The sequence below is a fragment of the Arachis stenosperma genome, chromosome 1 (assembly GCF_014773155.1).
Source record: "Arachis stenosperma cultivar V10309 chromosome 1, arast.V10309.gnm1.PFL2, whole genome shotgun sequence".
Classification (NCBI taxonomy): domain Eukaryota; kingdom Viridiplantae; phylum Streptophyta; class Magnoliopsida; order Fabales; family Fabaceae; genus Arachis; species Arachis stenosperma.
The window spans coordinates 132,088,622-132,160,710 of record NC_080377.1 but is presented as its reverse complement, the minus strand read 5'-3'; the positions used below and the strand labels follow the sequence as shown (position 1 = coordinate 132,160,710).

At 33.0% G+C, this 72,089-nt stretch overlaps 5 protein-coding genes across 5 annotated transcripts; 2 read left to right on the top strand and 3 right to left on the bottom strand.

Moving 5' to 3' along the window:
• Positions 1–1,223: 1,223 nt before the first annotated feature.
• On the bottom strand, positions 1,224–3,524 carry LOC130936052 (uncharacterized). The gene is made up of 2 exons (XM_057866027.1): positions 3,104–3,524; positions 1,224–2,566 (listed from the first exon to the last, which is right to left on the bottom strand). The coding sequence occupies exons 1-2, from the start codon at positions 3,434–3,436 to the stop codon at positions 1,589–1,591; spliced, it is 1,311 nt and encodes a 436-aa protein (XP_057722010.1). The 5' UTR covers positions 3,437–3,524; the 3' UTR covers positions 1,224–1,588.
• A 111-nt stretch (positions 3,525–3,635) lies between these two features.
• Positions 3,636–7,279, top strand: LOC130936059 (probable UDP-3-O-acylglucosamine N-acyltransferase 2, mitochondrial). The gene is made up of 11 exons (XM_057866039.1): positions 3,636–3,784; positions 4,224–4,403; positions 4,490–4,682; positions 4,955–5,031; positions 5,256–5,305; positions 5,441–5,505; positions 5,642–5,693; positions 5,769–5,839; positions 5,991–6,057; positions 6,492–6,563; positions 6,681–7,279. The coding sequence occupies exons 2-11, from the start codon at positions 4,328–4,330 to the stop codon at positions 6,732–6,734; spliced, it is 777 nt and encodes a 258-aa protein (XP_057722022.1). The 5' UTR covers positions 3,636–3,784; positions 4,224–4,327; the 3' UTR covers positions 6,735–7,279.
• A 26,716-nt stretch (positions 7,280–33,995) lies between these two features.
• Positions 33,996–35,704, top strand: LOC130976647 (E3 ubiquitin-protein ligase CIP8). The gene has a single exon (XM_057901592.1). It carries the CDS (start codon positions 34,139–34,141, stop codon positions 35,435–35,437), a length of 1,299 nt encoding a protein of 432 aa, XP_057757575.1. The 5' UTR covers positions 33,996–34,138; the 3' UTR covers positions 35,438–35,704.
• A 2,865-nt stretch (positions 35,705–38,569) lies between these two features.
• On the bottom strand, positions 38,570–44,514 carry LOC130936788 (serine protease SPPA, chloroplastic-like). The gene is made up of 13 exons (XM_057866940.1): positions 44,173–44,514; positions 43,905–44,088; positions 43,616–43,753; positions 43,361–43,528; positions 43,172–43,275; positions 42,792–42,859; positions 41,803–41,969; positions 40,724–40,793; positions 40,218–40,372; positions 39,446–39,551; positions 39,257–39,344; positions 39,027–39,170; positions 38,570–38,932 (listed from the first exon to the last, which is right to left on the bottom strand). Exons 1-13 carry the CDS (start codon positions 44,500–44,502, stop codon positions 38,747–38,749), a joined length of 1,908 nt encoding a protein of 635 aa, XP_057722923.1. The 5' UTR covers positions 44,503–44,514; the 3' UTR covers positions 38,570–38,746.
• A 10,129-nt stretch (positions 44,515–54,643) lies between these two features.
• On the bottom strand, positions 54,644–55,295 carry LOC130935099 (protein SOB FIVE-LIKE 4-like). The gene is made up of 2 exons (XM_057864672.1): positions 54,989–55,295; positions 54,644–54,675 (listed from the first exon to the last, which is right to left on the bottom strand). The coding sequence occupies exons 1-2, from the start codon at positions 55,293–55,295 to the stop codon at positions 54,644–54,646; spliced, it is 339 nt and encodes a 112-aa protein (XP_057720655.1).
• Between the last annotated feature and the right edge of the window lie 16,794 nt (positions 55,296–72,089).

Below are 72,089 nucleotides of genomic sequence, written 5' to 3'. Positions count from 1 at the left end.
ATATAACGTTGACTCCAGAAACAGCAACTATTATATGACTAGGCATATTTCAAGTGCACCATCTTATCTATAAACAAAAAGAAGTTACAACTTGCTTTCACTGTAGGCTTTCATTTTTTAAGTATTATTTTTAAATCATAATAAAAAAATGGTAGCTTATTACTTCTCATTCTTTATAGTACATAATTAGACGACATCATAGGAAATTTAGCACTAAGAACTAGCAAAAAGCCCGGTAGAAATGCATGACAGTATCACATACAAGCAACGAGAATTGAGAAGTTCCAGTAAAAAAAAAAACACGAGAATTGAGAAGTTAAAGTTATATTTATTTTTTGCTTGGAGAATATCCATCAATCCATATTCAATGCAACTGCTTCGGCATATGTTTTCCTCCCAAATGTGGCAAAAGATATGGGAATTAGCTATGAAGTAGGATAGAAGAGCCCAAAAGGCCTAAACAATCAATATTCCGGAACTGAACAAAGCTAGAGCCCAACAAATCGGTTCTTTTGTTTTCCCTTTGCGTTGATGGGTCTTATTCCGCTTATCTTTCCATTGGGCCCGTTTCTTGCACGTTGAACAGACCACACAGTGAAGCGAGCAAATTTGCAAGCTACTTCTGATGGAGACAGGAGTTCATGTCAAACAACAGTTATGTAGAATTTCAAATGTTATTAGAATATCGATGTTCTAGTATTTTTAATATCTTAATTATAAAAAATATATAATATATATTAATTAAAATAAACGGTTAACATTATTAGAATACCAATATTTAGAAACATCTGAAAATTTTCCCATGACTTTTAAATAGAGTACACTTTACTCGTAATACCAATATTTAGAAACATTTGAAAATTTTCCCATCACTTTTAAATAGAGTACACTTTACTCACTTTCTTTAAAATCCTTAAACGGATACATTCTATGTTATAGATTTAGTTCACATGAACACAATTAAAATCTTTGCATTAATAATTTTGATTTTAATTTTTGATTTCTTATAATATCTCCTATTTCATCGAGCTAAAAACTAATTTAGCAATTAGCACAGATCTAAACTTCATTTAATGATTTTTGGCTAGCTAATGAATTATTGTAATACAAGATAAAATTTAAACTCGTAACACTTGTTTAAAATTTAACCAGACAAGTAAACTAACTATCCTACCAACCCAAGATGGTTAATTTGGATTTTAATTTACCAACTTCAGAATCTCTAGTCTCTACAGACTCGTTGGATCAAAAAACAAGCAAAAAGTCGTAAGATTTATCCTTATTTTTTTTATTTGACTATTCTAAACCCATTCTAATACACGATCAGTACAAATGGTCGAGGTCTTGCAGCAATGTCTATCTAATTATTTTCCAATAATTTCATCATTTACCACTATTTGCATTTTACACTTCCTTTAGCAGTTTGCTTCTACATAACTTGCCTCGGGATGCTGCCAAAAAATAAGGCCTGTTCCCAGCAGAAACTTCTAAACTATCAATTCTTCAATTATTGTGATTACAATGTGCAGTTGATAAGTTTTCTGATGCTGCCAGAGGGATGATCCAATCTCACTCCCTGTAGAATGCTCTATTTTCTGTTGGTTCTTTGACGAGTCCCTTGCATCTTCTTTGCCTTCTCCATCATTTTCCAAGCCTTCTCAACATCTTTCATCCCCCTCTCATTCATTATGCCTCTAGATGAACCATCTTGGACACTCGAGTGCTGAATTCTTGGCGAAGCCATACAATCAAAATGCTGTTCGTGTGGTCCACCACGCAAAATGGAACCAGATCCTCGGTTTGCCAAAGCCATAGAATTAGAATGCTGTTCGTCTGATCTGCCATGCAAAACGGAACCAGAACACCTGTTTGCCAAAACCATAGAATTAGAATGCTGTTCGTCTGATCTGCCATGCAAAACGGAACCAGAACACCTGTTTGCCAAAACCATAGAATTAGAATGTTGTTCATCTGATCTGCTGCGTGAAACAGAACCAGAACTGGAACCTAAGCTTCCCAAACCCATAGAATTAGAATGCTGTTTGTCGGGTCTGCCACATGAAGCAGAACCAGAATCTCGATTATGACAACCACCTATGCCACTGGTTTGAATGGAACCAGAACCGAACTTCATGGAACCACTTCTCAATGCATTCCAATTATCACGGAGCGCTTGTATGTTACGCTGCACCTGCTGGGCATTTGACAGAGGCCTCTTTCCCCTGTATCTACTTAACCTATCAGCTGATGGAATACTAGGAGGAGGAGGGGACCGGCTTTGTTGTAAAGGACATGGTATTGCACTTATCGCCCCACTTTGCTCGACATTTTGTAGCTCTAAGTCTTCCCGCTCATTGGTCTCCCTGGCAATAGCACAGTCATAACAAAACCAATCGCCTTCAGGGACAGTGTAGCCAAGGCCAACACAGTAGGTATGAGAAGAAGCATCGCAAAGATCACAAATTAGCAGAAGATGTTCATCTGCCACACCATGACAGACAACGCAGTTGGCGTCAGTATGAGAGTGAGTAGGACCGGTGCTCATATTCCCATAAGGATGATAAACCTACAACATGCAACACATCATCATTATTAAATTAACATAAGACAGTTATAGACTCATTGTAATCGCCTTTCAGATTTAGGTTAAATTCCGTTGCCGCGTTTGGTTGAGTTTAACATGGTTCATAAGTTTATTACTTGGAGGATAATTTGGGACAAGAGGAGAAAAATAATTGATGTATCATTTGCTATTAGATCCATGAACCATGATACACTCTTCTACGTATCATCTATCTTTAACATAGATCTCATTTTCATGATGTGAAGATAAAATTTGTCATCTTCAACATAGCAAGCACCTTATTATATGCTACCAAGTTACCATTAAAATCAATATGGTAACGTATTAGTCTTATCAACTCACCACAAATACCTGGGTTTTCTGCTGCATTGTGCTCAAAACTAGGAGCATGTAAAATCATTGAAGAAACTAATCTTTATTTTTGTAATTTATCTACAACAAAGCCTTAATTTTAAATTTCCATAAGAGTAAACAATCAATTTAGACACTAAAAACAGATTGAGAGAAAGGAATAAGGACCTGATCACGGAGAGGGACCTTAATGTCCCGAGAAGAAGAGAAGATGCCATGCTTGGGGAGCCTGCGAACGTTGGAGAATCTCCGGCGGCAGATCGGGCATCGGGACTCGTGCTTGGACCACTCCATGATGCATGCGAAGCAAAAGTAATGGCTGCAGCAGTCGATTTCTCCGGCGACCGGTGCGCCGCGCTCCGCGTAGCAGATCCCGCACCATACACCCTGGTTATCATCGACTCCGCCACCGTCGACCTTCTCCGATGCTTCTTCGGTTTTGAGGCGTTTGTTTGGGGAGGACTTTGATTCTCCGTCGCCGTCGCTGCTTCCGCCTGACATTATTTTCCGTTGGAACTCTCCGATTCCGATGATGAGAGAAGGAGTTTCTCGAGGGTTTTGTGAATTTGAGATGTGGATGAGAATTCATCGCAACTGGGAAACGGATGATGTTTTTTTTGGGCGGAGGTGTTGTATTGGGCTTTTTTGTCTGAGTTATACCGGGCTTAATGGGGATATTGAGGCCCAATTCAATACGGAAAACAAATTTAGGCCCAATACAGTCACTCTCTCACAGGGGAGGTCTCCTCTCAGCTGGTGAAAATCACTTTCACTTAAAGGGAAGCCTCACCAGTCTTCCTAAGCCTGGAGGTGGCGAGTTCGGAAACTGCTTCTTCGGCGTAGTCCACGGTAAGTTCCTCGCCTCTGACCGTCTCTGACTCCCTGAATCGTCGCCGTGGGTCGTTCTCTGTTCTTTATCTCTATTTTGCTTTTTTCTTTTTCTTATTTTTTATGATTTGATTTATTTTATTTTTAAAATTATAGGTTAAACTAAACTCAAATAAATTAGTAATCTGATTTTGTGTTTTTGCATTGTTGATTGTTGATAAAATAACATTAATAATCCGATTTTGACATTTTTGTGATGTTTTTATGTTTTCCATTGTTGGTTGTTGTACTCTGTCACTTACTTGTTAGTCAATTAGTTGTGATTTTGATGTTTGAACTTGAATTTGTGAACGGTTAATGATGAAATTTTTTAATTTTACTGTTATATAAATGATTGAATTTAAATATTAAAAATTTTTATTATATTTTTAATAATTTTATTTTTTATTTAATTAAACAGGTTTGATTGGTCGACCACAGTTGGACTATGAACCAGTAATTTGACTGGTTCATGGACCGGTTTGGTTATCGCAACCTTGCTTTTGAATCACTGAAGACTTGGCCATGGCTACAAGGAGGGTACTTGTCTTTGCTTCTCGTTCTGCCTTTGCTCGTCGTTTCTCGTTAGTTCCCGCTTCAGGTGAATTTTCTACCCTTACATTTTTAGGCTTAGTTGTTTTTTTAATTGATACTCTTTTGAGTTTGTTGTATCTTTTTCAAGATCAGATAGTGGTTGTGGATTCCAGAAATGGCAAAACGGGGGTGGCATATTCCACGAGTCAGCTTCTATAGACTCCACAGCAGTTGTTGAGGTTGGCGCTGTAGTCCATTCTGAATCTGTCATCGGTGCAAATGTGCATATAGGCTCTGGAACTGTTGTTGGTCCTTCTGTTTCTATTGCTCATTCAACTATAATTGGGTACAATTGCATTCTTTTCTTTCCACTCTATCAATTTTAAAATTCCGATATTCTACAATGGGAATTTGGATTAAGCAGATGTAGATTTCAGTGTAAACAACACAAATTTGATCAATGCACTGGTCTTGCTTATTGTATGCAGAGGCTCAAGTGCATGCTTATGTATAAACAATCACAAATATGGTTTTTTCTTTTTATCAAATTTATGTCTACTAATGCTAAATGATCTGAGTTTGCACTAATATGGTCTTGATTCTTCCATGTTTTTTCAGGTTTAATGTGGCCCTTAGTAATTGCTGTATAGGTGATTTATGTGTAATTCACGGTGGAGTCTGCATTGGTCAAGATGGTATGGGCTGGATTTCTAAGCTTACTTGTTTATTATGTTGTTTAGTATGCTTGAGCCTTGGAACATTTATAATGTGTACTTCAGATGCATCTAACTATTTGTACCAGAGGATGCTTTTTTGCATAGTATTGAATAGCTGATACATGATAAACCAATTTGGCACTTAAACATGCCTTTTGATGAATCATTTCTTGTTTGATAATCTTGATCTGTTTAACATGCAGGGTTTGGATTTTATGTGGATGGTGATGGTAATATGATAAAGAAGCCTCAGGTTGGTAAAAAGTATTGTTTTAATTTCATTTTAAACTATATATGTTGCCAGTTGCTATTTGTCAAATATGATCTACTTTTCATCTTGCTTATATTTTTCTAAACACATGTATATTTCTTTCTTAAAATCTGTCAGAAGTTGAACGTGGTAATAGGGAACCAAGTGGAAATTGGTGCTAATACATGCATTGACCGGGGCAGGTCAGTACTTTGCTCATTTACTAGGCTTTATCATTTTCTTTTTAGCTTAATCATGTGCCAAAATGTGTTATAGTTTGATTATCACTTTGCATGGATTCCAGGTTTATTACTAATTTACCTTATTTTGCGTACACAGCTGGAGAGATACAGTTATTGGGGACAATTCAAAGATAGATAATTTAGTTCAGGTTAGCATTTAGCCTTTGCTTAATTGCGAAAAAAGAAGGGGGCTATTTTTTCCTTTCATTCTGATTGTTCTACAGATTGGCCATAATGTGGTTATTGGGAGGAATTGTATGCTTTGTGGGCAAGTTGGGATTGCAGGTTCAGCAACGTAAGTTATCCCCCTGTTTGTTGTGCTGTTACATATGAATTTTCGATTGATCATTGATGTACTGTGCTGAATTCATGTAAGCACTAAATTCCTGTTCAATCTTTTGGGCATCTCGAGTTTACAACATTGTGTATTTGATCGGGGTGTTCAGCATAGGAGATTATGTAACCATGGGAGGAAGGGTAGCAGTGCGAGATCATGTATCTATTGTATCTAAGGTATGCTTCTATTTTTTTCGTGTGATTAGTGAATGAATAAGTGGCCCTATGGTTTAGGAAAGTGATACAACAACAGACAACAACAAAGCTTTATCCCAATGGGAGGAGTTGGCTGCATGGATCAAACACACAATTGCGCCCTATCATGTATTGTTGTCTGCAATAAGCTTATTTATGCTTAGATCTTTGCTGAGAAAGTAGTTATCTAAGGTTTTAAATCACTTCAAATATACCCGTGCGCTTAACTTAGCAGTTCGCATGGGGAACCACTTGCAGCCTAATGGTGTCAAATACAACCTTGAATTGCTTGTCTGCTGGCTAAATATTGAGCAAGGAACACAATTCTAAATTTGGTTACTTTTGGACTGTTTTTATTTTCTAGGAATTAAGTTGTTCGAGTTTGAAAAATATATCTGAGCATACAGCTTTTGTAGGTTCGGCTTGCTGCAACAAGCTGTGTAACCAAGGACATCAAAGAGCCTGGGGACTATGGTGGCTTTCCAGCTGTAAGGATCTTGCCTTATGGCTTTAGTCCATTTAATGCATCAATGGCAAAGTTGAGAATTTGTGATGCCTATTTACTTTGAGTGGATACATGAACTACCTCCTTTGATGCTTTGCAGGTTCCAGTTCACGAATGGCGGAGACAAGTCGCCAGAAGTTCCCGACACCGGTGAAAAGGAATACTTATATTCAGCAAACTGATTTTTTATATGGAGTTAGCCAAGTGTAAGTACATGGCTTAGGAAGCAACGTTAGTGCAGTATTATTCAATAGATTGTTCTCCGTTAGAGAATTATTTTAGGGATTATATCCAAATATTGAATCCAATATGTATTGGCTAAAGTTTAGTTCAATGGATACCAACACGAGTACTTACTTCAAGGGCAAAAAAGAATACATAAATACTGAATTCATTGTTGCTACCTAGTACCTACTGACTATGCCCTCAAGAAATTTATACTAAAACCAAAACACACACACTGAAGGAGATGAGATCAGCACCTTGCAATTTTTGGGACCTACACTGACTTTGTCCTTGTTTTCTTAGTCTGAAGTTTAAGCTTCCCATCACTACCAATTGGTAGATCACCCATTCACCTGCCGGGTTTAACCAATGAAACTTGACAGAAGGGAAATAATGTTTTTTGTTTATTTCGGGCGATTTCATTAATAAATAATGTTTTTTATTTATTACAGAAAAAATATCATTCAAGAATAAGTCCATCTAAAATAGGCCCCATTAATTTAATTACTAAGTATTGGTTTTTGGTCAACATAGTGAATATTTTCTTATAATTCAATACTATTTTATATAATATTAACTAAAATTATGCATACAATATTAGTATGATTTACCTTTTTCTATAGGAAGAGCAATCATTAATAATTAACTTTATGAAATCAATAGTTATTTCTAGGATTTTGCCTTAGCTACCAACCATTTAGAAAATAATACAAGAAAATAAAATTTTAAAAGTTTAATCTTTTATATGAAAATATTTTTTAATACTCAATGAAGACTTTATGAGATTCTAATTTTTCGAAAAAAAAATGTAAAAGATGACTTTCCTAAATTTGGTTAAACCACTTGGCATAAGGCTAAAACATTTGAAAGCAAGTTGCACATGTTACATGATATCGATATTGCAGGTGATGAGCCTTCCCTTTTATAGCTCTATTGAACCACCTCTTGGACCATAACCTTTCTTACTAGCTACTATATCACCTTATTCACTTTGAAGGATATATCATCAACTTATTACCTAAAAAGAAAATAAAGAATTTAATTGAATATTAATGTATCACAAGAAGCGCACAACTTTCATGTTGAACAGTAGTGTGATGATAAATCAAAATTAGTGATATACATCCCTCACTAATATTGAAATCTTTCTTTTACATATATTCTGTATGCATCCCAATCAACAACTAGGAAACTGACAAAAATGACTAAACCACCTAACCAAGCTTAGATAGATATACATGAGAGAATGTGTAAGCAAAAAATGCACATCCTTTATAATATATGTTCGTCAATACAGTTAGCATTGCTTCCTAGTACATACTAAGTGTGATGATGGCTTCAAAACTGGTTCATTCCTCAGCGAATCAATTATTCTTAGGAGGGTGAGGCCTTGGAACAAAATAGTCAGCGTTCAAAGGTATGAACCCATCATTTTCCTTTGTATTCAATGAATTATTTGCTTCTCCTACTACTTCTTGCTGCTGGTTATTACACTTTGCAACTATGCAACGCTTTTTGGGCTTGATGCTTGAAGTTGATGAATTTCTAGACATCATCATCTTCCTTCCGAGGATAATAAACCTCCTACTTTTATCACTCTCACCAACTGCTGCCACACCAATCTGCTGTAGAAAATTACTCGAATTATATTTTTATTACGCACAAAATTCTTAATAGTTTGATTTATGTGGTTCTAGATTAATCAGGGATTATTAATTATATTGCAACTTACCTCTACGTTCGGTGTGCTTCTTGCATTTTCAAGCATGCTTCCAGCGGCAACCACCAATGTCTTCTTTACTGATGAAGAAACTACAACAATTGCAACAACATATACAGTGATGAACAAGAATAAATAATAAACATAAAGCAAGAGAATAATAAAATTAGGCAGTGATGAACCTTGGTGTGCAGTTGAAAATGTGAGAGGTAGCAAAATGAATGTAATCAGGAGAATGGTAGTGAACCTTAGCGACAACATTATTGTGACCATACAGAATGAATAACAACAATTAAGGGGGTATCAGGTATGTATGTCGTTATGAAATCTTGTTTATTTATTTATGGTACGGTGTCCAATATTCTTAGTTGGGTCAAAGCTTGTTAGATATCTAGCCCTTGATGATTTAACATTATATTATGCCTTTGGTGCTCGTAACTTGGGATTACTAATTTGTTAATAGCGACAACAAAGTTGAAAGGTGCATGAAATGAAGAGAGAGGGAGGTCGTTGACGTTCATGTTCTTTTGTTGACTTCTTGATGATGATGTTGGTTTGAAGAGATGATGAGAAATACCAAGATTTCTTTTATAGCATAAAAATAAAATATTTTATCTTCTGTTATTTTTTATAATTATTTTTAATATAAAAATAAGAAATACACAAAAATATATATATTTTTTATATTTAAATTAATATTAATTAATTTTTTTTACTCTAAAAATATTAACTACTAGTATTTTCTTAAGGTAAACACTCACATTCACATGCAGTTAAAAAGTTTGACATGTTTGATAAAATATCATCTAAAGATTTTTCAACGGTCAAACTATATGTGAATTTTCAATTTTTTTTTTTAATAAAAATGGAACATATAAGAAAAAAAAGGTGTGATCGCGTGAAACGGAAGATACGACATGTTCAGCGGTTGTCGGGCGTCATCCATGCAATATTTCGTCGATCTTGGGTGTCCGGTAACTCCCACACTCCATTTCCTATGCCTTTTTTTCTTAAAAAAGTATAGAGATAATAAATTTAGGTAGTGTTTAGTAGAGAGACAGAGACGAAAAGATTGAGATTGAGAGACAGAAACTAAGAGACAGAAATTAAAATAAATTTTAATATTTTATTTGGTACAAAGTGGGAGACAGAAATTAAAACAAGAATGAAATTTCAATTTAATTTATACAAAGGGTAAAATTAGAATTAATTAATTAAAATGAAGGTATTTTAGGTATAAAATGTTATTAAAATTTGAGGTACTGAAATTTTAGAGACAGAGACAGAAATTTTAGTACCAGTCTCTAAATTAACAAACATGATACTAAATCTCAGTCTTCCAGTTTTTGTCTCAGTACCTCAAAACAAACGCTACTTATTAGGAAACAATGCAGTTACACATACGATAATTCAATAATTTTCTTTCTCTACTTGTGATTTCTGTAAAAATGTAGTGTGTTTTTATTTTATTAGATTAATTTTAAAATTTATTATTCACATTATTTACGAAAGTCATTGTTTATCTAACAAAACTGTTTTTTCTTTTATTAATGTTTACATGTATATATAATTAATAACTAACTGAATTGAATTGTTTGCGTTAAGTATTCATTTTAAGGATTAACATAATGTATAATTTTAGGTGAGGCGTGCCTCCCTCTTTTAGGTGTCTCTGTCCAGAGAAAGGTGCTCAATTGGAGGTTAAATTAATCGTAGATAATTCTAGGGATGGGAAAAAGTGAAAACACTCTCTGGACTCTCTCGTTTCCCTTTCAATATAATGCTTTCTATTTCATAGATTTTTGAACTTGGACATGTTATGCGACCAACACGGTAATCATCACATGGATCAAATTTGCTTTATTGTATTATGTTGATATATATAGTATACTAATGAAGTTACAAGATCATCGTCTATATAGGTTTGTCTCATGCATTTACATATATTTTCACATTAACACTATATGTTATTTTAATCTATGTTGGCCAGGTTTCCCATACACGTAGAGTCAAAAGGGTTGAAAGAACAGCGGGATCTTCCATGTTTTTGTTTGAAGACCGGAATTAAAGAACCTTGCCATATGATTCAAATGGCCACCGAACAGTTTGTCAACAATATATATGTGTGTTAACAAGTATCTTTAAACAGAGAAAATAATTTTTAACATGTTTAATATTATTGAAAATTTTAATAATGTCTTATTTTAGACAAAATACTTTTTCTATTATAATATATTTCTATGTAGTATTCTTAGAATACCTATCAACAAAGCATATAGTGTTTTGTACTATTTTTTCCGTTGAACAAAAGAGTAACAACAAAGTAGAACATAAAAGATAATAAAGAGAAATAAAGAAAAAATAGAATAGTTATATTTATTTCTTTGTTATTTTTTATATTGTTAGTAACAATTAAAAAAAAATAATACTATATTTTTTATAACTTCTAAAAGATCTATTAATAATTTTTTTCACATATAATATTTTGTTAGTGTTGGTCGAAGAATTTCGACTGACTAAATCAACGGGACGTCGCTTCAAAGGATAGGAACCGACATAAAAGATTTTGATTTTGCCTAGGCTTGTCGAGAATAGAGGTCAACAAGTTGAATATTAATAGTAAGTTGTGCAAAGGACAGTTTTTTGGATTTGCATTTGGTGGGAATAGTTATTTTTTAACTTCTCAAGGGGTGACACTTGGTAATATAGAATTGGTCAGCTTGTTCTATAAATTAAGAAGATTCGGTAACATCAAAGGGTTGAAATTCGTTTTTAGAAAATACTCCCGTACACTCACATCTCAGCGAATTTCTAAGTCTGCTATGAAGTCATTTTTTGTAAGATTTCTTCTCTATCTTTACTTTTCATTAAATTTCTTCGTAATTTTCTTTTCTTCAATTTACCTTTCCTTTGCAAATTCTTTTTCTCTTTTCTTTAAATTCTTGTATTGTCTTTTGAATTTAAAGCCTTTCGATTGTGTTGGAGGCATTATTGCTTTCTTTAAATTTAAAGTCATTTACTTGTTTCTTCTGTAATTTCAAATTCAAGTAATTCAATTACAATTTACTTTCCAATTTTTTTTTCTTTTACTTGTTCAAATGATGGAGTTTTTTTGTGCAATTTTGGAACCTAGTATCCAGAGAAGAGAAGTAGGTTTTGCTCCCAGATCATAGGTATCGAATAAATCCAAATTTGCAAAAAATTTGCATAATAATTTAACTACCCGGTGAGAATTTTTTTATAAAATTGTGTCAAAATTTGTTATAGTGGTCTCATTTTAGTGCATGCAACTTCGAAGTAGAAGAATTCTTAATATGACAGTAATTTAGAATCTTCGAATAATAATGTTCCTATTGTTATAGCTTAAACTTTTGCAAATTTGATATCAAATGCAGGAGGTGTTATTCAAAATTCCATTTCTGAGAAAAATGATGCAGTTAATAATGCAACCGCTGAAGAAAGTGGGCATAGTCCATGTCTTAGAATTTCTCCAGTTCCGGAGCAACCACCAGTAACTGCAGGTTGGTCTGCTTTTGGTCTTCCTCTCAGTTACACTCCACCTATGAAAAATTTTGTACCTACAGTCAAATTTGAGAATGTGATAGATGTAATTAATGATCAGCTAGTTTTTCTCATTCCTTTAATGAATCGAGAGTATCATGCTGGTTTAACTTTAAATAATTCGGAGCCTATGGCTGCTTTTTGACAACATATTGATGAAAGCTATCACGATTTGGTCAATTTGTTAACTCAACAAATGACTACCATTCTAAATTCAATAATGGCCAATGATAAAACTAAGTATGAACGTTTGGCTAGACAAGTCGAACGAATTACTCAAATTGTTGATTATAATAAGGTTCAACCTCATAATCAAAATTTCGGGATGAATTCCAAAAATTTAGGTCTTGATCAAGGGAAATACATGTTAATCCCAATGAAGATGAGGTTGTGCCTCATATAGTTCGACGCAATCAGAATGCTGATGAAGTGTTGAACAGGGGACGCACAAATCAGTGTGGAGATCATTATCAAAGGACTATAATTGTCAAAAATGTGGTCAAACGTGTAGGCATTAATGTGAAATTTATTAATCGACCTTATTTTGTGTCGGATTTTCTTACTGAAGTCCTAACGACTGAAATACCAAGAGGTATAAAGAATCCTAAGATTGTTACTAAGTTTGCTGGAAAAGTGAGAGAATCAACTATTGAGCATATTTCTCGATACATGGTCAAGTTAGAGAATTTGGCGAATGATAAAAATTTGAAAATAAATTTCTTTCCTTCTTCTTTAACAAAAAATGTTGTTCCCTGATTTTCAAACTTAAGGCTTAATTCGATTTTAACATGGTTACAATTAAAAGATACTTTCCATGTCCAGTTTTATAGGGGAGAATTGAGTGTCATCATAACTGACTTGGTTGGTATCAAGCGTGACATAAACGATTCGATTGATGATTCACACGTAATATTTTCTATGTGTCATTGTCCAAGAGCGAGGTAGTCAAGATTGCAACCATGGATTTGATTTTTTATGTGTCAAAAATTGTTGAATGTTCATATTTTCAACTTGCCTCATTTGGTTGAGAGGGTTCGACAAGTTGAGTTGCTTAAAAAGGAAAAAAAAGAATTTAAAAAATGAAAAGAAGTATAAGAATTATAAATTTCTTGCTTAAAAAGAAAAAGTTTCTTATGGCGATATGGAGATTTCAAATAAAGATTCCGAACATGAATATTTCGAAGTCAATTTGGCTGAATTGAAAAAAGGGCCACCTTATGTGTGTTCTTCTTTGAAGAAAGTTTCAAATATTGATAAAGTTAATGAAATAAAGGATAAGGGTGGTAAAAAGTATAGTTTTAATATCTTAAAGTCAAAACAAATTTTTGATGTGTTGTTTAAAGACAAACAACTGGTTTTACCTGAGGAAAAAATTTTACCCTTAATTAAAGATTTGAAAGGAAAATTTTTTGTAAGTTTTATCAAGCAACTAGCCATTCGACTAATAATTGTGTTCGTTTTATGGATTTGATTCAAGAAGCGATCATGGAAGGAAGGCTAAAATTCAATGAAGGAAGAAAAGATATGAAGGTTGATGTTGATCCCTTCGATACGGCTGCGAATTTTGCTAAGCCTCAATTTTTGGAGTGAATATGGTTGGTTTCACTTCTTTTGAATTTGATACCATCTTGGGTGACTTTTATAAGAACCACAAATTAATTAACCACTTAATTATAAAATAAAATAATAATTTAATTTCTTAGAAGAGGTTCAAAAATATAAAAATATTATTTAAAAGATATAAAGCTGAAATTTGGATTCAGTAATTTTTTTTTAGCAGGAAAAATTATTTTTTTGTTGAAATATGCGTAAAAACACATTCGATAAATTAGCCGACAGTACTGACTTAAGTCTATCTATTATTGCATGAGAGCAATAAAAATTGTAGCAAAAACTTAGAAAAATATTTAAAGTTGAAAACTGGATGCTAATTCTAAAGGTTTGGTCCAAAGTTAGGTCAAACAGGCCAAAAGCGGCTAAACGCTAACGGGTTGGATCAGAACCAAGTTGGGCCCAAGGCCCAACATATATAAACACATTAATAAGCTAAATCAGCTCATTTCACCAACAAAGAAAGGAAGACACGCTGGTTTGAGAAGAGAAGGGAGAAGAGGGCTTGGCACTATTCACCTCCATCTTCCTCGAGCCATAACTTGAGCTACGGTGCTTCGATTGACAAGCTGTTTGTAGCCACGCAAAGCTGTCGTCGAGCTCTTCATTTTTAACTAACAAAAGTTGGTAAGAACTCAAAACTCACACTCCAGTTTTTTACCCTATGTAATTCCATGATTTTGGATTTTGATTTTGAAAAAAATTTGTGATTTTGATTGTATAGGTGTGATCTAGTAGCGAGTTATTGTTGGATTTTATCCCAATTTATAATGGGTAAGGTAAGAAAGCTCTATACCCTTGTGGTTTGTCACATTTGCGAACCCTAGATTTTGATTGTGGTAATTTATATGTTTAGCTTGGAATTCTTGTTGGTTGGAGTTGAATTGAGGAATTGGTACACTTGGAGTTGATCTTTGGTGGCTAGGCATTGTTGAGATTGTTTGAGGACTCAATTTGGTAACTTTGTGCATATTTGGAATCGGCCGCCAAGGTATGGTTTTGGTTTCTTTTATGTAATATGTAATGTTTCGTGACACTTAGACTAGTGGCCTTTAAGATAAGATTGAATGATGTAGTTGTATGATTAATTTCATGTAAATGTTATGGTTGATGATGATTTTGAAGAAGGTTGAAAGAGTTGTATATGGTAGAGTATGAATATTGATGACTATAATGATTGTGATGATTGGATGAATTATGATGTTGATAATGGATAATTGTTGATGTGTTGATGATTGATGATGTTATTATTAGTGAATAATATTGAGTATTGATATTGGTATTGGTATTGAATGATGTAACTTATGAGGATTGAAGATGATATATGATGAATGAGGTTTATGAATGGTTGAATTGTGCAAATTTGTTAGTATTGATATTTTGATTGGGAAGTTGTGGGTTTTGTTGAATTATGGTGAAAAGAGATGGAAAGATTGAGTAAACTAGGTATGAAAATGTTTGAAGTGCAATGAAATGGTAATTTTAGTGTGTGGTAGTATTTTGATGAAATTGAGTAGGTTTGGATTGATTGGGTTTTGGAAGTTTTGGAAACTAGAGAATGTTGCATGGTTTTGTAAAATATTATTTTTAATAAACTTTGGCGGATCATAACTTGAGCCTCAGACATTAAAATTGAATGATTTTTATTTTAAATTAAAGATGATTTCAAAGCTAAATTTATTCAGATAGCCCGATATGTTGATTGGGTTTCAAATATTGTTTCTGTAAGAAAAAAAATAGGAAATTGCGTGTGTGCATTGATTTTTGAGATTTAAACAATGCCACTCCTAAGGATGAGTATTTCATGCCTGTGGTAGATATGTTAATCGATTCCACAGATAGTAATAAAATTTTAAGTTTCATGGATGATTATTCTGGTTATAATCAAATCTTTATTGTTGAAGAAGATGTGTCGAAAATAGTTTTTCGATGTCATGGTGCTTTGGGCACTTATGAATGGATTATAATGCCATTTGGTTTGAAAAATGCCGGGGTGACCTATCAACATGTTGTGAATGCAATTTTTCATGTACATCGGAAAATTTATGGAAGTTTACATTAATGATGTGATGGTCAAATCAAGTTCAATTGATCAATATCTCGATTATTTACATAAAGCCTTTGATACAATGCATCAGAAGGGATTAAAAATGAGTTCTTTGAAGTGTGTATTTGGAGTCTCTGCAGGAAATTTTTTAGGATTTGTGGTTCAAAAGAAAGGAATTGCCATTGATCAAAATAAGGCTAAAGCAATTTTGGAGTTATCGCCTCCGAGATCGAAAAAAGAAGTTCAATCTTTCTTAGGAAATATCAATTTCTTACGACGATTTATTTCGATTCTATCTGGTCAAACTTGAATTTTTTTCTCCTTTAGTCAAATTAAAGATGGTTTACAATATGTGTGGACTAAGGAACATCAAGCAGCATTTGACTCCATCAAGGATTATCTATTTGATGCACCTATCATGGCCATTGTTCGTCATTTGGAACCATTAAAATTGTATGTTGCAGCTTCGACAAAACACTATTAGGTGTATGTTAGCATAGGACGACGAAGCTGTGAATGAGAGAGCCATTTATTATTTGAGCAGAGTTTTGTCTGATATCGAGAAGAGATATTCTCCTATCGAAAAATTGTGCCTTTCCCTTTATGAGGCTTTAATATTGGGGTTAGAAATATTGACTAATAAGAGAGCACTAAATGTTCAAATTTTAGGAGATTCTCAATTAGTTTTAAAGCAGTTACAGAAAGAATTTAAGTGTACAAGTGAGATAATGCAAAAGTATTTGTCGACAACATGGGAGTTGTTGGTGTCATTCTGAAAAAATATCATTAATTCATATTCCAAGAGTTCGAAATGAGGTAGCAAACAAGTTAGCTCAGGTTACTTCAAGATATAAGATTTCTCTTGGAACTTTTGAAAAATTGCTAGAGGTACAATAGATTTTAGTACCCATCGAAGAATGAGAAATTTTGGCAATTGATGAGTGGGATGATAATGATTGAAGGAAACCAATTGCTGAGTGCTTAGAGAATTCTAATGTTCAGGTTGATAAAAAATACGATTAAGAGCAATGAGTTTTGTAGTAATAGGTGATGAGTTGTATAAAAAAGGTGTCGAAAGAAGTCTTATGAGATATTTAAGCAAATTTGAACAAGTAATTGTTCTTGGTGAATTTCATGAAGGTATTTGTAGAGCACATCAAGCAAGAGAAAGAATCAAATAGGTACTTCGACGTGATCAAGTGTTTTGGCAACAATGACTGAAGGTTATTAAGTATGCAAAAGCATGTCAAGAATGCCAAAAACATGGTGTAATACAACAAATACTTGCTTTTGAATCATATTCGATCATAAAACCTTGACCATTTAGAGGCTGGACTTTGGACTTGATTGGAATGAATTCATCCCCATCATTGAAAAATCATAAGTTCATCTTGGTAGCAATTGATTATTTTTTGGGTAGAAACTGTTCCTTTAGTAGAAGTTGGTCAAAATGAAATCATTGATTTTATTGACGAACATATAATTCATTGTTTTGGAATTTTTCAAACTTTAAGTACTGATCAAGGTACCATGTTTACTGGTCAACGTATTAAAAAAATTTTTAACATCGAGAAATATATCAATGGTCAAGTTGATGCTGCAAATAAAATTTTGATTAATTTAATAAAAAACAAATCGGTAAAAAGCCTCACACTTGGCATGAGACATTAAGCCAAGTATTATGAGCTTATCAAAATTCACCAAGAAGATCAACAAATACATTTCCTTATAAGTTGATTTATGGCTATGATGCGATGTTACCTTTGGAAATCTTAACACCATGCAAATAATGAGGCAAACTGATTTGCCAATCGAAAATTACTGGAATGCAATGTTCAATGAGTTGAATGATTTAGATAGTGAACATATCTTAGCGCTCGATAATCTCATCCATCAAGAGGAGAGCATAGCTCGTGTTTATAATCGACGGATAAAGAAAAATATTTTTTATATTAGTAAATTGGCCTTAAAAGGTATTTTACCATTAGATAAGAAGCCGAGAGTTTATAGAAAATGGTCCCCTAATTGGGAATGACCTTATAAAGTAATTAAGTTGTATTTAGGAAATGCTTATAAAATCAAACATATAGATACTAGTATCGAGGTAAAGTCGATTAATGAAAAATATCTAAAACAGTATCGATGTCTAAAAGATAACATGTGAAATAAAAGTCAAGATGCCAAAATCAAAAGGACAAATATATATATATATATATATATATATATATATATATATATATAAGAAAAAAGAAAGATTTTGACGTGATTTTCTTCGTAGATAAGGCTCCAGGCTCCAAAAGTTCTTCTAGGTCAAATCTGAGACGTATTCTTTATTTATCAATTGAGTTGAAAATGAGAATTTCTTCATGCTCTTCGAGTTGTAACTTCTCGTATTTTCTTTTGAGTTCAGCTTAAATGCTTTTTATTTCGTATAGTTCTCGATTAAGATCTTTTTTCCTCTTATCAGCTTTGAGGAAGGGACCTTACAGTAGAGCTTTATCTGTTTTTGCACGAACTTGAGCGAGTTCTTTTTCAAGTTCTTCTCTTCGATGAACTAGTTGATCATCTCATACTTTTGATAAGTTTTCCGTGATGATGCATATAAAACTTTGAGTTGCATAGATTTAGTCTCGATTTCTGTCATGCCCTTTTTATAGCCAATAAGTTTGCTATGAGAGATGAGCAAGCTGCTAATGATTTTCTCAAATTTGTTTACTTGTTCGAAAAAGCAAATGGGTACTTAATATTCGAGGGTTGAGCTTAGAATGTCAGAAAGCAAGTTGTTTAGATCATATTGATTTAACCATTCACTGACAGTAAGCTTTGAAGATGAATAAGCCTTTTTAAACTTTTGAGAGTTTGAGGAGTCAATTCTTTTGGGAATTGAAATTCTGATGACTTGTCGATGGATGAAGATTGAGGAGTCATTCTCATTTTGTGGGACAAATTGGAAACAGCAGAAAGGAGTTCCTTCAGATTGCCTTCCTATGGGCTAAGAGCTTGATCTGATACAGTCTATTTATGTCTTTGATTGCTATCAGCATCAGGGTTGGCTTCATTAATGGGATTTGCTTGGTCAACTGGATTTGATGTTGCATTAGGCTCAAAATTCCCAAATGAGACAAGTTCGTTTACTTCCTTGTGTTTGTCGATCGAACTATTCTCTTGGAAGGAGAAGACAAAAGAGTGAGGTCGACATCAATTTTGTGAGGAGAAGAATCTTTTTCTGCAGATTGAATTCTTGAAGTTTTTTTTTCTTGTTTTTCTTCTTTGGAGTCAGCTTTTTTGATAGGTTGACAATTTTCTTTTTTGGAGTCAGCCTCTTCGATAGGTTGATTATTTTTTTTGTCAGATTGCTCAACCTCTTTGTTAGCTTGGAAGTAATGTGATAAAACATGTCCATTAGACAAAGAAACCAAAAAAGCTTCTTTCTCTTTGTTATCAGGAGATTTGGTTTCTAATGATGTTGGAATTGAAACTGCAGGTGATTCCTGAGGAGCTTTCTCGACCTAAAATGGTCCAAATGATAAGAATCGACGTTAGTGTTAGAAATTGTAAAAAAAAATATAATGATTCTTGTAAGTTAATAGTAGAGATTGGAGATTACTTTTGATTTTTGAAGGTAGAAATTTGATGAAGATGTCAAGTTTGTTGAAGAATTATCAGAACTTGAGTTACTAGAAGTAGTGGTAGATTCACTGGAATCGATAAGAGTCTCTTTGAAAGAGAAACTGGTGGATATATTAGTAGATTCTTGGATGGGAGCATCTTCCTAAAATTAAGTTTTTTTGGAAATCACCATTAGTTAGTTTTAAAATTAAAAGATATTTAGGTTTGAATAAGAAGATGAATTTGAAGTCATATTTGTTACCGTGCTAGGGAGAGGAACTTTTGGTGAAACTTTGGTTTTCTTCTTATTTTTTGGTTGTTTTAATGATTCAGTTTTTCTTTTCAATGGTTTCTGGATATGATTTCATATGCCTTTTGAAAATGTCTTCTAACGACCGATCATAACGAGAGTAGTAGTTATCCTACCACTCGACAAATGACTTGGTCATGTAGCTGCTACAAATGAAAGAGAGTGGGAAGTAGTGACTTCGATGCTTCTCATTGCGTTCGAGACATTTGTTGATTTCTTTCTTCCTATTGAAATTTAATTGGCAGAGAGGAAGGGATTTGCTAGAAATGGTGTTGGAATAGTTTGAGAGAAACCCATTTGCCTTGCAACATAATGTGGGCATGAAAGGTGACTCGGAATTGATCTTTCTTATACTGAGGGATGCCTATTGGGATAATTTGAATAGAAAGAAAGTTAGACCACATGTCATTGTTCGAGTGTTGTTGATCATCATTATTATCTTGTCAAACCATGGGGCGCCAAAACCAAGTTGGCCCACATTTTTGATCAACAAATAAAATAAAATTTAAATCTTCATTTTGAAAGCTTTTACATAAGTGCAACTTTGAAAATACTTCCCAGAAGAGTTCACTGGTAGAGTGTGAGTGAGAAAAGTTTGGTTGCAAAGTAATTAGTCTAAGTCCTTCATTACTTTCTCTTTCAATAGGAGGAATCCCTTTGCATTTCATGTGTTTACCAAAAAAAAATGTTCAGGCAAAGTTGCAATAACCAAAGAGGTCCTCCATCGCTGATTGAAGATTTCTTTCGAAGGCTATCAACCATTTGCCCCAACTCATCATAAAGATAGCCTAAAAGTAGCTTGGCCAAGTTGAGTTTTTGTTTTCCGTGAATCAAGAAGGCCAGTGGAATGTATAGTTTTTGCATTGAAATACTTCTTGAGCAGAAGACTATAGCATTAAGCTAGTAGTATAGAAAAGTTACATGTTCGTCCTCTGTAACTGGGATATTTCCTTCCCCTATGTTTTGTCTGATTAATTCTCCATAAGAACTTTTTTCAATGATATTGTATTTATGCTCAGGTTTCATCTCAAAAGTAACTGTTGGTCCATTTACAGAAAATTCTGTGATAGCAGCAACACCGAAAAGTGTAGGTCCGATTATACCACACGGAAGATGGAAGTTGTTGGTGGTTTTATTCCAAAAGAATAATGCAGCTCCAATCATCCAGTGATGAGTTGGAGGTTGAAAATGAAAGAGTCGGAAGAGGTCGTAAATCCCTCAAAATTTTCACTTTTCCAATTTGAAGGGCTCAAGTCTCTTATACCAAGCCAGGAAGTTTATATTCTTAAAAGAGATTTTGGGATTGTTGCGAAATGGTCAAACATGACCAACAAATAGGGACACAAATAAGTATTGTTTGATTAGCAAGTCCTGATTATCGCAACTAGGGAAGTAGTGAAGAACTTTTTGTGCCTGTTTTAGAGAATTCAAGGGGCTTAAGAAGCAGTGTTCGTTCTCGAAGGAAAAAGAAAAGAGGATTTTTTTATCGTTTGTAGTGTCGATCAGGTCCTCAATAATGGTATCTATTGCATTTGAAAGAATGTTTAAGCTTGGTTGTTTAAAGGTTCTTGTGGCCGTTTATTTTTCCTGGTGTTCAGAGGATTGTTTTCTTTTTGTTTTTGTTGGAGAAATAGTAAAAGAAGTTGAATCATCCATTTCTGCATGATAGAAAATAGGAAAATGATTTTAATTTTAGTTTATTCGAAATTCGGTCAAAGTAAGAATGGAGATAATTATTTTAGAATAAGAAACCCCAAATTTCTGCTGATTTACTAAAGATTAGGTTTTTGTGAGTGGGGGTATGATTATATTAACAAAGATGAAATAGAAGTATATCAGGAGAAATGCAAAAAATAAAATGAAGTAGGAGTGTACCAGGAAAACGTAGAAGGGAAGTGAGGTTTGAAGCTTAAAATGCTCACAGTAATGAAAACAAAATTAGAAGTTGAAATAGAGGATTTTTTGAAGATAAATGTCCTTAGAGGAAGATTTGAATTTTGAAAGAGAAGTTGTTTCTCATTAAATTTATAATTTTGGGAAATTGAAGAATAATTAATTAAGGATGTACGTGATGTTCACAGTTAATAGGTTCGTGCAAATTAAGGTAGTTATTAAGCATGTGAATGGACCTGCTTTTCTTTTTATTTTGGTGACTAGGGTAAAATTTATTTAGGATTAATTATTTTATCTTAAAATTTTCGATGATAATAATAATCCTAGAGGGTAATTTGTTGGTTGAAGAATTTCGTCCGACTGAATCAATAGGGACGTAGCTTCAAAAGATGGGAACCGACATAGAAGGTTTTGATTTTGCCTAGACTTATCAAGAAAAGAGGTCAACAAGTTGAATATTAAGATCGATAGTGAGTTGTGCAAAGGGCAGCTACTTGGATTTGTATTTGGTAAGAACAGTTATTTTTGAACTCTTCGAGGAGTGACACTTGGCAATATAGGATTGGTCAGCTTGTTTTATAAATTAAGAAGGTTCGGTAGCATCAAGGGGTTGTAATTCGTCTTCAGAAAGTGCTTTCGTACACTCACATCCCAACGACATTCTTAATCTGCTACAAGTTTATTTTTTGTAAGATTCCTTCTATGTCTTTACTTTTCATTTAAATTATTCTTAATTTTCTTTTCTGCAATTTACCTTTTCTTTGCAAATTCTTTTTCTCTTTTTTTTTTTAAATTCTTTTATTGTATTTTGAATTTAAAGTCTTTCGACTGCGTTGGAGGCATTTTATTACTTTCTTTAAATTTAAAGTCATTTACTTGTTTCTTCTTTAATTTTAAATTCAAGTAATTCAATTTCAATTTACTTTCCAAAGTTTTTTCTTTCTTTTACTTGTTCAAATGGAGTCTTTGGTGCAATTTTTGAAACTGGTATCAGAAGAGGAGTAAGTTTCGCTCCCAAACCATAGATATCAAACCAACCCAAATTTGCTAAAAATCTGCATAACAGTTCGTCAGTTGGATCCTCTCATTTCTTCTCAACCAAATATTCTAAATGACAAAAATTAAATGAAGTCAATCCATCACTTTTTATGCTCTTCTTTTTTCATATATACTGATGTCCAACTTTTAGAGTGTTGCTTTATGTAAGACCCAGAATTTTTATAAAATATTATTATGAGCTAAATTCAATTTATTTATTCATTAAAGACTTTAATCTCGGAACTTATTTTATTAAAGATAATTAAATCAAATTTTGATAAATTGAGTTTAAAATAAAATTAAGATTTTTATTTGATTTTGCAATTATTGAGTATTTTCTATATTTAAATTATAAATTTTAGTAGTTGTAAAATAATAAGAATTTTATATGATTTTATTTAAATAATTGAGATTTTAGAATTTAATATTTAAATTTTTATAAACAAAGAAAATTAATTATATTATCTCTTATTTTAAATTAGAATACTTGATTAAAAGCCAATTTAGCAAATTGATAATTAAATAATATTTTCAAAGTAATTTTGAAGGATTAACTTAGATTTCAAAATTAATACAATATAACCTAATTTGATTTAGAGTTTGCCAAACCCCAATTTAACCGAAATGTCCTAATTTCAAATTTGTCCTAAATCAAACCCTAACCCCTTTTACCCTATCAGTCGTCACCCCCCCTTTTTCAAACTATACACGCACATACAGAAATAAGGGAGGAAGAAGGGGGGAGAAGAGAGAATCACGAAGAGAAGAGGGGAAGAGGAGGGATGGTGCCGGCGGTCATCACTGCTGCCGCGCTGTCGTGTCGTCGATAAAGGAGAGGAAGCCGTGAACCATAGCCATGGAACGGAGGAGAGAGCGCGCGTGCAAGGAAGAAAAAGTTGACACTGCCATCGCGTCCTGCTGCCACTGCCTCCACTGAACTTGTCGTCGTCGCCATGAAGCCGAAGAGAGAGAAAGTTCGCGAAGAGTGAGAGAGAGACTGACGGGAGATTGACGCACGTGAGAGGAGGTGGAGCCGTTCGCGTCACCATCGTTGTTCTGTGCCGCCGCGTCCTACCACCACCACCGCTGGGTCACCGTCACTATAAGAAACAGAACGCTCGAGAGAGAGGACAGGGAGCTCTGTCATTGCCTAGCTGTCGCCGTCACTGTGGGTTGCGTTGCCAAGTTTCTGTTGCCAGGATCCACTGCCGGTAAGGGCGTACTTGTTTCTAGTTTATATTTTTTGAATTCCTAGAACCTTGTTGTCACTGCCTGGCTATTACAGTTGCTGTCATCAGAGATTCGGGCCGCTGCCGTCACTTGAGGTAGTTGCCGGAGCTACAGCTGCTCCGTTGCCACATTTCTCTTTAGCTGCAATGAGTTATTCTAGCCTTGAAATCCTTACCACTATTATTCTGCTACAAGTTATTGAGAATTTTGCGATGTTAATATCCCAGGGTTAAGTTTTGAAAATAAAAGCCGATGTGGTGTCATCCTACTTCATTTCTCGCGGTGAGACTATTTGGTTCCGTTCTTGTTTACTGCAATATTCTATCACTAATTCTATTTTAGTTCCGCTTAATATCGACTCCGCGTTAATTTCAATTTATGTCAGATAAGTCGTTGTTGCTGTGAACCTTGATTGTTGATGTTGATATTGCTTAGAATTCAATGAGGTTGCTACCGTGAGTTAAGAATAAAAAGGGATTCGACTTTTGAGGTAGGGGTTTATTTTAATAAGAAAATATTTTGGGCTTTGAATACCTGATAAGTTTAGTAGATTAATATAAATGAATTAATGCCTGTGATGTGAATGATTTTCTGTTGAGATTGATATGTTGTATTATTATCGAATTAGTTGATTTCTGGATTTTTATTTTGGTGAAATGGATTGAATCTTTGGATTTTGATTTTCTTTGATTTAAAATGACAATGATTGGTCATTAAATGCCGGATTTGACAACGTTAAATTGAAAGGTTGATTTTTGTTGAGTTGAGGTTAAAAAGAGAGGACCCGTGATGGGTGGCGAACTCCGGTTTTTAGGGGAGGTGCTGTCGAAATTTTCCTAAAAATTTGGAGTTGATTTGGTTATGATTTCAAAAACTGAGTTCGATTTAAATTAATTGCCAAAAGAGACAAGTTTTAAATATTTTAAAATATTACAAGAGGATTGGATTTTCATGATTTGATTGATTTATGATTTGAAATTATATTGGCCTTTATAATAACAATAAGAGATTTGGTTAACTAGCTAGGGATACTAGAAAGTAAATTAATTATAAATTCAAGGGTTTTGGGAATAGGAGTGTGAGTTTGAAGGTTATGTTTGAGATTGAAAGTGATTGTGATGATGAATGGTAATTAAATATGATGATGAAGGATGATGATGAGCGAGTTTAAATACTATTGCATTTGAGATTGAGAATGAGATTGAATATGAGATTAAGAATGAGATCGATGATGAGATTGATTATGATTATGAAATGATATTGAATATGATTCTGATTGTGATACCTAGGTAGTAGCAAGGATGGTGGTTCGTTCCGCTTGCTCCAGGTTATTGTTTGAGATTTGATAACGATGATTCTTGATTTAAACTGAAGGAATGTATGTTTGAGACCCTGGGCAATAACAAGGATGGTGGTTCGTCCCGCTTGCTCCAGGTCAGTGATTGTGACGCCTAGGTAGTAGCAGCAGTAGTGGATATTTCACTTGCTCCAGGTTGAGCTGTTAAACACCCACCTGGGTAGTAGCCGCAGTAGTGGTTATTCCACTGGCTCTAGGTTGAGCGGGTAGTAGCAAAGGGGTTGTAGCTCAAACCCACTTGCTCCACAATGGGTGTTGTCCATGGTTAGCTACCAGGACGTGTTGGATTGGTTATATAACCGACAGATGATATCATCAGCCATAGGACATGCATGCATCATTTGCATTTGCGTGTATTATGTCGGTATGAATCTTATTTGTAGGTTTGCCTAATTGAATAATTACATCTATCTGTACTCTCTTATTGTGTATCCTTTGCTTTGTCTTGTCTGTGTTTGACAACTGAGAGGTCCCTCATGTTGGCGGTGGTGACGCTGAGGGGTGTTCTTGATGTTGATGATGGGATGTTTGTTGAAAACTGAGTTTTAATACTGAATTGCTGAGTTATGAGCCGATAGACTATGTAAATGAAAAGAGATAGGCTGAGTGGAATGTTAGATAAAATCTTGAGTGTGTATGTTGTAGTTATACTCGGTCTCGGATTTGAGTGGGGTAAGTTTTAGGGTAGAAAGCTCTCAGGCATGTCTTTGGTTCTTTTATCCTTTAAACTATTCACTTGCCGGGTTTGCAAATTAAAAGAGTTTCTTTACGATCTTTTAAAGTAAGATTTTTTTCGAAAAGCTTTTTCAAAAGGGTACTTCAAGGATAATCTATTTTTATAATAAAAATTAATCTATTTGCAAGTATTTCTTTACTTTGATGGTATTTCCATCCCTACTGAACCTGCAAGGACGATGTTCTCACCCCCCAATTGTCATTTTGAGATTTTAGAGAGGTAGGACTTGTATTTTGAGTTTTGAATAAGTTTATGTATTTATTATTATATGAATATAATTGTGTCATTAAGTGGTTTGAAGTAAAGGCTGTTCGATCTCGTAACTTTAAATTCAGTTTACAATCGCAAAGGCTCAATATTAAATAATTATAATATAAAATTAATGGATTAGAGGTAAGTAATGCCTGAACCTTTGATACAATCATGAGGTGTTAAAAGTAAGTGTGTTACACTTTATTGTAAGCGCACTACATCTACCAAGTAAACTCATCATCACAAACAACAAATAAATGTTGAATATTTTTAACATTATTTTTGTATAATAGACATATATTGTCACTCTGATTAGTAACGTTATATCTACTCAATCTATCCCTAGTGTTAATCTTACTACTTAAAACAAACAAGTAATCAACTTAAATCAACTCCTCTCCATATATCTTTAGTGAAATAATAATTTGATATAGGTTTTTTTGACTGAAATGCGTATGAAAAATTCTTTAATTCTCAATATACGCACGGTTTGATTTTCCTCCTCAAATACGCACGGCCATTTTGCTTGGACACGAAATGATTCTAGGCAGCAAGTCATGAATGGTGAGCACGAAATGGTGCATTGGGTCTGACACGGGCCACATCTTCTACGGGCCACATCTTCTGCAGCAGGATACGAAATGGGCGACCTCGCCTATGACACACACGAAATAGTAGAATTCGTGTATGAAGCACACGAAATGGATGAACTCAATGTAGGCACACACGAAATGGGACAAAGTAGTGGAATACTTTGCTGTAATCATGTTTTCAATTTTTATGTATTATTCAAGGGCTTTTTTACAATGCAAATTGTAATAATGTTTTACATTGCTAATAGTTTAATATAGATTCTATTTTCTCTTAGAATTTAAAAGTATCATTCTTTTGATTTTGATCAACATCTATTTTTTTATTAGCTTATAAATTTTATAATTTATTTTAGTTCTGTGAGTACTCTTTAATTTAGTATATTTTGGACTATAAATTTTTATTATTTATGACTCTTTTGTTACATATAATTAGTATATAATAAAAACAAAAATAAAGTACAGTAAAAATACAATAAAAATAAAAAACAAAACAAAAAAATCATATAAATATAGTATATAATAATTACAACCAACAATATATATCATATGAACAATAAAATTATAATAAAAAGTAAATAAAATTTATATGAATAAAATCAAATAAAATTTTTTTTATACATAACATAAATATAATACAATAAAAGATAGAAAAAAATAATTTATATAAACAAAAAATAATAAAAATTAATAAAAATAAAATTTATATTAACAATAGTTGTCATATAAATTAAAAAAATACAAAAAAATTTAACAATAGAAAATTAAAAAAAATAACATTAGAACACTAAGTATTCAGCATAAGTCACCAAAAAAAGTGTTCAGCATATGAAACAAATACATGATCTTTAAGAACATATTCAAGAAAAAGACAGATAGCTTATTGAGTTGTAGAAATAGGTAGGCTGCTTACATTGTGTGTTTTGTTGTGTATTTTTGTTTATTCAGATTGACATTGATGAGATGCATCACCACTGTCGGGTCCCTAATTCGTGTCTGCTGTCCTGATTTGGTCTATCCATTTCGCTTTTGCCATACTTGAAGTGGGTTTTCCATTTTGTGCCTGCACTAAATGAAATAGTCCTCCCATTTCGTGGTCACCATGCCAGGAATGGTGTGAAAATTCATTTGTGCCCACCATCCTAAAAATGGCCCTGCGCATTTTAAAAAATATTTTTACATATGTGCATTATGGGAATTAAAAAATTTTCCATACATATTTAAGTAAAAAAGCCATTTGATATATCCTCCAATAATGTTTCTGCTAGTAAAATTTATACAAAAAATTTAATAAAAAATACATATTTTTTTATCAAACTTTTACACAATTTTATCTTCTATTCTTCTTGTCAGTTTAGCTTATTGTAAAGTTTTATAGAATTGGTTTAATAGTTTCAACTCCTATGTATTGACAAAGTTTCTATATCTTTATTGAAAATTCTAAATTCACTCTATCCTATTCTAAAATTTATAATCTCCTAAAATGGATCCTTTTCAATTTAAAATTGAGAAAAGTTTTAAAAGTATAACTTTTAAACTATTACATTGTAACCAATTATTCTTGTAAAATTAAATTTTTCATCCATTATCTAGCTTTATATACAATTCATTGATCATTTTATCTATCACGTGTTAATTTTTTATTTATATTAGACATATGTCTTTTTATGGATCATTTTCTTTCTTGCAGACGGAAATACTTAAATCGACAATATCTCATTAAAATTTAAGTTATACATAATCATATATGACATTCTAAAAAAAGATATTTTTTAAATGTTATTTTTTTAAAAGATTTTTCACAAAAATAAAAGTAATTTTATGTTTGGATATCTTATGTAAAAATATCTTTTTATCTATCAATTATATTTAGGTAAAGTAAGATAAAAGTACATTTTTTGTTCATTTATTATGTGAAAAATATCTTTTTTTTAAAGAAAAAGGATCATTTAAAAAAAATATAAATTGTAACTTCTCAAAAAAGATGTTTTTTTAGTGCTTTTATTTTTACTATTAGAAATTTGTTAAACACATTAAAAAATAAAAAAAATATTTTTTTTATCAATTTAATGACACCAAAACAAACACATAATCTTGTATTTATTATTATTTTTCATATTTAATTTATAGAAACATTGACGTTTTGTCTATTAATGCACTCAACATAACGTTAAAATATCCGTACTATAATGTGTAAAACAAGTTTAACACAGCTTAAATTACGTGGATGTTATACAGTTGTCAGCATTAGCTAACATTGATGGGCACTTAATTAAACACAAGTTAACATGTTTTTGTGGTTAACATTGCTACAAGAAATAACGGCCATGCTTAAAATGAGTACAATAATTATATATTTATGAGATATATTATGTTTATATAGATTATTAGATTTTATTAAATAAAAATTAAAAATTAATATAAAAAAAATATTAATAAATTTTAATAAATATAAAATATTCTAATACATAAATAAATAATTTAAATAAAAATATTTTAATACACAAAATTTTAAATTATAACAAAATTTTTTATTCTTAAATAACTAAATATAATATATATAAATACAAAATATATGAATATTTTTTATTCATTAAAATTAATTATTATGTAAATTTTTTTTATAATATTAAAAAATTATATTAAAATAATATTTTAAATTATAACTTAAAAATATAAAATAATTAAAATTTTATTTTATATTACTTGACAAATAATTAAATTATCATATTCAAAAATTATTAACTAACTAATTTTGTTAAAGACATTATTATATAATATAATTTTTATTAAAATATTTTACAATATAATTTATTTAAAATATTATATATAATATATGAAAATATTAATTTTTTTATTTTTTTTATTTTTTTAAATAGAATAACTAATATAATTTTAAATACATGTTTGGTAGCTAGTGACCACTTAAGTATATATGTATTTGTGTATTTATTTATTTGTTTTTTTTCTTATAACTAATAAATTAAATATTTAAAATAATTTTTTAAATTTAACATTTAAAATTTCATATATATAATATTTATAATTATATTTTTATAATAAAATTATTTTTTAATTTTTATTATTTTTATATATTTTTTATTTTTCTAGTTAAATTTTTTATTTTCTAATTCGACCAGACTTTTATATATATATATATATATATATATATATATATATATATATATATATATATATATAGTTGATGTATAAATATCTCTTTTAAAATATTTTTAATTATATAAAATTTATTAAAAAAATATTTTTATTAAATTCAAGAATAAAATATATATTTTTTTAGTTTTAATGTAACAAATTTAATCTGTTATTTGATGTAGACTGTATTCACCAACAAAAAAGACTATAAAAAAGATGAGAGGAAAGTTCAATGGACAAAGGATTAGCCCACAATGTACGTTCTTCATGTTAATAATTAATTTTAATAAATAAAAAATATTTATATTTTTTATATTTATATATTTTATATTTTTAATTATTTAAGTTTAATTAGTTTAGGTCTTACTAATATAAATAAATATATAATGTAATAAGTATGTATTTAGAATTATATTATTTATTTCGTTTAAAAAAAATTAAAAAATGAAAAGTTTAATATTTTTATGCATTATATATAATATTTTAAATAAATTATATTTTTAAAATATTTTAATAAAAAATTATATTATATAATAATATTTTTAACAAAATTAGTTAGTTAATAAATTTTGAATATAATAATCTAATTATTTGTTAAATAATATAAAATAAAATTTTAATTATTTTATATTTTTATATTACAGTTTAAAATATTATTTTAATATAATTTTTTAATATTATAAAAATTTTTTGCATAATAATTAATCTTAATGAATAAAAAATACTCATATATTTTATATTTTATATTTTATATTTAATTATTTAAGAATAAAAAATTTCGTTGCCATTTAAAGTCTTGTGTATTAAAGTATTGCCATTTAAAGTATTTATTTATATATTAGGATTTTCTATATTTATCAGAGCGGAAAAACTCTGCATCCATGTATTTTTACATGGTTAACCAAGTAATTTCCTCCACATGCGCGTCTCCTACCCCTCACTCGTTTGTCATACACGCGCTACATATAACGTGCTGCAACCTAAAACTTTGCTCAACGTAAACCTCTGCTGCAACATAAACCTCCTCCTCCTCCTCCTCTGCTCGCGTTCTTCCATATTGATCTGCATTGCCTTCGTCGTTCTCCTCTAGTCGCGTTCATCTTCTCGTTTTCTTATTTCGATCTAGTTACGTTGCATTTATCTTCTTCATATTCTTCTTCATTTTCTTCTTCGATCTACACTTCTGAATTGAAACAATAAATGACTCAACTTCAAATCAAGAGAGCGATTTGGATTACTCTTTGAAACGAATCAAACTGACAAAGTTTGGATTATTCAATTTTGAATCAAATTGAATGGAATACAATTGCTAATTTGAATTGAATTAAATGGACGGAGGTGTACTGAATTGAATTGATAATATATAAATTGTAGGCAGAGTTATTATGAATTTAATTTTATATAATGGATTATGTTTCGTTCACTCAGTACTATACAATTGTTTCACCATGAGTATTGTGTTCGGTTCACCACGAGTACTGTATTCGGTTCATTCTGCAGAAAGCTGTTTGAATTTGATTTTATATAATGGATTATGTTTTGTTCACTCAGTACTATACAATTATATTGTGTTCGGTTCACCATGAGTACTGTGTTCGTTCATTCTGCACTATTCAAAACTCTTCTTCCTCACCTTTTACTGCCCAGAGAGAGAAGGAGAAAAAGACAAAAAAAAAAAAACAGCAGCAATAACAACAAAAGAATGACGATAAGGAGAAAACAAGTGAAGAAGAAGGAACACGAAAAAGGAGGAGAAGGAGGAACGCGGAGAAGAAGACGCTCCGTGTGTAAACGAGCGTGAGAAGAAGAAGAAGCGCGGGAGAAGAAGAAGAAGCGTGGGGAGAAGAAGCGTTGGGCAAGAGCGATTTTGTGTGTGTTGGGCACGTGTATTTCACATTTCATTTAATGGTATTGGATTTTTTTTGGTGTTGGGCCAACTTGGTTACATGGTTACATAGATGTGTAGCATCCCCTTATTAGAATCCATCAATGTTTTTCTTTTATATTAACCTTTGATTTTTATCTAATAAAATCTAATGGTCTATATAAACATGACACATCTAATAAATACATAATTGTTGTACTCATTTTATACATACCCAGAAATAACACTTAAACCTATCATTAGGGCTGTCAAACGGACTAGCCCAGCCATTTAGGGCTGGCCCGTGTTAAATGGGCTGGCCCGTGTTAAATGGGCTGACCCGTTTAAACTCGTTTTATTTGCGGGCCAGAATATTTTAACCCGGACTGTTTATGGTCGGTCCGATGGGTTAAACAAGGTCGCCTGTTTATCATTTAATTTTATTTTTTAAAAAATATTTTGACAAAAAATATCACTTTTTGGTCAAAGACTTTTAAAAATATTTTTTTAGTGGATGAGTTGGATTTTCGAATCAGATCGGGAGAAATATCAACTAAAAATATTTTTTTAAAAAAAATATAAAAAGAATAAACGGGCCACCCGTTTAGTCCATGAACTAACTCGTTTAATCCGTCATTTTTTCCAGATTAATCGAATTCAACCTATTTAACTTAAAATTTAAAGGAAATTAATTTCAAAAATAAAATCCACCTATTTAAATAGATAAACAGATTGACCTAATAAATTTAGCCCATTTTCACGAGCTATCTATCATCATGTAAGAAAATGTTATAATACGATTTGAGTAACGCAATACATCTTCTTCCAATATAATCCGCTCCATATAATACTAGGGGTGTTCGCGGTGTGGTTTGGATCGGTTTTGAGTCAAAAACTCATCCGATCCAAACACTAATTTTACTTGCGGTACGGTTTGGATTGGATGATGTTTTAAAAAAAATCCGATCCGATCCGATCCAATTTCAAGCGGTTTGGATTGGATTGGATTTGCGGTTTTGTAAATTAAAAAAATTAAATACATATAACAAGTCTTAACATCAAATTTTAAATAATTAACAATGACATAATAAGTCTCAACAATATCTTAAAAAACTAACGATAACATAACATAGAAATAAAATTATAGGTTAGTTAAAATAAATAATAAATAACATTTTGAACATAAACTATTTATTAAATAATAATAATACATGAATAATATAAAAATATATAATAAATTAAACATGTTATAAGTATAATTATAAATATAATAATAAAATAATAATATTATAACACATTGTGCGGTTTGGATTGGATTGGATCGGTTTTAAAAAGTAGATCCGAAATCTGATCCGATCCAGCGGTTTGTAAAAAATAAAATCCAATCAGATCCAAATTAGTGCGGTTTTAATCGGTTTCGGTTTGGATTGGATTGAATGAGCGGTTTAATTTGGATCGGTTTGGATTTGAACACCCCTATATAATACACTACTCCGTATTTCGTAACTAAATAATAACCTCTCATAATAATTAGGGGTGCGTTTTCTGAATTGTAAGCTTTCTCCATTTTTCTTGGGTATGATTGTATGAATTTATTTCTATGCAGTATATGAGTATAAACCCATGACGACCGTTACCGTTAGACCATATCAATCAAATTGTTATGATGAAAATAGAAAACTTAAAGTTTGCTTATAATTCGGATTATTTTTACTAAAAAAAATTCTTATCCACATTCTTAACAATATGTAAAATTTGTATTTAAAAAAAATAATAATTCTTATATTACCATATTAGCAACAATAACTAACTTTTAAATCTAGTATTTAAAATGTCATTTAAATGTAAAATTTAATTTGATAACTAAACAAATATCTTTACAAATGTATTAAAATTAAACTTTTTTAAGTAAAATAATTAAAATTTTGGCAGGGAATAAATCTTAATATCCTAGTATGGGCAAGAAAATTCTCCCACCTCTTGGAAAATATTTAAAAAAATCGTTACATATATCATATGGCAAACAAAATTGGTATAATCATGATATGATTATGAATGTTAGAATGGAACAAACTTTTGCTGTTAGATCTGAGTCAAACTTTAATAAACGAAAGCATATTTTAAGGAAAAAATAGGAATACTATTTTTGGAACGTGTGCGTAAAGAGAGCAATAAAAGGTGTTCTTCCCCTCATACACCAAAGATCAAAGATAAAAAATAAAAAAAGAATAGAGGGGCACTTCCGTCACTTCACCTTCACCTTCACCACAATACAAACACAACCCACAGTTTTTCCTTCTTCACACACAAAAAAAAAAAAGAAAACTTTTTAGCACTCTTCAAGTTTTTCGATCCATCAATGGCAGATGTAACGTACCTTCTCCACCATCACCACCCTGAACACGACGACGACCCTCACCAAACGCTAACCCTACCACCCTACTGGTCTCCTCACGATTTCGATTTCTACGCCTCCGATCCCGAATTCCCCCAACAACCGCATAACAACCACCACCACCACCACCATCGCCACCACCACTTTCCCCAATCTGGTTCGTCCTCCATTCTCGACCGAGAGAATCAGGTCAATTTCGTTATGGATTTATTCCAGCAGCGTGTTGAGCAGTCACAGGTCATGGGACACCCTTTAAACGACGCCGTTTTCGGGAGCAGCGATTTTGGGATTGAAATGGACGCTTTTACCCTTGATTTAGGGTTCCCGTCTGACAGGGACTCCCACCACCGCGCCAATGCCGCTGGAGGGGATTCTTCCGCCGGTGGTGTCGTTGTCGTCGACGATGACGATTTCTTCTTCGGGAGGAGGGTTTCGGGGTCCGAATCCGGCGACGCGGCGGCGTTCGAGAACTGCGTGAGCCTCCTAGGGTTCGGATCGGACTCCGACGAGGAAGAAGACAACGGCGTTCTCCGAATCTGCGTGCATTCCGACGAAGAGTACACTTTGCACGACGAAAACGACGACGTTTCGAGTATTCCTCTGTGCTGGGACTCGCTGCAGTTGGAAGATAACAGAGAGAACAACGACGATTTCGAGTGGGAGGAGGTTGATGGAAGGGTCGACGAGAGGGAAGTTCTAAGCATGCTCACCGTCGAAGACGATAGATCCGGCTCGGTGTCCGTTTCGCCGATCACCGGAATCGAAGAAGCCGAAGAAGAAGAGGTTAACGTTTTTAGGGTTGGAGGAATGGAGAATTTGGAATGGGAAGTGCTTCTGAATGCAAACAATTTGGACACAATCACGAGCCCGGATTTAGATCACGATTCCGAACCCTATTTTGGTGATCACGATGATTATATTTACACTGCAGAGTATGAAATGATGTTTGGCCAATTCGCCGATAATGATAATCCATTGAACGGTAGGCCTCCGGCTTCGGCTTCCGTCGTCCGGAGCCTGCCGTCAGTGGTGGTAACAAAGGATGACGTGGAAGGGAACAATGCGCTCTGTGCTGTTTGCAAGGATGAGTTTTGTGTTGGGGAGAGTGTAAAGGTGTTGCCTTGTTCCCATCGTTATCATGGTGACTGCATTCTGCCATGGTTGGGGATTAGGAACACTTGCCCCGTCTGCCGCCATGAGTTCCCCACTGATGATGCTGATTATGAACGTAGGAGGCTGCACAGATCTGGCCAGAGGATTTGATCATTGCTTGATGAAAATGGATCAGATTCGCCTCCAGAGTTTGATGAGAATTTTAGGTTAAGGGTATATATTATTTTTTTTTATATTTTTGGACGTGCTGGTAATTTTGTTCTGATTTTCACAATGGAGGTTTGAGGTTTTGATTATAAGAATGTTTACTCACTACCCTTCTAATTGTACCATGGATACATTATAGAAATTAATCAACTTTCCAAAATGTAAATGATTGTAACGATTATTTATTTATTTATTTATTTTTTCGCTGAATTTTTCGATGCTTGTTGATTTCTGTTCTGTGGAATTCTTCTTCATATGCGTGTTAGAACAATGTGAAGTGCGAGCAAGATCATCCTCTTTGATATATAAGTTGAGTGACTGAAAAGCTCTAATTGGTTGCAAGTTGTAACTGTGAGAGTTCTCTACCAATCTTGGTAGAGAATGGGGGAAGCTTTTCTGTGATCATGATTCAGGAATTTCACTTATTTATGTCGATTCTGGCATTGACCAACTTTTTCTTTGGAATGTTTTAAGCTCTCTGTTTCTTTTCTGTTTTGTTCTTTTGAGTTGCTTTATATGTATTGCAAGTCCTTTTTCTGATTGGAGTGTGTTTTTTAGGACTGTTGCCATGGTAGTAAATTTTGACAAGCAGATATCAGTTATGTGGCGTCCTTAATGCTAAGTTTACATTCTTGTTGGAGTTGCTTGAAATCTAATATTCTGGAAAAAAGATAACAAGGGTTGACAGCAGTGGTAAGTGAGTCTTGGAGAAGGTAATGAATGGTAAGAAAGGTCTCTTAGTCCTAACAATTTTCAGAGGTAGAAACACTTTAAAGAACATAAAACATAGAGATATATCACTTTCTTAGTAGAGTGCCTACACTGCAATGTTAGAATGGTGTGTATGGTTGCAGTTGTGCACGATTTAGTTAGTTAGTTGAAAGCCTTGGAGATTCAGTTATGCTTTTCCATTGTTTCACAAACTATTCTTTTTCAAATTGTGGCGCATTTTGCAGCTTTTTCATGTGTATCGCAGATAATGTTGTCTTTGAATCTATTAACTTGTGTAACCCTAGGACATATTTAAGCCTTGCCTTCATTTACAACCCTACAATGCTTCCTTGTTCTGTAGATTCTGTACACACAAGAGAACAAGACTAGATGATTAGAGTTACTGCTACCTACCCTAAAAATTGATTCAGTTCATTATTTTCAAGTGAAGTGCTAGTGAATTTACTTTGGATGAGATTCCTTATCATACCCGTTATTAGAATCATTGTTAACATCAGTACTATGTTGAAGAAAGCACCTATTGAAAAGGCAAGGCAAATTAAATGTATAACCTTTGGCATATTAAATTTAATGCATGCAAGTTATTATCTCACTGTCATAGCCCACCATGCAAAAATGGTACTTTATGACGAAGAATCCTTAGAAGACATTGCCAGGAATGCAAATTACTTGCCTTCCTTTCCCCTTAATATCTGTCATGTTGCTTAATATAGAACCTGAAATTACTCTGGATAACATTTTCATTTTTGTAGTATATCCTTAAATATCAGTGGTTCAATTAAATCTCTGGGGTTAAGTAAATTTTTTGCTTCAGTTTGGTTTTGGGTTGAATACAAGTTAACTCGAAGTGTATTTATAGCACATTCTCATTTATCTTTGGGTAGAATTCCATAATCATGATTAAGTGCGTGTTTGGGCGCTATTATTTTAATAAAAAAAGATTTTTTTTCAATGAAAAATTATCTTTTTTTATTTTTTAGCGTGTTTGGAAAATTTCTAGTAGAAAAAGTAAAAACACTAGAAAAATAAAAAAAATATTTTTTTTGAGAAGCTGTAATTTACATCTTTTTTTAAAATATCTTTTTCTCTTAAAAAAAAGATGTTTTTCATGTAATAAATAAACAAAAAAATACTTTTATATTGTTATATCCAAACATAATTGATAGATAAAAAGATAGTGTGATAAGGTAACATAAGGTATTCCAGAATGGTGGTAAGGTAACATAAGGTACTTTTATACGACTGTTTCTTCATCCTCATATAGCAGAATGGAATACCTTATGTTACCTTACCAGTTACCACACTATCTGCACTATCCCTCCCAAAACCAGAAACCTATGTTGACCTCAAGCTTGTCAAACATGGAATTTGGAGAAGACCACCATGCTTTGAAACATTTGGATCCTTCTCATGGTTTAGATCATCTTCCTTTGTGCTACTCCTAACTTCAGCTTCCTGTTAATAATAGCAACAATCCAATTCATATCCCTGTTCATAAGTCCTCCCCAACAAACACATCATCCAACAGAAACAACAATTCCGACGAAGCAAAGGCTATCCTTGATGACCGAAAGAAAAAGAGGATGTTCTCCAACAGGGAGTTGGCTTGCAGGTCACGGATGCGAAAGAAGCAACAGATCGAAGTCCTTCAGTACCATGTTGAGCATCTTCAGACTTTGAACCATCAGCTGTCCCAAAAAATCATTTACTTGTTGGAATGTAACCAACAAATCAACCAACAGAATGCTCAACTTAAAGAGAAGGTTTCTTCTCTTAAAGTAGCCCTCTCTGACTTGTTAGTTTCTGTTGGACATGCTACTGACCAACCTCAACACATCCCTGGCGGCTTCCTCTCCAAGCCTTCGACTCAAACAATTGCTAGCTCTGGAGCATAACATTTCTGATCCAAAGGTTGTGAGGTAGAGAGGTACACATTTAGTCTACAAGAACACCTATTTTGTTATTTATATTAATATCTTTGGTAATTCATTGAACTTTTGTGGTCAATTTCAGTGATGCAATTCAAGAAATCTAGCTTGGAAGAAAATTATGAACTTAAATAATAGGGATACTTTGTTAGTAGCTCCGAGAGTCCGAGCTCAAAACTAATGTCCTGTAATTTGTTTTTTAATTAGATACTGTACTGTACTAGGGGCAAGACTTTGCTTAGAGTGAATATTGCAGTTCTCTCTGTTTTATACTAACTTGACCTCTCCCAAACCGAAAAAAGAGAGAAAAAGTGCACTAGTCAACATATAAAATAGCTTCGGTTCATTTCTATGGAATGCGAATCTTAGAAGGTAACATATTCAGTGATAGAGAGTGAAATTCTATCACCTGGGATGAACCTAAGAATCTCTCATGTTTATTGACCCCTATATGCTTACATTTCCAGTGTAAACGGCAAACTGAATGAAAACTTTATTTGAAAAAAAAAAAGAAGGAAAACCATTGGTAAGAATTATCGTGGCTACAAGGAATTCAGGCAATTTTTCATGAATGGCAAAATGCAGTTGAGGTTTAGATGTCCGAATTTCTGAAACATGATTCAATGATTCCATCCATCCGCACTTGAACTCCATTAGAAAATGTCGAGTCCTGTGACAATTCCTTTAACGTTGTGTCTACCTCAACGATAGAACCACCTAGACTTCTCAAAATCTCGGGTAGAGAAGGGGTGGGTCTTGAGAGCTCCACAACAGTAACCTGCCATATGGCTCATGCATAACAACCATGAGGAACATGAAATTCTAAGAACACAACATTCTAACTGCTAAAATAAAGGTATTCACAAACCAACCTGTCTGTCGTTAGGTATATTGGCCATTGATTTAGCTATGGAAATGGCTTGAGAAAGGCCACCGACAGCATCAACTAAACCATGTGAAGCTGCATCCTTGCCCATCCAAATCCTCCCCTGCGCAACCTCTTCCATCTTTTCTACCTAGTGGATAGTAGCTGTAAGCTTGTAACTTAGATAAACAATGAGGATGAACAGAAAGGAATGAAATTAACTTATCAAGAACATACTGTCATTGATCGCGAAAGAGCTGCCTTGTCACGAAACTGTTTATAAATGCGTTGTGCAGACTTTGCAAATAACTCTGCTTCATGTGGCCTGTACTCCAGAAAATGGACGGTAAAGAGAAAGAAATAATCATATTTGTATATACTAGAGGATAGAGACAGTAAGATCTTAATATGAACAAAAACTATTACCGAAAAGAACGCTGCTCAGCAGCGAGGAGTTCAGCGTATCTTCCCCTTGATATGATTTCTTTGTTGAAGCCAATCATCTCATACAATTTCCCCAGGTTAAATTTTGCTACAAGAAGAAATTTTATCCCATCAATATAACAGATTACAATATCCAAGAATATATAGAGCTCAAGTTCATAACTTTAAATTGTATTTTAATCCCTCATTTATGCCACAGTTGAAATGACTTCATTTTTCTCATCTTCAGTTTCCTTTAACGTAAAACTGATGATGAAATGGTAATGATGTATAACATCTATTTCATCTCATGTCAATGCATTACGAGGCAATCTTGCACCTGTACTTGGGGCATATTCGTAATTGGAAATGTGTTATCCTTTGAATGCAAATTCATCCTATATAGACTGTGTATACAAAATTATTGATCAGAGTTTCCTCAAAATGGAGAGTTAACAGAAATCAGTTCTCTGTGAAGTCATGCATATCTCTTACTAAGGTTGGTTGGGAGAAATTTCAACAAAAGGAAAACTAGATACCCAATGACTATAATCAGCAAGGAATATTTAGTGATACCTAATGCGTCTACCTCAAAATAATAGACGAATTTAGCTTGGTGTCTGGACAAATGTTTAAAAGTGAGCAAATATCAAGGATTTAATGCAGATATAGATGAGATCGGCTGATTTGAATTACATACACCAGCACAGGTATGTTGATTTGTAATAAATCTACATTATCCCTTCTCCATCCTCAAACTGACACTCAAGCTCACCTGTAACCACTCCAATTGAACCAGTTAAGGTAAGACTTTCAGCAACAATTGCCCTTGCTCCCATTGCCGTGTAGTACCCTCCACTTGCTGCAATATCAGACATTGAAGCAATGACTGGTTTTGAGGCTGCCAGAAGCCTGATTTCTCTCCACATCCTGCAGATCATGACACTAAAATATATTAACTGAACAAAGAGAACTCGCCAAAACTCAGCATCAAATTCACTACAAATATAACAGATTTATGTCAAATTTAACTAAAACAACGGCTTCACTTGATCCATATAGCGTCAAGACATGGTTACTATTGTTGTCATTATATTGAAGCTATGTTAATGCACAATAAGGAAGCAGCTGCTGCTAACATAAAGGACAAATCAATGTAAAACACGCTCCCCTAAAGCATTAATGCCATGTTACAGACCCATCCTAGATGTATCTGACCAGTCATTTCTTGAATTTCATATTCACAGTTCCTTTTTGGGATGGGAATTCACCAGCACTTACATATCAGAAGCAAGAGCATCACCTCCCGGACTATCAATTCGGATAATCACAGCCTTAAATTGTTTTGATTCTGAGAAGAAAAGCAAGTTAGTATGACTGGTGCAAACTATGGTGTCGATTCAACAAGTGAAATGAAATAAAGCATAGTAACAGTGTCAAATTTCAAGGTTTGGCAAACAGCATTATGGATGAATAATGAAAACCAATGTTCTAAAAGCTATGATGCACGGACATTGATAAATATTTTTTAGATAAATTGTAATGATATTTTGACATTTTATTGATATTAAAATATAAATTAATTTTTTAATTATTTTTAATGTCTTATTTTAATTATATCAAGTATTTAAATTTTTTTGTTTTAATAAATAATAATATATATTATATCTAAATTTATTTCAAAAATATATGTTAAGAATAAAACTGGACATACTGACACGTGTGTCTAAGTGTGTCCGGAGAAAAATTTTTTATTTTTATTAAGATACGGTTAGACATAGCAAACACGCGTGTCGGACGAGTGTCGGTGAATGTTGTGTCCAAAATTTGTCCCACACACGGACACGACAACTCAGCGAAGTGTCCGTGATTCATAGTCTAAAAGTATGTATAAGAGTTGGATTTCAGTTTATTTAAACACTTAACAGAATTATGCCCCCAGCTCCCCACTGCTTACATCTTGGAACACTAGCATGAACAACTCTACAAGCCATGAGTTTATTTGTTCTCTTAGATTTCCTCTAGTGGACAGATCTCTCTCTGTCAAAATTACACATCGATTAATTTTATTTGTAATCCCTTGGCCCGTTCTTGTAACTTCCTTACTTTTTTTGAATTTATACCTCATAGTCTTCGAGTCAGCCAAATCTCAGGCAAATAGCTCGTCGAAAAGCCATTATAGTGAAAACTGCGACTAACATAACAGACTCTACTCAAACAGAGATAACCATGATACTACAATCATGAAAACTATCATAATTGAGGTAAATAGCTTAATAGCATTACAAGAATTATATTAATTTCGAGACGGTCCTGCTTGGAATTTAAAGGTAAATTTATAAAAAAAAAATCAAGTATACCTCTGACTTTGCGAATCTTCTCAATGATCTTCTCTGCAATGACACCTGAGGAACGAACACCTGATGAACTATCACCACTGCGGATGAGCCCTGTGGCTCTGATTATGGCTATCAAATCTTTACCACCAGATACTCCAAGAGTCCATTTCCTGACTAAAGAGTATTTTCTGCATTAAATTGAAGAAACAAATTACAATTTCATACAGTTAATGAGTCGCTTGCCAGTCTGATTATTCATAATAGAAGTCTGATAGGAAACAGGAAGCCATAGTAAGTGAGACAAGTTAATAAGAACTGTATTGTACACAAATAAATGTGTCTCAACTCTCAATACATGAGAACTAATTTTCCACTTGTCTTGGGGAAAATATGAATTCTACTAAAACAAAAAATGCCAACATTACATAAAATCTCAGACCTCAGAAGATCGTAAGCTTGTCTAACAGCCAGGTTAAAATGTTAAAATAGTTACAAGCCAACAAGGGATTAGTCACTGTGTTCAACGGTGGATATCCCAGTCGTGAACAAAAAAAAAAACTGATGTAGTAGTAAGTAATTCTGTTATCTCAAGTAATTTTATGTAACCAGAGGGCAGGGAGATATGCAGCCACAGGGTTAATCCCCAATCAGGGGGCAAGGAGTGAAGATAAAAGGAACACCATTGACAAAAGAAAAACTACTGGGTAGGGATTTAGCTCTTTTGCGGCGTGAAGATTTGTAAAGTAAGAAAACGAGAGTATAATCACCCTTGGATTATTTACTCTGACCCACACATATTTGAAGTTAGTGATCCTTCTTATTCTTCAAATCTCCGTACTTTAGAGAGGGAAAATCCATTAGATACAGCTATAGAGGTATATATGTATATAAATGGTATCATATTTCTAATGAGGTTATGGGTGTTGAGATATTTCTAATACCATGAGGAATTAAAAACATTCAATATAAACTAGAGTACATTCTTTCAGGCACTAGAAAACATATTTTACCTGTAATCAACCATAGGTAGATTTTTATTAATTTTCACTCCTAGTCTCTTCCTTAACTTGGCCATAATCTGCAAAACATGTAATGTTTCTTATTCTTTTAACCTCCCCTTGATTGTATCTCTCAAAACAATTTGTCAACCTATATAAGTTAACGAGCATACATGAATAGTGTGGGAACCACAAATTAGTTGATTGAAGAAGCAAATAAAAGCAACATACTCTACATTCTACAGGAGCAGCACAAAGCTCTGACTACTTTCGTTCAGATTTCTATAGACAACTAACCATCAGAGATGCTATCTTACTCTCTCATTAATCACGACTTACGACAGTACTGAAAGGTGTAATTTGACATATTACACTAGAGTGCAGTTAAGTACCTCATCCTCATAGATTACGTCTGATATGTAGCCCTTTTCCTTCAGTCTGTCCACATCATACACACCTTCATTTATGAAGTTCTCAATATCTTCTCTTTTCTTCCCTGTATGAAATATGTAAAGCTCGTAAGTTGATTTATCGATCCAAGGTCGAACTACACATGACATCAAATGCAAATGCAAATTCACCTTTAGCAGAAGACACTTTATCCAGCCAATTTGTATAGATATTGTCAAGCAATTGGTTCAGCACCTCAGAACTCTCTTCAGTCATTGATCTATGAGTAAGGTTATCTCCTGATTTGTATTTGCCAATCCTTTCCAAATGAGGCTCAATTCCTAGGTTATCTAAAATACCTGAAAAAATATATATATCAGTTTTAGGTTAAGTATATTGATTAAAAAAACTTAAAATTCAAAAGCATGTAGCAATATGATACTTACCTCTGAAGAAAGGTGCTTGAATGGCCAATCCATACAAAGAAACATAGGCACTTGGAGGAGCATATATCTCTTCACATGCAGACGCAAGGTAATACTCCTTTTCTCGACATGAAGGGACAAACGCCACAACAAATTTTCCTACCAACCATAACCATAAGTAGCAAAGACCGACACCACTCAATATATATATATACACTCAAAAAATCACAATATAATATAAACTTGAGTTGCATCGCATCAGAGATCCATAATTGTAACGCAAATCTACTTGGCACTGTCGTTTGTTTACCTGATTTTCTGAAATCAAATATGTGACGTCGAATTTCATCGAGTTTAGCCCAGCCGCAGCTCAGAGGATCAATACGGAGGTAGATGCCGGCGATCCGAGGATCATAAGCTGCTTTGAAGAAATTTTCACAAATCTGAGGCAGAGACAGTGCTCGAGAGTACCTACTCTGCAGCTGTTCCGTTATCTGAAAAATATAAAAAAAAAAACGCGCCTAAAAAAACTATTTCTCAAAAAACGAGAAAACGGTTAGAGCCGTTAGAGAGAGAACCCGGCCGCGCAGCTTGACGGAGTAGAGGGAGCCGTATTGGACACGCTCCCAGGGAAAGGCGAGTAGAATCTTAAGCTTGACGAGTTGCTTGTTCCATCCAGTAACTGGCTCGAACTTATCATCATCCTTAGCAGCTGATACGGCGCCGTTTTCTGGCCGTGGTTGACTTGAATAGGAAAACGAAGAACGAGTGAGGAGGAAGCGCCACCGGAATTCAATCGGAGTAGTTGCAGTTGAAGTTGAGCTGAAGCGCTGAATGGCGGAGTAAGAGCGCGTGTGTGAGCGCGTGAACGTGTAACTGTGTTGAAGGACATTCTTCCACTTCCACATTTCTCTGCGTCTTCGTTGAGTTTCCTTTGCATCATTGCATGCCACGCTTATAACCACTTTCCTCTCCACTTGTCGCTTCCTCCTGTATGCCACTATTTTCTCTTTTTAATCAATTTAGAAAGATATTCCTTTCAACAAAAAAAATAGAGCAATGCTAGGGGCAGCAACATTTGTGATTGGTAGCCATCAACTAGCCATCAATGATGATTTGATGATGTGAGATTGGTGTGAGATTTCATCCAATGACTAACATTTCTCTGCTGGTTACATGCTGGCCAAAATGCAATAAAATTGCTGGCCCCCTAGACTTTTTCAAAAAGATATTAGAACGTCATTAAAATTTATTTTTTTATTATCAATTATATTTAAAAATATAAAATAAAATATGTTATTCAATTATTAAATTAAAAAATTATACTAAAATAATTAAATTAATAATTAAATAATAATAAAAAAATAAATTTTAATAATTTCTAATATTTTTTAAAAAAATACGATTTTCTCTTTTTTCTTTCTATTTTTTAACCTACACTTTTTTTAAGAAAGCTAAAATCGAAATTTATATAAAATTAAAGAAGAATAATTACTAAATATTCTTTTTAATTCAATAATTAGTCAATATTTTTTCTTTAAAGCCTTTTTCTCTTTTTAATAGTTTGTCCACTTATTATTTTAATTATTAATTAATTCTTAACTAAACTAAAAATAAAATAAGTGAATTAAAATAATAAAAATATAAACTATTAGTTAATTATTATTTAAATCATTAATAAATTTTTTAAAATATTATCTGCACGCAAAAATATTTGTGTATAAATATATATTATTTAATTTATTTATAATATATATGTATACTTTAATATATATAATATTAATTTTTTATATAATAAATATTTAAGTATTGAGTAAATTATTATTTTTAACCATAAAAAATTTAAACACTAATAAAATTAATTTTATATCTATAAAAGATGAGTGTTTTTTAACAAAATTATCTAATCGTTAAATTTATATTGACGGTCCTTTTAAAAACACAAAATTCTAAACAAATAAAATTCTATAACCAAATAAAATATTTAACTAAGTTTAACCAAGTTGTTATAATCGTTTTTCAGATCACGTGCTTCTTCTTCTTCCTCCTCCTCCTCCTTCCACTCCTAATATTGCTACTTCTTTTTCTCCTCCTCCTTTTTCTTCATCTTTTTCTTTCATTACCGTCGTCGCCATCACCACTTCACCACCTCTATCTCCTCCTCCTCGTCTTCCTCTCATTTGAATTTCTTTAATCTTCTCCTTCCTTTTCCTCCTCCTCCTGCATCATCGTCATCGTCGTCATTATTGTCATCGTCATCGTCGTCGTCGTCATCATTATTGTCGACGTCGTCGTCGTCATCGTTATCGTTATTGTTATTGTCATCATCGTCTTCTTCTTATACATTTAACAGTTTAAATTCAGAATGCACCGAAATTACTTAATAAGAATGACACATAAACAAACTCCTCCTCCTCCTTCTTTATCATTATCATAATCTTCTTTTTTTTTTCTTATTCATCTTCTCCTTCTTGTTTTACCTTTTAATGATTCTTCTTGTTTTATCCTATTAATAAGAATAAAATGCAGCAACAAAGAAGAAGAAACACATAATGCTGTAAAATCACTAGAAAAAGAATAAAGAAAAGAAAAAATACAACAGCAGCAGCAATAAAAGAACGACGATAAGAAGAAAACACGCGAAGAAAAAAAATGCGAACAAGAAAGAGGAGAAACACAAAAAAAAAGGAGAAGAAGAAGAAAGAGGAGGAAAAGAAGGAAAAAGAACACCAGATACAAATATTTATGTTAGTGGAGATAGTTGAATCGTATATTCACACTCTTATTAATAAAATTGATTTTTGTTGGACTTAGACCAACTTGATTGCCAAAAAAAATGGAATGTATAACAAGACTGATTTTCAAATTACTCCTACTACCATCATCAAGTTTTGAAACCCTCAATCCATCTACATTATCAACAATAAGAACTACTGCCACGACACCACCCCTTTTCAAAATCTAAATCTTCATAACCTTCTTCCATCACCACTTTAACCACCTTCAAAGTGAGGGCAACATCACTACTAATATCATCAACAACGTCATCAAATCAAAATTAAGCAAAAATGATGAGGGCAAGCTGGAGGCATTATCACCCAAATTGTGCCTCGACGGTTGAGGTGATGATTGAAGAACATGGAGGTGAGAACCAGAGTAGCAAAACGACATATTTAGATTCTAGAACAAACAACAATTTCAATAACTCAAAAAAAGCACTTTAGCATTTCAGAACACTATTAGTATATATAACTAAATTCTCCTTTTACTATTTTAGCAATCATAATTATTTATATTCTTAACTATATCATAACTGCAAATTGAGCAAGTAATATAATATAGTTTGAAATACTAACAACAGAAACATCAAAAAACACTTCTCCAAAAGGACTTTGTACAACAGCAACAAAGGCGTACCTTGGGATAACTGGAGCAAGAACAAGTGCAGGATTTTTGGGAGAACGTAGCAGTTTTTGAAGCCACAGCTACCTTGGCAGCATTTTGATTCAGGACAAAAGCTACTGAAATAGCTCCTCCTCCTCCATTTACAGCACTTTGATCTGGAACAAGAACAGCAGCAGCTCTATTTACAACAACATGATTTGAAAAATAAGCAGCAGTTACTCCATTTACAGCAATTTGGTAATGGAGTGGGACACAAGCAGCAGCACAACCATTTTGGCAAGGAGCAATTGATGGAGGGAAGACAATTGACATCAGAAAATTTTGTAGGCAATACTTCTTTCTGTGTACAAAACGTTGTGATAATAAAGCAGCATCTTTTCATCAGTTATTGCAGCTTGTTAACTTCATCCCGGATTTAGAGAAACATTTTGTCAGTCTTATACTTCCCAAGTTGTATTTCATGGGTTAATAATTAAAATTGTTAGGCCATACAAATGCCTAATAACCTACCTTGACAATGAAGATACTCCAATGCAACCACAACCTTAGCAGCATAAAATCTATGAATATTGAGAACTTAATGTCAATTAGAGGAAAGTAGGAGCCATGTGCATGTAGTAGCAAATTGTTATTAACTTATTATACTTGGCAGCCTTTTCCTTAAAAGAATATATAGAAGTTCAAATTAAGTTTTCAAAATATCGAGTTTTCTTGAAGTGTTCGTTATTGTTAGAGGAAAATTCACCTATAAGGTTCTCATATATGTTGGAAATACGAAAGAGAAATAGGGAAGAACAAATTAAAACCTGCCAGTATCTCCTGATTACAAAGGTTTAACTGGCCTAAAGTGCTTTAAGCATGTTCTCCACTGTCTAGGATCTATAAAACCAAGGTTACATAAATTTTAATGGAAGTCACAATTCTTAGATTTTGAAGACTTCAATATTTGGCACAAGTTAGCACAAGTTGAATATTTAACGATGTTAATAGAGTTTAATGATTTGAGACTCAGTATATGGTAAATTAATGAAGCACTTGAATAGAGTCCAAACCAGTTGTTCTCCTTCTTTTGCAGTATTTTCTGCAATGCAGTTGCGAAGAGACTCCACATGTTGGCTATCGTCGAGTTGAACACCAATAAAATATTGACCTCTTCCTATTGAACCGAGTAAAAAAAGTGTTTATCCATTCAAGACAGAGGAGACAGCTGCAAAGTATAGATCAACTGGAACAGCTCCAAAGAAAATCTTTGGTTGTTTCTAACTCTACAATCTCCTAGGCTTGATTCAAATGTTAGTATGTGTGTGTTCTGGGCTGATTTTTTAGCTCATGTATTGTTATGTGTGCATAGTGATATGTTGGCATGTATATAACATTACTTTTGTCAATAAGAAATTGAATAATTTAATTGGATAAGTTTTTTGTAGCATTAGGTCACGCATACCCATTTCCTTAATTTTGCTATGCAGCCAAACATCTAATTAATGCATTTGTCTTATTCCTCTATCCACCCCTTTTACTTCACTAAACCAGACAGCATTGTAATAACTAACAAAAACAAAATATGGATAAGTTTCTAACTACTTAAATGGCGGCTGCATTTACAGAAGTACGAAGATATCAATAAGGCAAACAAAAATTTTCTATCATAATATATATGGTTAGAAACATTTTAGTCACATCTATCATCATCCTTATCACCATCATTAGGAGGGTTCAGAAAACTGTCTGTGTAGTCCAAGAATTCTATATCTTTAGGTGATTACTGATCACTCTGTTGTGATTGGTTTGTAAAAATTTCATAGAATTTTGATTAATAACTTTAGGATAAATAATTACAATAGCAATTCAAATGTCCCAGCACCGTTTTGAATTCTATTAATACAAATTACATAATAAGAATAGGAACTCTATAGCACAAATTCAATCGTACACAATAGAAGAACAAAAAACTTTGCCCCCAATGCAATAATAAAACCAGAGAGAATATAGAGCAAAGTATCCATTCAATTCACCAAACTATGAAGTTAGAATTCACATTCTCTGAGAAACTCACCTTCGATGAAAAGAGAATTGTGAAGAAGGTCAAACTAACTAAGAATGTTTAATATAAGCCGAGCCAAATTACTTGAGGTCTTAGTCTAGAGGATTATTATAGGATCTTTACACTTGACAAAGTCTTAAAGGAGTAACATGTAATGAATAAATAATAAAAAAGGGTTGAAAAAGAAGCCAAAGACTCTGAGTACCACTGACTAAAGATCCGAGTCAAGTGCTTGTAGTGCTTATGTATCAAGCAAAAGGTTGAAAACAAAGCATTTAGAGTCACGACTAGACTCAAGGTGCAAAGCACCCCTCCAAAAGAAGAGAAAGCCAAAGGCTCTGAGCACCAATGATGGGAAATGTTAAAAGGATAATGTAAGCTCAAAGGGCTCCCCTACCAAGTACTTGTGGTGTTTCTTTGTTGAACAAAATTTGAGACAAAACATTTAAAGTTATGGCTAGACTCAAGGTGCAAAGTACTCAATGAAAATGAAATGTGAAAAAAAAAGTAAATAAGTTTGTTTCAAGGTGATGATTTAAGGAAGGGTTCTATAATCTAATCCAGAGAGACGCCTTAAAAGATTATAATCAATTATGTTGAATGGTATATAAGTGAAACGGCTAACCAAACTTATTTGGATTGAAACCATTCACCCTTATATTTTAAGGTTGAAAAGTTTGATGACTAAGCCATGATTCTTTACTTGCTTAAAGACAAGTAAGAGCTTAAGTTTGGTGTTGTGATGCATGAGCATCTTAAGCACTTTTCATTGGCATTTCTTATAGAAAAGTTATGATTTTTCTTTGGTAATTATATGATTTTCAAGACTATTTTATTAGTACTTTGATTTTCTTAGTTTTATTATTTTTGTAGGAAAATGATAGAAAAAGAGAAGTAAAAACATAAGGAAGAACCAAGAATTGAAGATAAGTGCAGAGAAAATTCGTGGATACTGTCAACCTTGACCTCCTCACACTCCAACGAGCATAACTTGAGTTATACAGATCCAAATGATGCAGTTTTAGCGACATTAGAAAACCATCTTTTAGAAATTTCCAACGATATATAGTAGTCCATACTTATTCTCCGGAATCACGTCGCTAAACTCCGCGACATTGGCGTACAGCGCCGAATCGCATCCAGCACCAGGAAGAAAGTCATGCGTACGCATCCCATGTGCGTACACACAACCAGCGCCAAAAAAAAACTTGTGTGTATGCATCTGGTATGCGTACATACAACACCCAGTCTGCATCTGACATGATAAAGCAGCGTGAAATTCTTGGGACGCAATTCACTTCTGGAGGCTTACTGCTAAACGCCACCTTCCCGACGTTTAGCGCCAGTTACGCTGCAACGGAATCCAAGATTGCAATTAAGACAGAGGATTTGATTTTAATTTTGGATTCTTTTTGAACAATTAAGTTTTACTATAAAAAGGGGTGAGATTGGGTCTTCCTCTCTCTTCTTCTGTTCTTCTCTTCTTCTCAGTTTCTTCCGCACTTGAGAGTTTACTAACTTTTACACTTTAAGATTTTTTCTACACCATGAGCAACTAAACCTCTATTGTTAAAGTTATGAGCTCTGTTTATTTTGATGGGTTAATATTTGTTCTTCTACTCTTTGATTAATGCATTGATTTATGTTCAAAAATTGGTTTCGGTCTTCATCCTACAGATTAGGGTATATTGGAAAATAATCTTAATATAAATTGAATCCCGTTGAATCTTGAAAAAGTTACATCATTGGAATTAAAAGTTGAAATCTTTTTCTTATAATTCTTCAATTATCTGGATTTAATGTGATACGTGACATATAATCAGATTATTTTTAGATTCTTAAGAATTGTGTGGCTTATAAATCAAAATTTGGACTTAACCTTTTGACATAATTAATTGATCAAGAAATTGACGGTCGATTAGGTTAGAAGAAATTGAATTGCCAAATTGGAATTCAATCATTTAGGGTTTGCTATGAACTAAATATTTGCATGATCAAGGTAGATGACAATAATTGTTCATCCGAAAATCTAAACATCTCCAAAACCTTGACTTGACTCTCTTCTCATATTATTTTTTCACACATTTATTGTTTGCTTTCTTCAGTTCTCTGTCTTCTATGTTATTTGATATTTAAAACTCTCAATTTCACTTGTCTAAATAGAATATTCAGTCAACTATTACTTGTTTAATTCCTTAAACTTTGTGGGATTGACATTCACTCACCGTAAATTTATTACTTAGTACGACTCGATACATTTATCGGTAGTTTATTTGTAAAAATTCGCATCAAATGCTCTGCAGTCGTTGGCTTCAAATGGGTGCTTAATCGGGTAGTTACCATGTCATTTACTGCTGAACACACTCTCCTTCGTTTTTAAAATTTTTTGAACATCTAAAAATTTTAAATTTGCTTATTCTTTGGGATCTTGACAGTAAGAGAGAAGAGAACAAGAGTAACTTTGTGGGTCATTTTTTTTGTTATGGAGGAGGGATTGGTGTTGTGCTGGGATATGGATTGAATGGGTGCTTCACTGGAATGTGGGACAGATTTTGGTCAGATATGAAAAGGAAGTAATCGGACCCTCCGATTTCTATGCTTTGGAAATTTTGCAAGCAAATCGGAGGGTCCGTTTTGCACTTGAACAATAGAGAAATCGGACCGTGCGATATGACCCCAGCAAAACGGTAGGTCCGATTTCTTTGTGTGAGATGTATTTGGTTCGTCAAAGTAATCGTTGGGTCCGTTTTGTGGTTGAGGAAATTTTGTTTTTTAATTTACACTAATGGAGGAACATTTTTAACTTTAATTTTTCTTGACATTTTTTGCTTCGGTTCCTCACAAAGCTGCTGCCCAGAATGCTGAAGGAGGAAGAAGATGGAGTTCAAGTGTGTTGGTGGGGGAGAAAATGAATCTGAACTCGTTTGGTATGCATGCAGTGGGTTTGGTTGGGATAAAGGGGCACCGTTTGTGGAGAGCAAGCATTCAGCAACGCGTGACCTCCCTATGCACAAATCGGACGGTCCGCCTCAGTGCATGCAACTCGGAGGGTCCGAGTTCCCCTCCTCCACTCGCTGGGTCCGATTTCCACATTCACTGACACCATAGAGAAGTAAAACTCCTCCCTCCTCCATAACGTTGTTCAACTCATTCGAGGACTCCATATAGAAAATAAAAAGCGTAACTTTGTGTTGATGGATATGGGTGTAGAGATAAAATTGTTTTTAATGTTATTAGAAAAAGTGAGAGTTTGAATAAGTTAAAAATGATGATAGAAAAATAACTTTAAAATTTAAGGGTTTTTTTATGAAAACAACAAAAATTTAACTAATAGTTATTTTTGTCCAACAGAATAATTTATCTTTAATGAGTATAAGATTAATTTAAGTGTTTCATAATTAATTTTATCATCGTCCAAATCTTTAATGGTCAAAAATAGGGATTTACTCTTAATAATTATTTACTGGCTCTGTTTCTTCACTTGTAGGCGAGTTTGTTTGTTGCTGGCCTTTGATAGAGTGGAACAGCATTACAAATATATTCATACTATAATACTATGTCAAAAATAGTTGAGTGTTTTAAATTTAAGTAGTTGAGCTCAAGGAACAAGGATGGCCAAACTTTGGCGGGGTTCCAATTTTGATTGTTTAGCTTTTTCTTATAATTTAATTTGTTTATATTTTTATCCCGTTGTACCAAAAAATAAAAAAAACACACAAAAACATGGTTGTTCCTGGATTGTAGGTTGCACATGGAAAGTGACTTAGCTTGGGGCTAGATGTAGTAGTTGGAAGCATGTATTGTTGAGGGTATGTCCATTGATGAGAGTTGAGAGTTAATTGATATTAAATGGTTGAAGCTATAGCAGCAGTTAGGTAGAAGTTCATGCACATACATGTGATGATGAATCAATGTCCTTCATAATTTTATTTTATTTGTTCATTTATAACACAACATATCATACCACCATAGATCTTTTCAAATAGCATACTATTATTATTATTATTATTATTATTTCTTCAACTCCTGTACCACCATTGTAGTACTCTTCAAAGCTTTAAATCTTTAATATATACATTTTACTACAAGCATATATATGTATATATATTTTAAAAAGGACACCATGTGTGTGCCCTTTGGAGAGACACATGAAACATTTTGACTCTGCACTCATTTTATTTTTCCATTAATTATTTTGTAATTTCATTATTTATACTTAATTAACTTCACTGCTGTCTTGCATTGGCTTACTAGATAGAGTAAAGAAAATGCTTGAATCAAATTTGTTAGCTTCTCTAAACTGAACACACCTATTTATACATGAAATGAATTGTTTTTTTTTTTTTAATTTCAATTCATGACTATTTAACATTTTACTAATACTATAACTAAAATTATATAGTAAAGAAAAAAGAGAAATAGTTTTGTTTAGAACTTTATTACAAAATTGAGATGTTAAGAGTTTTCATCTTTTACTTATATAAAAAAAGTTAGAATGGATTTTAATTATCCATTCATATTAGAATTTATTATTACATTAATAAGTACTAATATAATAAGCCAAGACATATTAAGTGATTATATTAAAATCGTCATAGATTCAACTCTTAGAGTTAACCAAATGTTTATTTTATAAAGTATATATAATGAATGCATTTTAAGGGAAAAAAATATATATACTCAATTTTTTTTCATATTGTTTTTATATAATCAATGGTTATTTTATTATATGATATTTGTTTTCATAAATTGGCTAAACAAATTAACAAAATAAGTTTCCTGTAAACTTATCTAAATTTTCACATGTCTAATATCATATAAAGTGAGATATATATACTCCATAGACATGGAGTATGTGATGAGGTTTTATTACAAGTGCATATACAAGATTAAATAACTTAACAAAACTATTTTTGCTTGTGTATAATTAACTTACTATATATAACTAATTACACTAATAAAGATTTGATTGTAATTCCACCAATATATAATATAAATCATTTTCAGTTGTTGGCTTTACATAGTAGGTAGCAAAGTTCAAAATTCTCCAAATTGAAGAAAAATATATCAATATGAGCCAAACTAGTTTGTATATTGTCAATATTGAGCATCCTTAATTAATTACTGCAGATTATTATTCATAATCTGTGGAAGACGAATAGATGCATTTTTGTCCCTTTCCCTCACTACTATTCATTGGTACTATTCCATGCAATTGAAAACTGATTTTTTTTTCTCTTATTTTTTTTAAATAAATATTCGAAAAGTTTAAACCATTTACAAACAAATAAGTCAAAGAAGAGGAAAATTATGATCTACACTCATGCAGTGCAGCACAATCTTATTAGAAAAAAAAATGTGAGAGAGAGAGAGGAGTGGAACAATATAATAAAACCCTATAAGAAAGATCCAACAAATGCTTAAGATGAGATAAATGTGAATGATTCAGAGTTTTTAGAATTTTACATTAAAATGTTTTTTGATATAAAATTTCTAAAAATAGAAAAACATCCCATAAATAATGGTTCTTGCATGGTGTGTGCTAATAACTAGCTAAGTAATAATTAATTTGAATATATGGTGATGAAAGTATTTTGTTGTTATGAAATTTGAGCATTGCAAAACAAGTACTCTGGAAAACATACATACACAAGTCATGATCAGTACACAGTACTTGAAACTATTAATTAGTAGAATTGAAAGAAAAAGAAACCTAATAATAAGCAACAAACATAATAAGCAACTAGCTAGATAGATAGATAGATATGTCTTCATCTATTTCCCTTTTCCCATCCACAAACTTTTTCTCATCTTATTATTATTATTATTACCTTTGCTATTATTATCCTTCATTACCATCTCTTTCTTCTTCTTCTTCTTCTTCTCTTCTTTTTTCTTTCTAGCATTATTATTCTTCTTCTCTAAGAAACACTGCTTGTTGATACCACCATCATCATCATCATATTCTTCTTCATCTTCTTGATGCTGGAAATCTTTGCCATTATTATTACTATCAACCCCATGAAGGTGGCTTGGCCCAGAGGAAGCATCAGAAGCCATAGAATCATCATCATCATCATCATCATCATCACTTTCATTATCTTGTTGATGATAACCTTCATTGTTATTACTGTACCTGCTAATATAACTGTTGTCTCCATCACCATGATCATCATCATCATCATGTATGGGGGACCCAATATACATAGTCCATCCTGATTCACTGCTGTGACATTCTTCTGATGGATCCATTATTTTTGTTCTGTGAGGAAGAGAAAAGAACAAGAGAATGAAGAAGCTAAGAAGGAGAAGAAGAAGAAGGGTGAAAGAAACAAGGTAAAAAGGAAGAAAGGAACTTATTATGTATGTATGTATCTCTTAAAACAGGAAAATACCACTTTATCCCTGAATTATAATAACATTCTTAAGTGACAAATAAATGAAGATGAGAATGCAGAACAAAATTTGAATAATAATAATAAAAAGAGAAGGATAAGTGTCAACACACCACACCACCTGAAAATGTAAATACACATTAATTATTCTCTCTGACTTACCTCTCAAAGGAGCAGAAGACAGCTATAGAAGCTGTCAATGAAAGTGAAATTAAGCTTTCAAAAAAGAGCATATTATTAAGATGATGAGATGAGATGAGATGAGTTTCATCACATCAAATAATTAAATATGTATAATTATTATTAATATTAATTTCTCCTCTGCATGTGTCATTTAATAAGAAAGACAGATGCAGATAGATGGTTAAATATGAATGGCAGATGAGATCAGATGAGAGTAGTGTGGCACAGGCTACAAAATTAGAGAGAATATAAGACCCATAGTTTAAATAGTAATCAATAGCACCTCTTCATTACCTCATTTAGCTTTCACAAATACCCTTTTAATTATTTCTTTTATTTTGTCCTACTTGCTTCCTTTTTCTCTTCATTCATAATTTCTTGCTTTTTTCACTGCCAATCAAATCCAACACACACCACATCATCACTAGCTATCACAATTCAAGTCTCTCTGAGAATTCCTTTGGTTCTTAGATATGCCCTTCTTCTACCTTTTGGGGGTTGTTGAGTGAAGTAATAACTTGAGTTATTATATATCATCTCCTTTACCTTAATGAGGATCCAAATTTTGAAAACCGACAATCTATTATTTTTCAAAATTATTTATTTTAAAATTTTAAGTTATTATATAAATTTATATTATGGTGGTTGTTATTATTATTATAATAGTTGCCGTGATTATATAATTTTGATAATATTTAAAAAAATTACTAGCATTAAAATAATATTTTTAATAAATTACTTTAAATTTAAAAATATATTTTTTAATAACTTTAATTTTAACCGTACTTTTTAAATGTCGTTCACATACCGAAATTATATATATAGCTATTGCAACCACTACTATTAGTTTTTTAGAGTTTGAAACATAAAATTTTTGACTAAATTCCCATTTTTGTTCCTGAGATTCACGCGATTACTCATTTTGGTCCCCAAAATTTAAAATTACCTATACTGGTCCTCCAGATTCAAGTTTTGGCACCAATATGGTCCCTCGACTCTTTCCGGTAATGATTAGGCAAATGGAGTGCTGAGATGACACCCTTCCTGTCACGTTGGACGCTATAATGGCTAGTTAATGTGGCGAGGGTTGTATTTGTATCAAATTTAGTCCATAAAACCCTAATTATCTTATTATTTATCTGAGTTATAATGACAAATTTTTAATAAGGGAGACTAAATTGGATACAAATACAACCCTCGCCACATTAATTAGCCGTTACAGCGTCCAACGTGACAGAAAGGGTGTCATCTCAGCACTCCATTTGCCTAATCATCACCGAAAAGAGTTGAGGGACCATATTGGTGCCAAAACTTGAATCTGGAGGACCAGTATAGGTAATTTTGAATTTCGGGGACCAAAATGAGTAATCGCGTAAATCTCAGAGACCAAAATGGGAATTTAGTCTAAAATTTTTATTTGCTTTATGCATTTTTTGGAGATAATAACAAAATTCTTACAAAATTTTTTTAAGGTTGTACCATAAAATAATTATTTATTTTAAAAATCTAAACTATTAAATAAAAATATAAATAATTATATATCTAACTAATAAAGTTGATTTATATGGAAATTGATTTAAATTGGATTTATTATTTATAGGGATGTGCAAAAATATAAAATCTTAGCTCTTATATATTATTGTGTGAGAGTAACACATGCATGCCCCCTTTTGATGTTGGACTATTTTTTGCTTCTTGCAAAAGAAAAAAAATTTGGCTTCGTACAATTATTTTGATTGTTTGCTTGAGGACAATAAATAGTAACTCGCATAATGATTGGTAACTTTGGTGTAAAAGAAATGAAAAAACGTGGAAAAGATTGTGTTTGTAATAAAAAGATAAAATGACGAGGAAAATCCACAATAATTTTATAATAAATGATGTAAAAAAAATAATCTTCATAGAAACTCACGGCTGTATTGTTGTACCCTAAAAAATATCAGAGAAGCAAATAACAATGACTAATTCTTATATTCACAGTTGGAAAAGAGTGATTCTTTTCATATCGATTTTTAACATAAATATTTAATAGAAAAGAGAAAATATAACAACAAATGATTAAAAAAAAAGTGAAAACTCAGTGTAGTCAACTTCGCGTGAAGTTGATAATTCAGAATCGTTAAATAATTTGAATGATTTGATTAAATTTTTATCTAATGACTCTCAATTATTAATTCCACGTGAAATTGATTGTACTGAATTTCTACCTAAAAAAATAAAAGTTTTGATATGAAACCAAAATGTATGATTTTTAAAAATATTGTCATTTTTATAATGTTTTTAAAATATGGGGATCTTTTTTTTAAAAAAAAAAAGAATAAACGTTTTATTATTTTACAGAAATCACAGGGACACGGTTTTAATTATTTTCTTTTAATTCTTTATTTTGAAACCAGAAATTACAAAATGGGATTTTATTACTTCTTTATATTTTTCATTTTGCAAAAAAAATATTACAGAATCCGTTTTAACCAAGTCAACCATCACTTTACCATTTCTATTTTTCTTCTCCAACTATTCATATAAGTGTATTATTATTACCCCTACCTGGATACGTGCATTTCACTCATGCTTTGTTAGTATAAAAATTACTTCTATAAGCGATGTAAAATGAAGATTTTTTATTCTATACATAGAATGTCTCAATAATAACAAAGTCGCGTGACAATATTATTATTATTATTATTATTATTATTATTATTATTATTATTATTGGTCTTAACATTATTATTGTTTGAACAGGAAAATTCTAGTAGTTCCTTTTATGAGAAACACATATACCCAACTCTTTTGTCCTCCTCCGACAAAACCATATAATAATAATAATAAAATAAGTGATTGTTTATGACTTGTGTGTACGTGGAAAAGGGAAAAAAAAAGATAAGAAACATATGCATGATAGCTGGTGGTGAAGTAAATAGTGATTAAGATGAGTTTTAATACTGTCTTAACTTATGATGAAATGACATTTTTGACATATGAAACGACTTCTTTTGCATTATGCAATGTACCTGTTTCACAATTGCTTTAGTACGTTTACCCTAGTGTAATATATATAATATATAATTAGATAAAATATTATTTTTGTCTTTTTAACTTTTGAATCAAATATGAAAGTTGTTTCTAATATTTTAAATATTTTATTTAAGTTTTTAGTGTTCTAAAATTATTATAATATTATTTTATGAATATTCTGTAATGAAAATATATACATATGTAGTAGACATTACAAGTCACCGTAACAAACTAATCACGTATTATCGTTAGTAAAAAAATTAAACAAATAAAAAAAATAACACAAGTAATATAAAATTCTAATTAAATTTCGTTCCTTCACATAACACATATAGAACTGATTATTTCAAAGCCTATAACCCTTTCGCTTGAAATTCGAAGCTTTGCATGAGTTGGATCAGGTTCAATAATTGGAAATTGAAACCATATATTAACATGGTATTTCATAACAAGCTAATCTTAGTCATTCAACAACACTTAACAAAACGAGATGATTCAAACTATACCTAAGGAATCACTGTTAGGATGGTACAAAGAGTTTAAAAAAAAATAAAAAATTATTTAAAAAATATTATTTTTATTATTTATATTTTTTATCTGTGATTACAAAATTTTTATCAATATATAAACTAAGAATATGCTAATACGTTTGTTATAAAATAATATCTTAATAAATTATATTAATTTTTTCTAATTTTTTAAATATTTTTTTAATTTTATTTTCTAATTATGATATTCTCATCATTAGAACAGATTTAGTCCAAAAATGGAAATGGACCTCTATTATAAAAGAAAAAATTTCACATACTTTGTTATATGCAAAACTTTCATCATTGATCCTAGTAGTGCTGAGTCAGACTTTGATGTAGTTTCTCACAATTTATTGTTATTATTTGAATTCTCTTGATTTCTTCTCTCTTCGTTCATCATTATCGCTTTACTAGTAGGATTTATGTTATTACTTAACGGTCTAAATTAATATGACACTAACAAAAATTTGAAATAGAAACAAACAAAAAATTTTTAAAGTAAATTTTAAGAATTTATTTGGCTAATTATAAAAGTAAAAAATTATTTTAATTTGCGATAATGTTAGAAAAATAACAATTAATGATAAATATTAAATAAAATAAGTTTTAACTATTTCTAGTTAATTTTTTTATTATTAAATATTTTTATTTAATTTGTGTTTGAAAATTCAAAAACCATTTTAAACACTACTTCAACATTAATTTGTTGAGGGAAGGTGACCCCAGTAGAAAATTTTTTCGAAAAAGAATTAAAAAACTTTTAGCAAGAAGAAAAAAGAAAAAATTAGAAAGCGTTACAGAAAAAAAAAGGCAAACAAAAAGGTTAAATAGGATTATTGTAAGACTTCGTTTGAAAAATTTTAAAAATTATTTTATTATTATTTTTTTATTTATAAAAAATCACATTAATATTATTTAGTACTGTTTTTTAAATATATTTTTAACTTCTTCAAAAATTATTTAAGAGTTTTTGAAAAAATAAAAAAATTTGATTTTTTTATTTTAAAAATTATTTTATCATTTTTATCTATTAAAATAATTTTAAAATAAATATTTTTATGATAAAATTTAAATATAAAATAATTTATTTATAAATTATTTTTAATATAAATTTTTATGGTTTAATTTTTTTTTAAATTTAATTAAGTTATTTAATTTGTTCAAACTGGGTATATCGTACAGGTCATCCAAGTCTGAGGCAAACTGCTTGTAAATTCAAGCAAAAAAAAAAATTAGTAAACAAAGTTATTTATTTTTTTAAGAAAATAATTTTTATTTTTGAGAAAAAAAATTCTGCCGCCAGTGAATGGTTTAGATAAATTCTGAATGTACACTTGGCAGTTGTATGCAACCCCATGCATTGAGATGAAAAAGGAAAAAGCATAACACGGTTTGAAATAGTACACATAAATTAAAGAGACGGATCCCTTCCTTACGAATTATATCTTGATTCTTTTATACAACTATATGAAAATGAAACAAGAAGAATTAAATTCTCAAAGTCAACACACATTATTATTATTTTGTATGGTTTCAATTTGGATAGAGTTATATCCTTAAGCTAACACAACACTTTTGATGAGTAACGTGCATGTATCTAGTTAACAGCACAATGAGTTGTTGTTTTATGAAATTTTCACGTGATAAACTATATAATATACTATTCAAGATTTCGTTCTTTTCAACGAATTAAAGTTTTCAAAGCAAATAAGATTTAGCTGCATAACTTTATATTCCTGAATTTCTTTTTCATAATTTAACATATAGTAGTACTTATTCAGAGTTAGCTGTTTTCGACTCCCAATTGTATGTTATAAGACAAAAAACGTTACTCAGTCCACCAGTGTACGTGTGTGTATATATAGAAGTGGGACAATTGTGTAGAAGATCTCAATGAATAATGGTAAGGACAAATAATCATGATCACTTCATCTCAATAATACATGTATATATAAATATTAAACTAAATTTCTCTAGCTAATCTCGTTATTGATTCAGTGTATCTTATCACTGAGGACAATGACATAGCATATCTATGCATATGCATAATATATATATTATTGTTTTTCATAATCAATTAGATAACTACGAAATATAGAGCTATCTGTAAAACAAAATGTGAATTATAAATAAATCAAACATAACAAAACAAAAAATATAATAACATCTAAAATTCTATACTATCAAAATACATTTTTACCTTTTTTACTCATTAAACGTTAACATTATTCTCGCTTTTACATACTAGACGAATTACTTCTACTAAAAATTTACATTATGACTTTTATTTTTGGTACTTTATTAGAATTTTATATTGTGATCATTTTGTTATGACAACTTTATATATATTAAATTGGTTGATTTAAAATTATATACATAATTTTTTTTGTTATTGTTTGAATTATTTTTTAAACTATAATTTAAAATTATATATAAATTTTACAATATTTTATTAGAAAGATTAATGAAAAATAAGAATAATAGAATTTTTAAACTAATTTATAGCCATATTTTTTTAAGTGTTGCCATATTGTATAGTAGTCATCGATAGCCATGCTTAATAAACGTGGTCATAATCAAACAATTGGCACGCTTCAAAAACATAATCATATCTTCAACTATTGACAAGCGTGACTGTATGTCTACTAGAGAGGAGAGAGCACACTTAGAAAACGTGACTATATGGTTATACATGCAGCCACATGCTTTTAAAGCGTGGCAATAATTAACAACATGGCAACAAAATAAGTGTGGCCATAGCTCAATAAAAGCGTGCCAATAGAGCAAGGGGCACGCTCGCGGATGTGACTCTTGTAAAAGTGTGGTCATAACTAAAAAAGTGTGGCTAAAAAAGCGTAACTACAAGCTGTGGCCATGTTTTTTCTCATTTTTTGGCACGCTTTAAAAGCGTGACAAAAGCCTATTTTTTTGTAGTGATAATATGATCATAATTTAATCTATCATGTGTCAAATAATTTATTATTGTTATTATATATATTATTCAACTAAAGGGTTAATATAATAAGGTCCTTAATTAAATTTAGTGATTTATCATTAAGATAGTGATCATAATATTTAGAGATAATTTTTTTATAATTTAATCTAAACTATTTTTTATCATAAGATTATTAAAAGACAGGGACATTTTATATAGGCTTAAGTACGATTTTGGTCCCTAAGGTATAGGCCGAAAATTTTTTTCGTCCCCAACCTTTTTTTGCATACAAAATCGTCTAAGGTTCAACTAAGTTTTAAAATCATCCTTTGGACCAAAATACCCTTCTCTCCTTCTTTTTTTTCTTCTTCATCACAACATTTCTTCTTCTTCATCAAAAGCAAAAACAGAAAAAACAAAAGCAGTGCGTAACACTGTGACTGAGAAGGTTTCTTCTGTTTTCTCGTAAAAGAAAATAGCAGAGAGCAATGGGAGTTTTCACTTTCGTGCTGCACAAGTCCGGCGGAGAATGGACGGCGAAGCAGCATAACGGCGACATCAAGGAGTCATCCTCCAACACCGTCGAAATCCAATGGAAGCTCGTTAAGATCGTCTGCGTAGTCGAATCATTTGGAGCCTTTCAATCCTCTTTCTCTATAGTTACCCCTTCCTCCCCCATTTTCCAGGTACTCTTTCTCGATTTTGTTTAGCATCTTCTCAAATGTTCTGTTTGAATCAATCTGTAGAGATACCAAACTCAATCAAGAAGAAGAAGAAAGAGAGAGGGAAGATTGAGAGTGCAGAAACAAAGAAAGCAGAGAGAAGGAGAGAAAAATGAATCTGTATTAATTTGGGTTTTGTGAACAGTGAATCATCAAGCTTGACGTTTTGGTTTGGGACTTAGCTATATATACAAAGGGTAAATCCAGCTGTCATAACTAACTTCTAACACATGCTGCAATTACAAAAACTAACTCTAACAGTAATGCCTAACTAATTGTGTTTACTAACAGCACTAGCTAATCTTCACTTGGCTAACTTAACTCTATCATCACCCCTGCTGATTGGCCTTTCTGTTGTTGCTTCAGACTTGTTAACTGAACAACTCCATCATGACCACTGCTGATTGGTCTCTCTGCTGTTGCTTCATTATTCCTTTTTGAGTTTACAGGATGATCCCTGACTGCTTTCTCCCTTGACTCTTCTTGATTGAGTCCAGCAACATTAAGCTTCTTCAAATCTTCCACCATTAGCTTAGACCTAAATTCTAGAAATGCAGCACCTGGCAAGGGCTTTGTAAACACATTAGCTAGTTGTACTGTACCAGGGACATGACTAACTTGAACCACCTGTTTAGACACATAGTCTCAAGCAAAGTGCAAATCAGTTTCAAAGTGCTTAGACTTTGAGTGCAGAATTGGGTTAGCAGCAAGCAATACAGCACTTAGATTATCATAGAACATTAAAGGGGGTGTTGAGAGTTTGGCACGAAGCTCAATCATGAGACTCTTGATCCAGATTAATTCAGCCACAAGATCAGCCATAGCTCTATATTCAACTTCAGTGCTGGATCTGGCAACAGTACCTTACTTCTTTGAGCTCCAAGAAATTAGATTTTCTCCAAGAAAAACACAAAAGCCTCCAGTGGATTCTCTATCATCCAAATCTCCTCCCCAATCAGAGTCACTGTAGGCTCTAATGTTGTGAATGGTAGTTTTATGCAAGTGTAACCCAAAACTTGCTGTACCACTTACATATCTAAGCATCTTTTTTACTAGTTTTCAATGCTCATCTAAAGGTGTTTGCATGAACTGAGACACCTTGCCAACACTACAGGCTAATTCTGGTCGAGTGATTGTTAGGTACTGCAAGCTACCCACCACTGACCTGTATAGCTTTGGGTTTTTGAACACTGAACCACCACATGCAGAGAACTTTACTGAAGAAGGCAAATGAGTCTGACATGGTTTGCAATTTTCCATATCCACCTTCTTGAGTAGGTCTCTGACATACTTCTCTTGTGAGAGTATTAGACCACCCCCAGCAGTTTTAGTGACTTGAACACCAAGAAAATAATGCACTTCACCCATGTCTTTTAGTGCAAACCGATTGTTCAACTACTGAATTACTTGAGAAACTACTTCATCAGAGTCCCCTGTGATGAGTCTATCATCTACATATACCAACATGATTACCACTGAGTTATGCCTAAAACTGATGAAGACAGAGACATCAGATTTTGTGGCATTAAACCCCAAGTGTTGCAAGGCTATGGACAGCTTGTGATACCAGGCCCTTGGTGCCTGCTTTAAGCCATAGAGAGCCTTTGTGAGCTTGCACACTAAGCTACCATCACCAACTTCATATCCCTTTGGTTGTTTCATGTAGACATCCTCGGCCAAGTCACCATGCAGAAAGGCATTATTTACATCAAGTTGCCTAATTTTCCAGCTTTTGGATAGAGCTAGTGTGAGCACAATTCTGATTGAGGTAGGATTTACGACAAGGCTGTAGGTCTCGATGAAGTCAAAGCTAGGCCCTTGAGAAAAGCCCTGAGCTACCAATCGAGCTTTGTATTTTTGCAGGGAGCCATCTGCATTGTACTTGGCTCGAAACACCCATTTACTCCCAACAGCTTCTCTGCCTTCAGGTAAAGTGATTAAATTCCATGTGTGGTTTTTCATTAGAGCATCATACTCTACATCCATAACAACCTTCCAGGATGGGCGAGACAAGGCATCTCTCACTGTGTAACAACCCCGATTTTCGAGTACGTGAGATCTTTTTAGAAAATACGGATTTCTCCGGAAGATCAATAAGGGGAGAACTTTTGCTATATCATCAAGTATCTCAATCCTTATTTTCATTATGTCATCTTTAAGATAGAACCTATTCTGAGGCAAGCTCGATAATGCAGTCATGAAGAACATAGTTTTTGAACCGTATCAATTAGGAGTTTTGATTCTAGTTTTTGTAAATAGTCTCTGTTTGACGAAGCGGACTCGATTAATGAGAGAAGAGAGATAATAGGATAATATCATCATTATATGAGTATTATAATCTTCTTGAATGATATTATAAGGTTACCTGGTCAGTTTTAGTTAAAAACAGAAAATCGGTTTAACCAGGTTCACAGTTTACTGGTGCAGCTTAGTACTAGCACTCTCTGATGACTTTAGCAATGCTAAGGCCTCATCATACATGTTATATTCTCATGATAAATATGTTACTAGTGTCATTTATGCTAGTAGCTCAGAAAAGAATTTTTAGAGATGTTTTTACAACTGTTCCGATACATCTAGTTTTAGTAGTTATACACCTGAGATATTTTAATATTATTTTAATCTACCTCCAAGCCAACCAATAAAAACTCACCCTACACCCCCAAGCCACTCCAAGGCTGGTCATTTACTCCCTTTGGCCGAAAATAACAAGAGAGAAAAGAGAGAAACTTTCATGAACACTTAATCTTCAAAACTTGATTTCTTCTGAACTGAAACTCAAATCAAAATTCCGATTTCACCAAATGATCCTCTCTTCTTCCTCTACATAACCATGTAACTTATCAATGATGGAAATAAGGTGCGATGGCTGTTCCTTTCCCCTTTCAATTCGGTTTTCAAGGAAACATGCTTAAACATGTGTTTTCTTGATGTTCTTCAGTAGGAATCTTGCTTAACTTGACTTGAGGGCCAAGAAATGTTAATTTCTAGCAAGTCTAAGGTGAGATATCCCTTCCTAACATGTTGAGAGAGATTTGGTCAGTTGAGGGTTTGTGGATTTAAAGTTGTTCTTGATGTGATTTAAGAGGAAAAAGTGCTTCAAGAACACTTCAAAGAGTACCCGGATTTGGAGCAGCAAATCAAGGTAGGGTTTGACGAATTTAATCTTGATTGATTGTGTTTGAGTTGTGTAATTATGATATGGTTTGGCTGTGCTTGAAATCGATTGTTTATATGAGTGATTCATGTTGAAAATTTGGTGAAATTTTGATGAAATTTGATGAAATTCAAGCTATGAACTTGTGTTCTTGTGGCTGCTGGAAAATGAAACCCTAACCCTTAAATTGGGGTTCAATTTGTGTTAAAATCATGTAGAAAATATGGGTTTTTAGTGGCTGCTAATTTATTATGAATTTTGGTAAAAATCGGTTGCTGAAAAGACTGAAAAACAGGTAAAAACAGAGAAAGAATCTGAAGAATTTACGAAGAATACGAAGAACACTTTGAGTGTGATGAAGAACAGGCTTTAGATCCTTAAAAGGGCAAGGAAGTAAAATTTTTGGTGTTTAAGGGGTTATTTAGTAATTTCTGAAAGTTAGGGTGGTTAAAGTAGAAATATTAAAAATTACCGGGGTAAAAAGTTAATTTTGAAAGTGAAAAGGTAAAAGTAAGGTAATTTTTGAAAATTTAATGATAAAATAATAAATAATAATAAAATATTAAATAATAATATTTAATTAAAAATAATATTTTAATAAAAATAATAAAATAATACAGAAAATGTAATTTTCTGTAAAAGCTTTAGAAAGACAACTTTAAGTGCAGAATCTCATAATTACCTTCATAAAACACATAGGGAGTGGTAATAACATGATAGTGAGACAAAGATAAAGGAAAGTTAAGAAGTTAAAGAAAAGATAAAAACCAAAGAAAATTCTGTAAAGTTTTAATGACAGAAAAACAGATAGAGATTAGTGAACGAATTAGGGCAACATAGTTAGTTATCGAGTTGCGCCTAAGGTTAGGTATTATATGAAAAGTTAAACTGTTTCAGTATAGACTTAATGAACCTATACTTGGGACATGCTAACTATTCATACCGAAATTTACATAAGCTTTAAATACATACGTTAAGCAGAGAAAAGAGTAACCAGAGTAGAGTAAAGAGACTAAGAGATATTTGTTTATTTGTTGCTTAAGGCAACCCAAGAGATGTGTTTATTCATTTGTTGCATTACGGCAACTCCAGATATACTTCTATGATCATCTGCTGCATTGAGGCAGTCAGATAGATGGTGGTGCGACCACTGAGAACGCTTTCCTGCTGTACAGATCCATATTTTATTTCTGTAAGGCAGAGGGGTTATTTTCTGCTACAAAAGTACCGTGACCACCTGTTCCATTTCTGTAGTGGCAGAAGGGTTATTTCTTGTATACAGAAGGTGTGTCGGCATACATCCCTGCAGTGGCAGATGTGTTATTTCCTACGTGCAGTAGATCCTGTGGTGGCAGAGGGGTTATTTCCTGTACACAGGGGTATAGCCAACTAGAAAGCCATACCCGTTTCAGCTACTTCGGGTTACGTCGGGAGCGGGTAGAAATCGACAGATGAGCCCATTACCTGCTAGGACAGACATACATCATACTTGGTTGTGCATTTTCTCTATTATGATTGTTGCATGAATATATGCTTTCTTTGTTTGTATTCTATTCTCTGTGTATGTGTTTGTATTATTTTCTTGTATTCTTCTATTTGTGTTTTGCTATCTGTTTTCTTTATCTTTTCTATTTATCTATCTTCTGTTTACTGCTTCTCTATATTCTGTTATTCATCTACCAAATAACACAGAATTAATGAACTTAACTAATAACCCCGACCCTACTAAGAACTCCCCAGTTCTTACTCCTTCTCTCTCCCTTCCCCCTCCAGATGGAAGCATGAGTACCCTTCCGTAGTTTGCTGATGACCGTTCGTAAAGAGGATTCCGCTCTAGGTGGTCTTCTGAGTCAAGGGAGAATCCCGTTCTCTGTTCATATGTATATACGGTGAGACCAGCCAACATCTGCATCCCGTTTGAACGTGAACTTTAACCTAAATCTTGTGTACGAGACTCTTGTTATGTGGCTACTTGATGAGGTACTAGAGTGACGCCATATGGCAATGACTAATTGTGCAGAGGAGTGATAGACGACTTTCCACCTTTTGATGACATTCGACTTGACTTGAGTTTTGAAGACTTAGAACGTACTTTCCCTCGCTTTAGTAGTTTAGAGGGACTAGGTGAGTATAGAGTCTAGACTAGCCTGGGTGCCAGTTTAGGGACTTCTTGAACAGGTTAGGGCCTGGGATGTTGTATGTATATATATGTATATAGTTATTATCTAGCTATATCTAGGGGTGTTCTAACTAACAGTCTATACTCTAATAAAGGCTAAATCACCGAATGTTGTCTACTACTTGTGATGTATTTATGTGTGGTTGAATATAACTGTTTTATCTGTTATTATTTGTGAATTGATTATAAATGATTCTGTTTATTAATTCAAACATTTTCAAAAAAAAATACCTCGCAAACTAACTACGTTTTAACAATGACTCAGGCTCATATAATAAATAATAGATAATAAATAGGATGACAAATTAGTAGCACTCAGTTTCCGGTGTGTCCTAGGCGTACTGAAAATTGGGTCGTTACACACTGTCCTAGGTTCAGTAGCATCTAGGAGAGCTTTGGGTTTTAACACCCCATTCTTACTCCTTGTGATCATTGGGTGAGTGTTTAGAGGTAGGGTTTGGAGATCTGGTTGAATGTCAAAGACAATCTCTAGGTCAGAAATAGGGACTGAAATTGGTGTGTCCGAGGGAGCTGAGGGTGCAGAGAAGGTTGAAGCAGAATGACTAAAGGTATTAGAGATAGAGGATGTTGGTGAGGCTGCTTGTGTAGGTGAAGAGTGTGAGAATAATCGAGGCTGTATAGCTGCTGGTGTTTGTGACTGATTGAGATGGTTTGAGGTATTTGACAAGGAAGGTTGTGGGAGCTGGGTTGGACATCTCTTGATTAGTGGAATGGTTGGAGACAAATGAATATGAGATGGAGCTTTTTCTGGGTTAGGGGAGGATATGAAAGTTCCAGTTTTGAAGGAAAATTGAGACTCATCAAAGACTACATTACTGGAAACAATTATTTTGCCTTGTGGAGTAAGGCACTTGTAGCCCTTGTGAACTGCACTGTAGCCTAAAAAGACACAGGCTGCTGATCTAAACTCAAGTTTGTGTCTGTTGTAGGGTCGCAAATGCGGAAAGCATAAACAGCCAAAGGTTTTCAACTTGGAGTAGTCACACTTCTTTCCAAATAGTTTCTCAAAGGGTGACTAATCTTTCAAGACTGGAGTAGGCAACTTATTTATTAGGTGTATTGCCATGACAAAGGCCTCCCCCCAATACTGCATTGGCATGCCAGCTCCAGCTAGGATAGCTAAGGCTTTCTCCACAACATGCATGTGTTTCCTCTCTGCACTGCCATTCTGCTGATGTTCGTGCAGACAGGAGAACCTGTGCATGATCCCTTGTACCTGTAAATCTTTAGCTAGGCTCACATATTCAGTCGCATTGTCAGATTGAAACATTTTGATTTTAGAGTTTAAATTGCAGCTCAACTATTTGTTGGAAATACTTGAAAACAGATTTTGAGTTGAGAGCGATTTTTAATAAGGTATAGCTAAGTAAATTTGCTGTAAGCATCAACAAAATTGACAAAGTAAAAATTTTCATTCAAGTTAGAAATGGGTGCAGGACCCCAAATATCTGAATAAACTAGTTGTAAAGGAGCAGTATAGATAGTAGTTGAAGGAGGATAAGGAAGAGCATGAGATTTGACAATTCAACAAGAATCACACAGGTTTTTATTATTTGAATGAGCAGCAATATTACATGATTTCAAAACAGAAGAGACGACATTATTAGAGGCATGGCCCAATCGATTATGCTATAGAAGAAAGGGATTAGTGGTGGACACAGCTGAGATAAAGTCAGCTGTCTTATTTGATCGAGTGAAGTTCAGGAATTTATACATTCCTCTTTCAACTTTTTCATGTATGACAACCTCTCTAGTTCCCTGAGATTTTACACAACAGCCATTAGAGTGGACTTCAAACTAAACATTGTTATCGTAGTAGAATCTATTACACTGAGTAAGTTTTTGGTGATGTCAGGGACATGAAGTAACTTGTGTAGCAAAAACTCTTTATTACTCAAATCAGTTTTAAAATAAGATTTTCCAACAAAGTTAATGTGCAAACCTCATCCGTTTCCTACAACCACCTGGTCTATCCCTTCATAATTCTCCTTTCGCATCAGGTTTTGTTGATCAGCAGTCATGTAGTGCATTGCACCTGAGTCTGGATACCAATTCTGGTCTTGTAATGTTGCTGGTGTGTTCAGTACGTTGCTCAAATTTGCTTGTGGTTCTTGGAGTGGCTGGGAGCTTATCCTGTCACCTTGACCTCTCAGACTGTCATTTCTCTCATACCTATACCAACACGTCATTGTTGTATGTCCAAGTTTATCACAAACTTGGCAAACTAGTCTTTCTCTCACAAATCTTGATTCTTCAGTATTAGTGAACCTGGTCCCCGGACTGTCATTTCTCTCGGAGTGTCACAAATCTTGATTCTTCACAAATCTTGATTCTTTCTCTCGGACTGTCATTTCTCCCATTTTTTAACCTAATGAAGAAAGGAATCATTTTCAAATGGGCCCTGGCATGCGAAGAAGTGTTCGGCCATTTCAAAAAAGTGCTCTCAGAACCACTCGTGCTTAGCAAGCCCAAAGAAGGAGAACCCCTCTACCTGTACCTAGCAGTGACCACACAGGCCATGGTGACAGTCCTTGTTCGAGAAGAAGACAAGACTCAGCGCTCGTTATACTTCATCAGCAAAGTGCTTCAAGGAGCAAAATTAAAATATACCAAGCTGGAAAATTTGGCCTATGCCCTGTTAACCTCGTCAAGAAGGCTCAAACAATACTTCCAAGGGCATAAGATCATCCTAAGAACCGACCAGGCGATTCGAAAAGTCCTCCAAAAACCCGACCTCACAGGGAGAATGATGGCGTGGGCAGTAGAACTGTCCCAATATGACTTGCAGTACGAGCCTAGACAGGCAATCAAAGCCCAGTCAAAGGCAGATTTCTTGGTAGAGGTCGCAGGAGTAGCGCTCGAGATAACGAACACACGGTGGAAGCTCCACGTCGAGGGAGCATCCAACCAAACATTCAGAGGGGCTGCGATCATCCTCGAGAGCTCGGCAGGGGTAACTTACAAGCAGTCAATTAGGTTCAATTTTCCAGTCTCAAATAACTAAGCAGAATACGAGGCACTAATAGGAGGGCTAATCCTAGCTAAGAAAGTCGGAGCATCGAGAATAGAAGTTAGTAGTGACTCTCAGATCATCACATCCCAAATAAACGGCAATTACTAGGCCAGGGACACATTACTACAAAAGTATCTAGAAAGGGTAAAAGAATTATGCAAGAGCTTTGAGGAAGTCGTAGTCCAGCATGTCCCCAGGGAAAGGAACGCCCGAGCAGATCTTCTCTCCAAGCTAGCAAGCACCAAACCCAGGACAGGAAACAGATCTCTAATCCAAGGGCTGGCAACGGAACCAGCAGTCATCCTATGCGCAAACCAAACCCCAAGCCCACCTCTTGGATAGATCCCATCTTCCGATATCTGGAACACGGCGAAACGCCTTCAGACGAAAAAGAAGCACAAGAAATCAGGAGGGATGCCCCAAGTATGTGATCATACAAAGGGCAGTTATACAAACGAGGGCTCCACCAACCCTTGCTCAAGTGCCTGCACCCCGACCAGATGGACTACGTCTTGAGCGAGGTCCATGAGGGGTGTTGTGGTCACCATATCGGAGGGAGGTCGTTGGCAAGAAAGATCATCCGAGCAGGATATTACTGGCCCACAATGATGTCGGACTCCCAGGAATTCGTGAAGAAATGCAAAAAATGCCAAGAAAATGCTAACTTCCACAAAGCTCCACCTGAAGAACTCAGCCTGATGATGGCGCCCCGACCTTTTGTCCAGTGGGGAGTCGACCTCTTAGGACCATTCCCACCCGGGCCAGGACAAGTAAAATACTTGATAGTAGCCATAAATTACTACACCAAATGGGTAGAAGCAGAATCACTAGCCAGCATATCTTCAGCAAATTACCAGAAATTCATGTGGAGGCAAGTAGTCACAAGATTTGGAATC

Coding starts and splice junctions, on each gene's coding strand:
- LOC130936052 (XM_057866027.1), bottom strand. CDS start 3,436: ATGTCAGGCGGAAGCAGCGACGGCGACGGAGAATCAAAGTCCTCCCCA. Junction 2,567..3,103: donor AGGTCCCTCTCCGTGATCAG/GTCCTTATTCCT, acceptor TGCATGTTGTAG/GTTTATCATCCTTATGGGAA.
- LOC130936059 (XM_057866039.1), top strand. CDS start 4,328: ATGGCTACAAGGAGGGTACTTGTCTTTGCTTCTCGTTCTGCCTTTGCT. Junction 5,032..5,255: donor AGTCTGCATTGGTCAAGATG/GTATGGGCTGGA, acceptor TTTAACATGCAG/GGTTTGGATTTTATGTGGAT. Junction 5,694..5,768: donor AGATAGATAATTTAGTTCAG/GTTAGCATTTAG, acceptor ATTGTTCTACAG/ATTGGCCATAATGTGGTTAT.
- LOC130976647 (XM_057901592.1), top strand. CDS start 34,139: ATGGCAGATGTAACGTACCTTCTCCACCATCACCACCCTGAACACGAC.
- LOC130936788 (XM_057866940.1), bottom strand. CDS start 44,502: ATGTGGAAGTGGAAGAATGTCCTTCAACACAGTTACACGTTCACGCGC. Junction 42,860..43,171: donor ACGTAATCTATGAGGATGAG/GTACTTAACTGC, acceptor CATGTTTTGCAG/ATTATGGCCAAGTTAAGGAA. Junction 38,933..39,026: donor ATATACCTAACGACAGACAG/GTTGGTTTGTGA, acceptor GCCATATGGCAG/GTTACTGTTGTGGAGCTCTC.
- LOC130935099 (XM_057864672.1), bottom strand. CDS start 55,295: ATGGATCCATCAGAAGAATGTCACAGCAGTGAATCAGGATGGACTATG. Junction 54,676..54,988: donor ATATGATGATGATGATGGTG/GTATCAACAAGC, acceptor TATGTTTTCCAG/AGTACTTGTTTTGCAATGCT.